Here is a 70658-nt window from a genome sequence, read left to right on the forward strand (position 1 = left end):
TCTGAATCCCTGCTCTCCCATTTCACAGACGGAGAGGGTGAGCTGCCCAGGGCACATATGGAGCCAAAACAGGGACAGGACCTGGCTGCCCAGCTTCTAGGCCAAAGCTTGTCCTTGTTTCTGGGTAGTGCTGGGACTTTGCCCCATTGGGTAGCAGGCAGCCGGGTAGCAGGCAGCCGGCCTACTGGGGCAGCGCCTTTGCACCCCCAGGTGACAAGGCCTAGGGCCCACAGCTCTCTGGAGCACCCTCAGTGTTCTCACCTGTAAGATGGGAGACAGCCATCCCTAGCTTCAGGGTTACCGTGAGGACACACAGAGATGCCGAGGGTCTGGCATGTGGTGAGCTCCGTGGGTTAATTATTAACAAGTATGATGTCTACACAGGCCTGAGGTCCAGAGGACCCTCAGACCGCAGTGACCTCTGTGGCTGTTTTGGTTGGAACTAAGCATCTGGGCCTTAGACCATAACGTGGAGAAATAGCTGAGTAAATGGGTATTTTCAGCGTTGGATGGAATCAGTGAGGCCTTGGGTGTAGACAAGGCTTTTCTCTGGAGGAGGTGGAATACTGCCCCCGGCTTTCTGCCAAGCTGAGAAGTCCAGGCTGCCGGTGGGAGTGGGGCTGGAGAGCAGCTGTGGGGAGGATGTGGGGCGGTGTCCGGAGCCTCTCAGTGTCTACACTGGTCTCAGCAACCCCAGTCCCAGAATCTGTCCTAAGGAAGGAACCAGGGATGCAGCTAAGACATCCACGCAGGGTGTTCCCTGACAGAAATCTGGAAACCCCCTAAACAGCCCATCGCAAGGGAACTATGGTGGTCCATGAGTAGGGGGGAATGGGCTTTCCACACCCTGGCCCCTACCAGGCTTGTCTAGCAGCCACTTGTCCCCTGCCATCAGGGAGGCTTTAAGAAAACAGGAGAACACACATACACACATGTTGGGGGATTTCAAAAGCAGGTTTAAAGGACCCCATACTGTATGTTCCCAACACTCTAAAAAAAAGGAAGGAGTGAAGGGAGGGAGGGCGGGGAAGAGAAGAAGATAAAAAATCTATACATACAGTAAGAAGAGCAGAAGGCTGAACACCCAGTGGGAACCATTGTTCTGGGTGGCAGGATTATAGATGGTTTTAATTTTCTTCTTCATAATTTTATTATTTTCCAATTTTTCTTTAATGAATGTGTATTATTTTTATAATCAGAAAAAAATGTGTTTTGTTTTAAGGAATGGGGGGCGGTTCGGGATTGTTCTTCCCCTTTTATAGACTCTGAAACTGAGGCCCGGAGTGGAAACAAACAGCATTCGTTCATTCACTCAGCCATTCATTCACTCACTCATTCGTTCATTCATTCATTCATTCATTCTCAAATGCTTCTGGGAACCCCCCTAAAGCCAGACTCAGTTTGAAGCCCCATGCCAAAGAGCTGAAAGGGGCCCATCTCCGTTCTCAGGGAGGTCACAGTCAGGGAATGTAAAGGACACAATAGCAAGTCCTTACAACGCATTCAGACAAGGGGCCATGGTGGGGAGGGGAAAGAGAGGGGGCCAAGTCCTCCTGGGAGTTTTAGAGATGGTCTCACAAAGAGAGAAAAGTAGGACAGGGCTTTGATGTATGAGGAGGAGTTCAGCAGTCAGAGAATGTGGAAGCACATACCCTGAAAAGGAACCGGGGCCTGTTAGAGAGAGAGGATCCACAGTGTTCAGGGGAATGGGTAGGGAGATAACATTAGAACATTCCATGAGCCAAGTTTTCAAAGGCCTGGAATTGCCTGGCTCTGCTGCTCAATGGTTATGTGACTTTGAACAAGTTACTAAGCCTCCTGGGCCTCAGTTTCCTCATCTGGAAAATGGGCTAACCACCTCATTGGGTTATTGCAAGAACCGAGTGAGTTAATAAGTGTAAAGCACTCAGCCCGGGTCTGGCATATTGAAGCGGCTATGAAACTGTCTGCTTTTATCATTTGCTATGATTTACACTTTACCCTGTAGGCATTCTGGGAGCCAAAGAGGGTTTTTAAGCTAGAAGTTAATGTGAATTCATTTGCTTATCTATTTCACTCATTCAACAGACATTTATTGAGATCCTAATACATACCCAGGAATGGTTTTATGTGTTGGGGATGAATTCGCCAGATAAAATACAAGACTCCTAAATTATTTTAATTTCAGATAAACGATAAATAATTGCAATATTTGGGGCAACTTTATACTAAAAAGGTGTTCATTATTTATCTGAAATTCAATTTAACTGGGTGTTTTATATTTCCATTTGTTAAATGTGACAACTCTATCTGCAAATGTAACACCAAGCAAGCAAAAAATCCCTGCCCTCCTGCAGCTGACCTTCTGTGAGAGAAAAGAGACAATTCATAAGTCAAGCTATTGTGTATCAGGCACTAATAAATGTGCTGAGGAACTGTCAATCAAGGAAGGGAGACATATTCGTTTCCTATGCCTGCCGTCATAAATTAACCCACTTTTAGTGCCTTAAAAAAAACATGCGTTTATAATCTTACAGTTCCAGGGATCAGAAATTCTCTATGAGTCTCCCTTGGCCAAGATCAAGGTCAGGGCAGGGCTGTGTTCCTTGCTGGAGGCTCTGGTGGAGAATTTGTTTCCTTGTCTTGTCCAGCTCCTAAAGGCTGTCTGCTTTCCATGGCTCATAGCCCCTTCCTCCACCTTCAAAGCCCACAGCTTTGAGCCATGTTTTTCCCACGCTGCCATCTCTCAGGTTCCCTAATCAGTTTCCACACCCCATCTCCCTCCGACTATCCTTTTCTGCCTCCCTATTCCATGTGTGAGGATCCTTGTGATCATATGGGGCCCACCTGGGGAATCCAGGATAATCTCCCATCTTAAAGTCTTTATCCTTCATCACATCTGCGAAGTCCCTTTTGCCATATAAGGTAACATAGCCACAGGTTTGGGGATTAGGATGTGGACATCTCTGTGGCCATTATTCTGCCTACCACAGGAGACCAGAGAAGGCCTCTTGGAGGAGGCAGCAGGGACCTGAATGAAGTGGGTAGCTGAGCCAGGCAGACAGAATGGGAAGGGTTTTCCAGGTAAAGGGCAGCACAGGCAAAGGCCCTGTGGTGGGAGTATGATGGGCATATTTGAAGGCAGGGTGGCTGGAGCAGGGTGAGGGAGGGGCAGAGTGGAAGCAGATGAGGTCAGAGAGGTGGAGGGTGGCAGGTCATGTAGAACCCCATCAAGCCTGGCTAGAAGGGGAGAATCAGCTCTCTCCTGCCCCTCAACGGCCCCCAAGCCCTGCCCCTCAAGTACCACCCTGTCCTGCTAAGCTGACACCCATTCCAAGAGTACTCACGTTTTAATAAGAAACTCTGTAAGGCCCCAAGGGCTAAGTCGCTAATGTTTAGGCCCAGCGATGGACAGTAAAGAGATATTTTATGGCAGAGAGGGGCACAGTCTCACCTCCCACAACTCCAGGGAACTGGTGATCTTTAGAGTACTGCAAGATGAGAAGGAAGAGGCTTTCCCTGCAAACGAGGGATTCAGGTTAGATGTTTAAAAGAACTTCCTGTGTGCTAGCAGAAAACTGTCAGTTAAGGTTGGTAACATCTGGGAGCCTAGGTCCTGGCTGAGGACCCTGCCCTCAGGGGGCCTGACATTCAGGGACCAGCGGAGGTCCCACGATGACCTGGGGGAAGAATGAGTCCTGACTTTGGACTCCCCTGGGCCCCAGCACATCACATCCCCTCTCCAGACCTGTTTTTCCGACACAAGGGGACTAGCCTCAGAGATCTTCGGGGGTCCTCTCCGCACTGGCCAACTGTTCCAGGGCTCTTATTTCCTAAGACAAAAACCTGGTAGCTGTGTGTTTGGCAGGCTACTTAACCTTGCCGAGCCTCAGTTTCCCCAACTGTAAGTGGGGATGATCATAGAACCCCCTCTTAGGATGGAGCAAGGATGAAGAGTTAAGCTGTGTGAGTTCTCAGAACCGTGCCTGGCACTGTGAGCACACCATCAGTGGGAGCTACTGCGATGAAGATTCTAACATCCTCAGGGTCTCAGAGCCTCAAGTCCATGACCCTGTCTCCAGGAGCCTCACATTTGCTGGCTGTGGGATTCTGAGTCTCCAGACACCCCCCTCCACCCGCTGCCAGCATGCTCCCAAAGCCCTGGCCTCCCCCACGTGCTGGGTGGCATGCCTGCCCCACAACCACATGAAAAGTCATTCCCTCAGGGTGTCCCCACACCTGGGAAAACCGGCAGTCTGCCCGGCGCTGGCCCCGCCTGGTGGCTGGAACACCGGGCAAGATCAATGACACCCGGCTCGGCTCCCGGTGCTGCCACCTTGTTCCAATCAGGGCTGGGCGCCTTCCGCTCCAGACCCCCGCCCAGTCCTGAGCCGCTGCCCCCTCCTAGACCCTACCCAGCTGCCCACATTTCCAGCCTGTGACCTCTCAGGAGCGGTGCCCATGGGCTGGCTCCACAGTGGCTGCAGCCTGCCTGGACTGGGGTGGTTGAATAACATGCCAGGCAATGGGCAGGCTCCGAGGAGCACCAGGCTGGGAGGCGGGAGCCCGGGTCAGGTCCTGGCATTAGGGCACCGCTGAAGCTGACCCTCCCCACTCTAGCCTCAGTTTCCTGCACTGCATGTCAGGCTACTTAGGCTCACCCCATCTGGCTCTCAGGGCTGTTGTGGGAGAAGCAACAGAGAGAAAGGGCAGTAAGAGTTTTAGGAACTGGGGATACTGGCAGTGCAGAGGAGTGGGGAGAAGGCAGGTGGGTAAAGCCAGTTCCACTGTGCAGTGGGCCCTCCTACCAGCCCCCTTCTCCCTTCCTGGGTCCCTCTCAACCCTCTGGTCTCAGCTCGCATGTCACCTGCTCCGACAGACCTTCCCTGACCTCCCTGTCTAAAGTATGGGCAAGAGCCCCTCTCTCCCCATCCACCCAGTCACTCTCTCTGACTTTACCCCCATCTGTTTTCTTGAGTGTCCCAAGACACTATCAAATATTGGCGTGCTTATTTATTTGCCTCCTTGTCTATCTTCTGTCTGCCCTGCTGGAATCAAAGCCCCCAAGGAGCTCCATGGCTTTCTGGTCCATTGCTTGTATCCCCAGCACCTAAAATAGCCCTAGGTGCCTAATAAGTGTGTGTTGACTGCTTGAATCTAGTGCCAACTCCTTTTCCTCTGTCTGTTTCTTACTTCTCCTTTTCCTTTCCATCTCATCTCCCCACTCATCTAAGCTCAGAGCTGCTAAGGGCAGGGCTGGGAACCTTTTCCCCTGAGGACACGGATGGGGGCAGGGGCAAGCCCAGGCCTCCGTGAGCTAAAAGGGCCTTCAGATCATCCAGCCACCCTGGATTTGATTAAGGCTCAGAGGTGAGGCAGTGAGAGGGCCCCCCACCCCAGGTCTGAGGACATTCAGTGGGCTTCTGGAAGTCCACTCAGGTGATAAATGTCACATTCCTGCCAGTGGAAACTTATGCCAACAGCAAATGACAGAGTGCCCAGTGTCTGAGCCTGTCACCTGGACTTGCCAGGCAGGGAGTCCAAAGCCTGCTCTAGCTCCGTTTGGCTGTACCCACAGCCTCAGCACCTCCCCAGCAGCCATGACCCTGTAAGGAGGCAGGGACTCAGGTCATCACACAGGGCTAGCATCACTCTGGGAGCAGATCTCCTAGGCAGCATCCTCCAACCCCAGCCAACCACCCTGCTGGCCTCTGGTCCCTTGGGATCAGCTGTGGACCCTGGAGCCACCGTTCTGTCTTTTGTTTCCATGAAGTCTGAGCTCCCCACACAGCCAGGCCAGGAAACACAATCTGGGATCAGGCTGCTGAGGTTCAAGGCTCAGCTCTGATACTCACCTAGGGTGTGAACTTGAACACGTTCCTGACCTTGCTATGCCTCCGTTGTCCTACTGTTACAATGGGGGTGATGATAAATGTACCTAATACAAAAGTGGCTCCGGGGATTCAACGGCATGTGTGAGTGTACATAACACTAGTTACTATAATCGAGGGGCCTGGCTCCTGGGGTGAGGTTGCTGCACAACTTTGGCATTGACAGAGCTGGTTCAAATCCCAGCTCTGCCCCTTCCTATGTAGGTGCAAGGGACTTCCTTGCCTGTAAAGTGGGCCCACTGACACATACCTGAAGGGCTACTGGTTGGCCATGAGGAGTGCTTGGGGAGCGTGCTCAGCAGGGGCTGTTACCTAGAAGTGCTTAACTAGGTGGGGGTTGCCATGATGAGGACAGCTGCAAGGGCCTGCAGAGATTCAACTGAGAGTGTGATGGTACACAGGACCATCCGGATGAAACAGTGCAGCTTTGCTGCATCATGAATAATTGTACGATATTATGCACATTTGAGCATATTGTCCATTTTTCCAGAGGTTTGGGGCAGGGGAACTTTTTCTATATTTTATCTTTTGCTTTCCTTTAAAATATTTTTAAACATGTAAAATACATGTACAGAAGAATGTATAAAATATAAGTATTGTTTAAAGAAGAAGAATAAAGCAGACATCTATCTACCTACCACCTGGCTTTAAAAAACAAAGCACTAATGGGACCTTAGGGCTCCCACCAGTGTCCCTTCTCTGACTGCATCCCTCTCCCTACTCATCACAGGTGGCACGTGGTGGGGACCACTCTCCTGATTTTTTTTTTTTTTTTGGTAGATACAGAGTCTCACTTTGTTGCCCAGGCTAGTCTTGAACTCTAGGCCTCAAGTAGATCCCCCCACCTCACCCTTCCAAGTAGCTGAGATTACAGACACAAGTTACCACGCCTAGCTATGATTTTTGTATTAACTATTCTCTTGCTTGTCTGTCTGCTTTTCACCTTCAATGTCATTTTCTATTTATAAGAGCAGAAATTCTGGGATGACCTGAAAGACCAACAATAGGGGATGTGACTTGCTGGAGCTCTTGGAAATAATTTGTTCTCCCCATTTCATAGATGAGGAAACTGAGGTTTGGAGAGGGCCAAGGTCATGCAGATGGCAAGGTGGGAACCCAGAGCTGGTATGCTCTGAATCACGGATGATTGGCTCAGAAATGGAGCTCTGCAGTCGCTCTCTCATTTGTTCAATACGTGTTTGCTATGAGCTGAGCGTTTGAGACACTAGTATCTGGTCCGGCCCCTGCCCCATCTAACACTCGAACTCCCTGCACAATATCCTGGTCTCAACTTGATCTCTACCTCTGAGGGGATGTGTCCCTATTCCAAGCCAGCTCTCAATATTTCTATTCCTGGTATGGAGCCCCCAGCATCCATATGGTCCCTGCCACCTGGGAGCTCTTCATAGATCTGCCAGAGGAGCTCTTACCTCCCAAGCCTGCTCTCCTCCAGGGCAAAGTCTCCAGTTGCTTTAATAGTTCATCATGTGACATGGTTTCAGTGCTCTTCCCCATGCTGAGGTCCCTGGGGGTGTCACATGGCCCTAACAGAGGGGGCTCAGGATGAAGCCCAGAGAGGCCATGTGTTGGCCTAGGGCATCTCAACCTAAACCCAAACTCAGGTCTCTGGGCCCCTAGGCTAGTGCCCTGCCTTCCACCCATGCTGCCGTGGGGCACACTAGCTGCAACCCTCCCACTTCTCCCCTCCCACTGCCTTTCTCTGGACTAGGAAGACAGGCTCTCCTTGTCCCCATTGAACAATGAGGGAGCGGGTTAAACTCAGATGCTGGGGAATGGTTTGGAAGCCCCAGGGGGCAAACCACCCAGAAAGTCTATGCCTCTGAATTGAGGAGAAGCAGAAACTTCCAGAGCCAGGGTTCGACTCCTCCCAGAGCTGATCTGTAGAACAAATCCAAAGCTCTGAGCCCTGATTCCATGCCTGCCTCTGTGTGTAAAGGTTTGTCCACACAATGGTCTGCTGTTTACACAGCTGTGATGTGGGTTTCTGCCCATGTGTGTGTCCACACCACTCATATAATGGGGCCTATCTGTGCATCTATCTGCGCATCTATACCAATAGGTCCATGCATGATGATGCAGACAGAGGCATCTCCTAGGAGTATCTTTGCACACACCTGCACTTAACTGTTTGCACCTGTGGCTGCACTGTAACAATGCTGTCCTCCATGAGGGCTTGTCCATGTGGGTGTGAGCTGCCAGTGAATGTGTGAGAGACTGTGCCCATGAGCGTGGGTGCTGTGTGTGAGTGCACACATGTAAGGTATAGATGTGTGTGTGTGTGTGTGCACTCTGCGTGCCCAGGGTCCAGTGGAGACTTTCCCATCCTAGCCTCCTACTTCATGTGCCCCTCCAGTCCTGGAGTCTGGTCTTTCCTCCTCATTTTCCAGCCAAATTATAACCCCTGGAAAAGGGGCCTTTATTACGGAAACACTGACACAGCCCAAATGCGACTGGGGAGAAAAGGGTTGCTGCCATCCCCTGGCCCACTTTTGTCTAAAGAGAGTGTCTTAGTTCACTCTGTGTCGCTGTAACAAAATACCTGAGACTGGGTAATTTATAAATAGAGAAATAGAAACTTACTACACATGGTTCTGGAGACTGGGAAGTCCAAGATCAAGGCTCTGGCAGGTTCCGCATCTGGTGAGGTCCTGGACTCCCTGTTTCCAAGGCAGTGTCTTCTGGCTGTGTCCTCCGGAGGACACAGAACGTTGTGTCCTGAAGTCAGAAGGGCAAAGAGGGCCTCATCCATTCATGAGGGCAGAGCCTTCACCACTTAATCACTTCCCGAAAGGCCCCCCACTGCCTCTTAATACCATCACAATGGGGGTGAAGTTTTAATGTATGACTTTTGGGAGACATTCAAGCCATAGAAGAGGAACTTTACTGCCTGCCAAGGACTCTTAGCTGTGATTTCCAGGCCTGGACACTGAGGGTGCCTGACAGGCCACTTGGGCTAGAGGGGGCGGGACAAGGGCAAGCTGAGCTGATGCTGAGGCCAGATCCTCCGAAAGTTTGTGCAGAGGCAGCCGGGCTGGCTGACAGGAGCCTCAGAGTCAAGTCCACTTGTCAATAAGCACCTTCTGTGACGTTGGGCAAATCTCTGATCCTTCCTGGGCCTCGGTTTCCCCCAGCTATGAGATGGGGAAATGAACAGACCTGTTGTAGATTAATATGGAATTCTAGAATGTTGAAGACAGAGAGGCCTCCTGGGGCTCAGGTGTGGTCCAATGCATTTATCTCCCTGAAGGGGAGTCTGAGGGCCAGAGAGGGAAGGGACTTGCTCAAGGTTACCCAGCAAGGAACAAGGAAATGGCTCCCCTGGATCTAGCAGTTGGCTCTATGAGCCTCAGGCCCAGGCCTGGTTATAGGACATGGCAATTTTTGGGCTCTGTTCAGCCCCAACTTTCATCAAGAATTTGGACTCTTTTGAGTTTATCAAGGTGCCAGATCCAACTGCTTCCCAACCAGTGAGGGTGGTAGAGGAAAACTGCAGCATGAAAGAGTGGAAGAAGACACAAGGAAGAACTTCCAGATGTTTAGAATGGAGAGTTGTGGGGGAGGGGGACAGGGCAGGGCTCCAGCCACATTCCAGACCAGACTCAAGGCAGTGACCTGCATGGAAAGAGCTAATAAATTTACAAGTGGCACAAACAACTATAAAACTGAGACTCCATCCCCAGCCCTATGGATCCAGGCCCAGGTCCACTGTTGCCCGGGCCCTCGGTTTGACACTGACTTGAGAACCTTCACTTCTCTGGCCTCAGTTATGCCTTCTGTTATCTGGAAATAGAGCAGCCTAACTGTGTGTATCCCCATCCCCCTGGGCATGGTGAAGATGAAATAATGCAGAATGTAGAGCTGCTAAGAGCACTCACTTTGGAGTCAGGGAGACCTGAGTTCAAGTGTAGGCTTCCTTGCCATATGGAAGCCTCTCTGAGCCTCAATTTTCCACATCTGCCCAATTCACAAAGTCATTTTGAAGTTCATCTCAGGTGATATAAGCAAACTGGCTAGTAGGCACTTAAGAAACCCTACTCCCCGGGATTGGGTACATGGCAGGGGCCAGGAGAGACGTGACAATTGGTGATGAGGGGTGGATTGTGGTCAGGACTGGCTATATAATTTGGGGGGCCCAGTACAAAATGAAAACGCAGGACCTTTGTTGAGCAAGAATTCAGAAGTTCAAGGCAGTGGTGGCAGGGCATTAAAACAAGCTCAGGACCCTTCTGAGACCAGGGCCCTGTGCGACTGCATGGGTCACAGGCCAGAAAGCCGGCCCTGCCTCTGGGATATCTGGGGTGGCTCAAATCCAGTTCAGGTGGAGAAGCTGAGGCTTCCCCCACCACACTGGGGGTCACTCCCTCTCCCCAGGATTGCAGCTGGGACCATGACCGCTGGCCCTGCCACTGCCAGTGGACATCAGAGGCGGCATAAAAGACCGACTGTTGCCCACCTCCGTATGCCCATTTGTATCTCATGCCATGCGTACAGCACATAGTTGATTTATTTCCGCAAAGGGCTGCACTTTTTTTTCTTTTCCAAGGGCGATGCTGGAAAGCCATGTGGCTTTTATTGCTGGCAGGAATGTCTGAGGCGTTCCTTCACCACCACATGAAATAGAGCCACAATCTTCATCTGCGTAAGGCCAAAGCCCCCAGTCTCCTCCGAGCCATCGGCCTCTGAGATTAATTAAGGCTTCACAAGGACTGACAGTCATCAGGACCTTTTTGGGGAGGTGGAAAATCCCTAATGGGCCTGGCTGGGCCCAGAAGCTGCTGGGTGGGCAGTGGGGGAGAGGAGGGCCTGCGAGAGAGGAAGGTGCGGAGTCAGCGGGAGGTAGCTGGAGAGGGAGGGAGTGCAGACTCTGTCCCTGGCACAGGCTGTGACCTTGAGTGAGACTCTTCCTTCCTAGGCCTCAGTTCTGTCATTTGAGAAATGGGGATTTGGATTTGATATCTCAGAGCCCTTTCGAGTCTGACATTGTAAAATTCCGAATCCTGCCCACAGTTCTTCTGCCAGGATTCTAATTCTATTCCATGACTGTAACTTTGAGCATCTGGTTTTAGTCCACAAGAATAGAGTGTAGTGGGCAGCAACGTGGGCTCTGGGGCCAGGCTGCCTTGTTGGAATCCTACCCCTGTGGTTTCCCAGTGGTGCCAACTTGGACAAGTTACTTGAGCTCTCTAAGCCTCAGTTTTCTTTCCTGTAAAATGGGAGTGATAACTGTCGCTACTCCCTAAGAATACTGTGAAGCAAAAATGTGTGTAAAGCAACAGCCACTCAGAAGAGCCCTTTCTCTCCCTGCCCGCCAGGGCTGAACCCCACCCTGGGGGAAGGGCACATGTTTCCCAGAAGCCCCCTTGGCTCCAAGCTGCCCAGGTCCCTCTCACCACTCCATGGCTCCCAGTAGAAGAGTCCGTGTTTGATGGCTCTGCTGGCAGGTAGCTCTGCATGCACCTGCTGCTTTGGATGGAGAGCTCTGCGCTGAGAGCAGCAGTCAGAGTGCAGACAGCCCCTCCCTGATCGAGGAGTGGGGTGCTGGAAGGGCTCCTGAGAACCTGTTTGAACTTCTCAGATTCTGAGGCCCACAGAGGAAAAGCTCTTTACTTTCGGAGCCTGGGTTTCCCCATCTGTAAAATGGAAAGAATAAAATCTCTGCCCTTCAGAGGCACCTGAGGGTGAGCGACAATTGGCGGAAAACTCCCAGCATGCGGCAGGTGTCCAAAAAATTAGGGCAATTATTAGTCATAGACCAATGATCAAAGTCACAGACCAGATAACTGTCTTCCAGAAGTATTTCCCTGATTTACAGATGACAAGAGTGAGTAGCAGGGAGGGTGGTAGGAAGGCCCCACCAAGTGATGGGATCTGAAACCAGAAACCCCTTCCCTGGTAACCAATGGAGCCGGTTTTTCTGCTCTGCGCTCCCGCAAGAGAAGTCTCTTTTCTCCGTCCTTGCCTCCCTTTCTCTCTCCCATCCTCAAAGCAGAGCACCCTCTGACCACCCACCTGCAGAACAGGGTGGGGATGGGCGTGGAAGGATCCGAGGTCATGTGGACGCAAGGGAGCTGGCGCCCCGCGGGAGGTGGAGAGGAGGTGGGTGGGGAGGAGGGGCCTCGGGTCACAACCAAACCCTGGGGTCCTATGGAACCCGCATGGCATGTAGAGGGGCCTTGAAAGTGCACCCCCGCATTCAGATGCAAACACTGAGGCCCAGAGGGAAACACGTCTGACTAGCACTTCCCCTGGGCGAGAGGCACTGAATGTGGCATCAGGGCACTAGTGTATGAGGCCCAGGACTGGGCTGCAGTCTCCTGCAAGGCAGAGGTCCTGTCCAACCGCGTTTTGCCTCGAGGTGCTTGCTCCTGGCCTTGCTGGAGCTCATTTCAGATCCTGATCACGCCTCTCCCCTTTCTGGGCCTCAGTGTTCCGATCTGTAAACTGGGGACTACTGCCAGTCCTGCCTCCTCGCAGACTGGTTCTGAGGCCAAAGGACAGCAGGTGGTGGGTGCACCTTGACTATCACAGGACCCTCCTGAATGACCCTGGCAAGTCCTTCCTGACTCCTTGCAGATTTGAAGAGTTTGCTGATTTCCAAGCCCAGGGCTGCTTGGCAGGATTTACCAAACCCAGCTCCCTCTCCCCATCACAATAGCTCTTTCCTCTGTATCTAGATGGTAGCTCTTCCCATTACTCAGCCACTAGGAGGAGAGTGCTGACATGCTTGGCCAGGTGATGCGTTCATGCCCCACATTTTGAACCAGAGCAGGCTTTTAACCCAGGTCTGGCCCTCTCTAGCCTGGCTGACCTCGGACAACGTTCCTCTTTGCTTACATGGGCATAACACCTACCACATATGACTCTGTGGGGATTGAATACCATGAGCAATGCCCATGTGCGGCGCCTGGCACAAGGTAAAGCCTCAGCACCCCCAGCTGTTACTGTTCTTCCCATTTTACCCTCGGGGACCAAGGCTCAGGGGAGCGTGGACACCAGGCAAAAGTCTCAGACCGCACAGGCAGCATCTGGGTCCTAACACCCTCACCACCCTGCCCTCCCTTGCACCTTCTCCCTCCCCTCCAAGTCTGGAACTTTCCAAAAAGAAAGAAAGATCTCTGTAATTTGAGAAGCACATTTGTGCTCCCACACATTCTGAATCCTTCCAGAGAGGCTGCCCAGGATAGATGACCCCAGAGCTGGACTCTCTGGAGCTGGACCCCGGCCTACAGGAGACAACCCCTCAACCCAGATATATTGCCATTTTTCATTAACATTTCTCGCTTATATATTCAGAGATCATTATCTGAAATCAGGATGCAGATGAGTCCTAGTTTACTCAGCAGCATTTTCTTTCTGTTTCTTCAAACAATCGATCATCAATCACAATGATGCCCCTCCCCTCCTAGAGGGAATCCTTAATCCCCCTCCCGTGAAATGGAGTGGTTAGAATGACCTCCATTGACAGAAGAGGAAATTGAGGCTCAGTGAGGGGCATGAATGTCCCCTTTGAGTTCTAGGGCACTGGGCAGGAGATAGGTTTCACCACGGGTCCCTCTGGACAGGGGATTTAGGGCCAGGCTGGGAGAAATTTTCAGTTCTAGAAGAGAGTCCTCTGCCCTCTTCGCTGGACTAGGCTCCTGTGTGATTCGGGATATGGGGAACAAAGGCCTCCTGAGAAGGAAACGGGGCCCCTGGCAGTGTCTGCTGAGGCCCAGTTGCTACTCAGGAAAGGGTCTGCCTACAGGAGGGTGGCCGGCTGGGGGCGAAAGTGAGGTTCTGAGAGGAATGGTCAGACAGGCAATCATCAAGACCCAGCTCTGGCCGCCCTGTGATGGTTGCTGGAAACCCCGCTATGAGCTGACTCCACGTGGAGGTAGGTCACAGTCAGTCCTTACCTCCTCCAGGCAGCCTGTGGGCGAACTGAGGGATCAGGACAGCATGGACCGGCTTGGAGTCCTGGTAAGCTTTGAATATGAGAACTGGACATTTCACAGATGGAAGTGTGAGGCCCAGAGAGGGGAGGGGTGGGTCAAAGGCCCCCAGCAAGGATTGAGAGGTCTTATTTTTTCATAATGACAGTGATGGCTCCCCGAGGCTGGAGCACCCTCCATGTGCCAGGCCTGTGCTAAGCACTTTACACACAATTCTATGAGGGGCCACTATGAGTGCCCCACTTTACAAATGAAAGAAATGAGGCTCAGAGAGGTTTAGGCAACTTTCCCTAGAGCGCTGTGGGTGAGGGAAAAAGACACGCTCAGGCAGAGGGACTGTGGACCCCAGCTCCTTCCATAGCCCATGGACCTCTTAGGCGGTTTCCCAGGGCACACCTGCCCCTTGTCTGGTATACCTGGGGATCCCTGCCCAGGCGCCACAGAGTCCACATGAATCACACCTGCCCTGGGAAGCCGGCACCCTCACTGCCAAGAACGCATTTACAGCGCACTCCTAAATGCCAGAGGGAGACGAATCCCCTTCCTGGGGCAAAGGAGCTGGCTCTATTTGCCCGGGTATGGGTTCTGGGTTTACCCAGGCTCTATTTGCCCGGGGATGGGTTCTGGGTTTACCCAGCTCTAAGTCAAGGTAGGGTAGGGGAGTGTCCTGACCTTCTGCTTCCTAGCCCTGCTGTGGACAACTTAGGGTGCTCTTAGGTGGGGGCCACTGGGGAGAAACTGGGCTGTTTGTCCATCGATCTGATGGAAGAGGGAGAAAAGACGACGGTCCATGCCAACTGGGGAAGGGCGAGGGTGTCTGCATGCCCCAGGTGGGGGAGTGGGAGTTCTCCCTCCCATCAAACAGACGACAATTTTTGTCGGTCCGGGATGGGGAGGAAGCAGGTGGAAATTGGGAACAAGCTAGCCTGTTCTGTGGGTCTTCCCCGGGTGCCTGAAAACGCGAAGACAGAAGGCGTCCATCTTATCAGAGGTGAGGAAGGCGGCCTTGGTTTGACACAAAGCCATCGGTTTGTCTGAGACCTGGCAGCATGGATGGCAAGGAAAGGGCAGCTCCTCGGGGGCGGTCGCCGCGCCTGCACCCGGGGCCGCAGCTGGCGCGCATCTGTAGCCCGGCCGGGCCCGCACCTCCGCGGCTGGCAGGGCGCGGGCGCCAACTAGCGGCGGCTCCCGCCACTGTGCCTGCCAGGCGGCCCGGCGACCTTGGTCTGGGGACCCAAGGGCCTGCACCCGCCCCCCCCCCCCCCCGCCGCCCTGGTCCCTTGGATCTGGTGCCCACGGGGAGCCAGCGCCCTACGGAGAGCCGGAGCCGTGCCGGGCCCTGCGCCAGGTGCCAGGGCCCACAAGAGTCCCTCATTCTCTGGAAACTTGTCTGTGAACCCGTCGTAAGCGGAGAGGGAGAAATCAGGCGGAGGAACAAGCAAAGGGCACGGTGCAAACCGAAACCATTCGACAAATGGAATTTACCACCACCTGAAACAGCGGGTCATGGTCCCGCAACCTGCTCGAGGGCAGCACGTGTTGCCCGCCCCCGGCCAGGGCCCTACCTGGCCACGACGCGCTGCGCCTTCTCGGAGACGTTCCCGGAGGTGGGAGCGCCCAGGCTGGATCACTCGCTTTCCTCTAGTTCTGCTGCTCGTGCCAGCGCGTCCGAGGGCGCGCGGGCCTGGGTCCGCAATTGACAACTGCCAGGCGCAGGCTCTCTTAAAAGGTTCAGTAAGGGACCTTTGCCGTCCTTCCTTTCGACACGGCCTGAGGGCGTGATGTGAGGTCCCGAGGTGGGTAGGGGCCAGCTCTCCCGGTGGTCGGGGTGAGGCCAGAGTCCTTCGCCCCTGGAGCGCACGCGGGGCTTGATTTCGTTTGGCAACGACGAAATGGCGCGCGCTGAGCAGGGGTCAGATCCATGATGAGATCTTGCGGCCACCGTCGGATCCTAAGCTTCTCTGCTTCCGAGGCTTGGAATTCATTGTTTTGCACCTGTCGAGAGCCGGGGGCAACGAAAATCTAGCCCCGTCTCCAAAGCGGCGGGGAGGCTCAGCACGCGTTCGTTCCCCAGAGTCTAGGGAGGTGTCTGGGGCGATAATTCGGAATGATTGTGGCTTGATCTTTCCCGTTGCCCTCCCAACTGTAGCCGGCCCCTAGGCCTGCTCGACAGACTTAGGAGGCGGGAGAGGAAGGGGTGATTTGCAGTGAAGCCCAGGAGAGGTTGGGCCACGCGGCTGGGAGTGGGAGCGGGGACCCGGAGCCGGGCGGGCAGGCAGTGCCTTGGCGAAGCCGTCCGCGGTCCCTGCGGCGCAGCCGGAGCGCACGGGCCCAAGAAGAAGTGGGGTTGGACCTGCAGAGGCCACTTTCCACCCGCATGGAGAAAGAAAATTCTCTCCTCTGAAAGCGAGGGCCCTTAGCTTTGCAGCCACTGCTGTTTTTCTTTTGCCACCGACGCGCGTACCGTTTCACGATGCAGGACCGTGGTTACATGCGTAAAGGAAAAAAAGAAAAACGCATTTTGCAGGCCTCGTCGTGTTTTTCAAAGAGCCACAGGCCGCCACAACGAAGAACGACGCCGCGAGGCCTGCAAGATCCTGAAACTTGTTTTGAGGGGAGAGCAGAGAGGAAAGGGGTTGTTGGCCCCAGGCTACTTAGGGTCCCTAGGAGACTCCCTTCCGCCTGTCCCCGGTTTGGCACAGGGGCCACCGAGGCTGGGACCAAAGCCGCGCAGGGCTGGGAGCAGCAAAGGCCGCCGGCCGGGCGTGGACGACACGCAAAATCCCGTGTGGGGTGGAGGCTCTTGGGTCAGAATAATGTGTGGGACGAGGGAGGTGAGTAACCTCTTTGGGGCGGCTCCCAGTGCGGCGTCACCGGCCTTGAGACCCCGCGGCCCCCAGTCCGGGGTTGCAGAAGTCGCAGGCCCGAAGCAGCAAGAGCTGGGGAAGCCCGGCCGCGGCCAGCAGGTAGGAGGAGCGAAGGGGTTGCGCCCCAGCGTCAGGGAGCTACGACCCGAGAGAGGGCGGCAAGGGCGCCTTCCGTGGGACCCGGACGTTCTAAGCAAATTTCTAGCATCTGCCCCGGGCTCCCAGAGCTCTCGGGGGCCCTGGGCTGTGGCACTGGGGCCTCCTCCGCGGGGTGGCGCCTTCCGCCCCTCCCCGTTGGGCGGCCTCCGGCAGGCCCCGTTCCTCCCCGCGAACGCCACCGAGGTGCCCGCGATGGGGGCTCCGCCGATTGGCTGTGCGACGCGTCGCTCCGCCAGCCCCGCCCCGCGGGCCCCGGGGGTACTAACCCCGCGCGGGCGGCCGCGGCCCCGCCACTTGATTCTAGAGGATTTGTTCTGGGGCTGCGGCCGCGGAGTCGGGGCGGCCGCGGGCGAGCTTCGGGGTGGGAGGCGGCGGCAGCGGCACAGCCCCGCGCGGGCCCCGCCGCGGCCCAGGCAGCCGGGACAGCCACGAGGGGCGGCCGCACGCGGGGCCGCGCGCCGAGAATGCGGGACTAGCCGGGCAGGCTGCGGGCGGCCGTCGGGCCAGCGAGGCCTCGCAGCGGGCGGGCCCTGGCGAGTAGTGGCCGGGCGCCGCCCCCTGCGCCCTGAGGCCCGGGCCCCGCCGCTTCTGCTTTCCCGCTTCTCGCGGCAGCGGCGGCCGAGGAGGCGCCCGCGCCGGCCGCCCCCGGGGGAAGCCGCGCCGTCTCCGCCCGCCCGGCGCCCTGACGGCCGCTGTTATGCGTATTCCCGTAGACCCAAGCACCAGCCGCCGCTTCACACCTCCCTCCCCGGCCTTCCCCTGCGGCGGCGGCGGCAAGATGGGCGAGAACAGCGGCGCGCTGAGCGCGCAGGCGGCCGTGGGGCCCGGAGGGCGCGCCCGGCCCGAGGTGCGCTCGATGGTGGACGTGCTGGCGGACCACGCAGGCGAGCTTGTGCGCACCGACAGCCCCAACTTCCTCTGCTCCGTGCTGCCCTCGCACTGGCGCTGCAACAAGACGCTGCCCGTCGCCTTCAAGGTGAGTGCGGGACCCGGGGCGGGAGGGCGCCGGCCCTGGGGCTCCGGGCGTCTGAGCTGCGGGAGCCACAGCCTCGGGAGCAGTGGGGATGGGAGGTGCCCGAGACGCCGCGGCGACACCCGGGCACCCGGTTCAGTCTCGCTGCGCGCTCGGCTCCGGGACCTCGGCGTTCCGTTTTGGATGCGCCCTGCAGGAATGACTTTTAACGGGGTTGCCCCTCTCCACCTGGGTTTTGGGGCGCCTTGCGTAGAGACGTTGGTGCGGAAATGGGCGGATGGGGTTTTGCGCCCCCCTAACCCCAATCGCTCAGATACAGCCCTGCGGGTAACGGAGAAGAGGATCCCGGGACAGGGGCAAGGACACCGCGGGTGGGGTGCGAACGGTGAAAGGGCCTACCCTCCGCCTCCAGCACCCCTCCTCCCGCGCCGCTTCGCAAAAGCTTCCTGCTCACACCCTCGGGCTTCCAAAATTTTACCGGACGGCGCTAGGCCGGGATCGGGGCACTGCTCTCCAGACGTTTGCTCGGGGATACTATGCGTCCCGAATGGCGAGTTGAGATTGGGGGACCCCTAACCCTGGCAGCCCCCAGCCATTTAGAGGACCTTTTTCTTTATGCCAGGGAGTAGGCGACTGTTTCATTTTCATTTTTTTAAGGGGGCAGCGAGATGAAACGAAAACGCCTCGGTTTTCCCCTAAACCTCTCACAGCTGCCGTGAGAAAAGGGCAGGGCAGGAAGGGCCGGCGGCTGGGGGTGGTGCTGCCCGAGGTGGCTGGAAGCTGAGGCCGTCCCTGCTCCCATTAAGACGACTCTAAATGGGAAAAAAAGGAAGAGTGGCTTTTTGAGGTCTCCCGGGTGACATCTTAAAATACCAGTGGGGGAAATCTCGCCGGGAGGGGCGGGAGGCCCGTGTGACTTTAATCGTCAGATCGGAGGTTTTACTGTCACTTGGAGCTTAAAAGGAGTCTTTGAAATTAAAAGAAGACAGGATGTTGACAGGAAATCTGGTCTTTTTAATCAGATCCCAAACATTTTCTCCTTGAAATCTTTACCATATGGATCCCCAGTCCCTGCACGCGGCGGCCACGTTTAAATAGTTGTGACTCTGTTTAAAGTCTGATTCTTTTTCAAAAGGCATCCGCCTCTCCGTGCTCCTGGGGGTGGGGGATTTGGGGGAGATGGTGTTTAGGGGGACATCGCCACCCCCATCCTGCAATTCCCGGCAGGTGCATCCTTCCATTATGAAAAGCCCCACTCTCACTTTAAAGGGGTTTTCTGGTGGCCTTTTTCAAAACACCAGTGAGTTTTGCATTCTGCATTTTCTCTGCATAACGAATTTAGGCTCTGCAGAGGCCAATAAACTGGGCCTGGTCCACATTTCAGGGCCAAATTTCATGCCCTAAACAGCTCTTGCATAAATTGAGTGGGGGTAGCAGCCCTGTTTTTATTATTGTTGTTACTCTTTCTCATTTGGAGACTTCGTTGCTAGGAGCATGTTGATTCCTCTTTCGCTGCAGCCGAAGACAACAGGGGAACTGCACCCCACATCATAGTGACTGAGCTGATTCACAGCTCTGGCTTAGATTTCATTGAAAGGATGATTTCTTGGGACACAGTATATGTAAGCAGTTGATCTAGGATTTTGGCGTGGAAGCTCGAGATTCCATCTTCTTGTTTTCGTGATATTTGGGGGAAGGTCTTTATTGGTTTTAAGCCTCTTCTCCACCCTGCATTGGAGAAATACGCAGTGTGCCTGGGACCTAGGGGAGCTGCCCAGCCCAGCCCCTCCCCTCCTTTCCCTGGTCACCCTCTTCCTTTCTAAGCTGTCCCCCTGCATCCCCCCGCCCCGTGTCTTCAGGTGGTGGCATTGGGGGACGTGCCGGATGGTACAGTGGTGACTGTGATGGCAGGCAATGACGAGAACTACTCCGCTGAGCTGCGCAATGCCTCGGCCGTCATGAAGAACCAGGTGGCCAGGTTCAACGACCTTCGCTTCGTGGGCCGCAGTGGGCGAGGTAAGTGGAAGGGAGGCCTCGCCATTTCAGCATTGGCAACGGCAGGGGCAGCAGGGAAGGAGGTTAAAAGAGGGGCCTTAGAATCCCGAAAAACAGGTCTCCAGATGCAGCTCTGTCTAAAAACAGCAATTTGTAATCCTGTAGGATATTACAGATCGCTTTGAGGAGGTGAGGAAAGTTATGGTCTCTTGCCAGAAAAAGACACAATTTTCTCACAGTTTCTAGGGTTTACCAACTCCTGAAACTGTTCATGCCACCCCCTCTTTCCCGGTTAAGCACACCTGGTCTCACAAAAAATGCTGGCAGGAGATGGTGGATTAACAAGCTCAAAAAGGGAGCTTATAGGTCTTTCAGCAAGGCGGTTGCAGGACAAGTCCCTGATCTGTGGGGCCCAAGCACCTCAGCCACTCTCTCCATAGGGGGCAGAATCTCCCCCACACTCTGAGGCTGTCTCTCCAGCTGTGGTCTCCCAGACCCAGTTTCCCAGCGCCTTTGAGCCCTAGGTGGTCTAGAACGGAAGCTAACGCAGCTGAATGTTGGAAAGCACAGCTCGAAGGCTGCCATCTCCTGCCCCAGAGTCAAGGCGGGTGTGCCACCCTGCCTGTCTGACCGACCTTGAGCAGCAGAAGGAAGGCGGGACGGGGGTGGGGGGCTGTTGAATGGGAGGCTTCTGGGACCTGAAACCCATCATCACTTAACTCCTGGATGGGAAAGTCCTGGAAACCCTGCCCCTGTGGAATGGAGGCCTGAGGGTCCACTGGCCCTTTAAGACCAGCCTGCCTAGGAGAAGTGGCTGAAGTGGGAGTCGCCCTTCCCAAGCACCAGGCCCGCCTCCAGCTTTGTTAAGAAGTAAGCTGGGTTCCCTCTGCTCCCCAACTCCACAGCAGGCTGAAGTGGCTGAAGCAGAACCGTGCTTTTCATCACCAATAAACAGGACCTTCTCAAGGTTCTAGTTCCCTCTGAGCTGCCAGCCCCGCTCTGAAATAGGCATCTGGGCACCATTTTTTCCTTTCCAGCCGTTCGATGTATACATACAAATGTCAGCCATATTTTGACTTTTCAGCATTAATTAAAACCAGGACATTATTTGCATGTAATAACTGTTTACTTGTTACTTTTTATGAAACTGAAATAGTTTACATTCTTTCAAACATTTCCTGTTCCTGTTGGCTCCCTTCCCCACACACAGATTTCTTTCAAACGGTGCCCTTAACTGGTTGCAGGTTGATGGATGGAAAATGTTTGCTTTTATGAATTAAGCTTTCATTGCTGCTCCTAATTAGTCTCCAAGTCCCTTTTGTCATCCCCAATCTCTCAAACCCTTTGCGACTTAATCCCAACCCTGAGAGGAGAGTCACTGGTCCTTGGTTGGTGGCAGACAAGGCTGATGAGCTCTGCTGACTGCGGGGCAGTGGCCAGGTCTGCTAGCCCAGGTATGTGTCAGGAGCACTATAGCTGCTGCCTGTTGCGAGGCGGGCAGAAGGTGCTGTCGATCTGGGAGCCCAGCAAGGCATCAGGAACTTGATTCTCCCTTCCCACTCTCTCTCCTGGGAAGTGAGAGAAAGAGAAGAGACGACGATTTTCTGAGTTACCGAGACCTTGTCTGGCCATTCTGCACACTGAGAATGATTTTTTTAGGGGTTTTCATGCCCACAGACCTTGAGCCCCCCTCCCCAGGCCTGCAGGGAGGGAAATGGGTTTCCAAAGCGTTGGTTGGGAGCTTGTCCTTGTAGCAGGAATGGCCAAGGCTGGGACTGTGGCTCTGGGAGATCCAAGAGGCTGAGTTTATAAACCATTCTCTCATCCATCTCCTCTCAGAGGTCCATAACCAGTCTCAGTGGTCCTGGGAGGCAGGAAGTGATCTGAGGAGGAGTTCCGATGTCTGAGGAACTGTGGCTAAGGCGTTCAGCCTTCAGAGGCTCGAGGTCTTTGAGAGCCTGCATTCTAGTATCAGCCACCCTGAGTTTGAGTCCCAGCTCTGCTAATGTCTTGCTGGATGACATTGGGCAAATGACTTAACCACTCTGTGCCTCAGTTTCCTCATCTGTGAGATGGGGATGATAATGGTACCTACCTCATGAGATTTTGGGAAGGTTAGGGAAATTGACACAAGTGTATCAGCTGGCGCATATTGAGAGCTGGATACATGTTAGAGATTTTGTTACTTCAAATGCCTGGGACTGGAGGAGGACTTTGAGGTCCCTTTGAGCGGTGACAGCCACTGATTCTCTGATTACTGTGTGGTTTGGGCGGGGGTGGGGGAAACCCAGAAGGTGTGAACTGCTGAGTGGGAGAGGTGGAGGCGGTTGGCAGGGAGGAAGGAGAGTGCCGGGTCCGCTGGCATGCAGACACACATCTGCGGTGCCCATCCTGCTGACTGGGAAATTCCCACCTGAGAGAACAGTCAGTGGTTGACAGTGACAATCTGGGCCACTTTAGGAGATGGGACACTTTGGGAGTTAAGACTGGGGGTTGGGACCCAGAACCCTTGCCTGGGTCTCTTGACTTCTGCCAGAACTAAGAAGTCTGATGGAAACCTCTGCTTGTTTCCTCAATTTTTAGTTCTACATTCTGTCTGAATTCCAGGAAGATGGCTTTCCATGAAAGACATGCACCCAGTAACACCACAGAGCTCTTAACAATAGGGCTGAAGGTGTGAACCAAGAAAAGGAAGGGAAGAAAACCAGGTCATTGCTGTCTCCTGCAGTGATTAGGGCTGAGGTCCCTGCCCTGCCAGACATGAGGAGCCTTTCTTACAATACATATTTTATATCAAGCCTTACTATTCTACGTTGAAATGTATAAATAATGAAACCTACCTATTTACATGCAGTTGCAAACTATGTTATTCCATAGCTATGATGGAGAAAAAAAGGGAAAGTAATTTATAATAAAACACTGATTTGAATATGTAAACGTTGGGGCCACAGGACTCCATGAGGTGGACGAATGCCCTCCATGCAGAAGCCCACAGCAGAGGGAACAGGCAGGGTGGCAGGGCTCAATCTGAACCTGGCCTTGCTGCCAATACCATGACTTTCTGAAGTTGTCAACAACTGTTGGCAAAGCGCTGAACAAAATTAAAAAAAAAAAAAAAGAACTGTCTTTCCTTCTGGAAAATTCAGTAGATATTAAAAGTACAAAAAAACCCTTGTTTTATGTAAAACTGAGTTAGGTTCATGACTCAGATAATTTTTTTTTCTTTTACTTTTTTTTGGGACAAGGTCTCGCTCTGTCGCCCAGGCCAGGGTGCAGTGGTGCGATCACTGCAGCCTCAACCTCCTGGTCTCAAGCAGTCCTCCCACCTCAATAGCTGGGACTATAGGCATGCGCCACCATGCTGAGCTGATTTTTAAAAATTATTTGTTGTAGAGATGGGGGTGTTGTTCACTGTGTTGCTCAGGCTGGTCTTGAACTCCTGGACTCAAGCGATCCTCCTGCCTCAGCCTCTCAAAGTGTTGGGATTACAGGCATGAGCCACCGCGACCAGCCAGAGAACTTTTATAAGCAAGTTTTTCCCTCCCAGGAAGAATGAATCTTCACCACCCTGGGCAGCGTTGGGTGCTGGCATCCCCCACCACATACACGCACCCCACCCCTAACGCTGGCAGTGCCACCCCAACACTATGTTGACCACACGCCACCACAAATCCCAAAAATGCCCCTCTAGCAGGCGGCCACTGGCCTAAGTGAAAATGAAAAGCACATGAGCTCTCGAGCTGTGATCAACTGGTTAAAAAGCAACTGTGTGTCGACAGAGATTCGGGGTGCAGTGTGCCGGTGCAGGCTGAGGGGAACCGCTGGTTGGGGGAGAGATGAATGGCTTCTTGGCTGAAGTTGAGAAAACCCCGAGGTCCCCTGAGACTGAGACACATCCCCTCCCCCCGCCCATGCAGCTCCTGTGGGTGGGGTGGGGACCTTATACACATAGGAACCCAGGCAGAGAGGCTCAAGGACTTGCCTGAGGCCCTGCTGCCACCCCGGCTGGTTGATGATGGGTCCTGGAGGAGTTTCTGGAGCCCTAAAGGAAACCCATTTCCCAGACCGAGACTTCTCCCCTGCAACCAGGGCCAGCCCTCAGAGAGCCTGGGTTTACACTTCCTGGGCTCCTGATGGATTGCAGGTTTGCCTGGGACTCCTGCACGGAGTTATATCTAGAGGCTGAGAGAGAGGGATGGATGGGTTTGCCGCTGCCAGGCAGAGAGAGAGCTGGGCAGGTCCGGGGTAGCTGAGGGGCACTCAGGGAGACAGCTTTCTCCCACCCCTGCTCCCCAGGCTCCCTGTCTCCCGAGGTCCAGGACTCCTGCCCCTCCCTCTCACTCCTCCTCTTAGGTCCCACACTCCTCTCCTTTGTACCTGGGAGGGGTGGTGACAGGCTTGGAAGCTGGTGGAAGCGGCCGAGGAGTGCTGGTGACCTCAGGGGTGGCATGTGGTTTGCTACCTGGTATGGGTGGGGGCTTCTCACTTCTCAGGAGCGGGACGTTAGTACCTGTGTGCAAAATGGGAGCCATTATCTCTGCCCTTAATTTATTTAACAAATGTTGTTGAGCACCTACTATGTGCCGGATGCCGTCCTAGGGGCTGGAGACACTGCATGAACAAGACAAAAACTTGGGCCCCTGGGGAGGTTATAATCTAGTAGAAGGAGACAAAATGAGTAGATGGATTATTAAAAGCCTATGCATTGTGAGAAAATTCCAGTAGGTGCAGGGAATAGAGAAAGGGAGTGGTAGGGCCTGTGATACTTCAGGTTGAGCTGCTTAGCGCTTTTTTTTTTTTTTTGCCCTGTGGGCCCCTCTGATATCTGGTGAAGCCCGCACACCTTTCTCAGAACAATGATATTTTTAAGGTATAAAATCAAATACAAAGTATTACAATAGAAACATTTCTATTAAAACATAGCAAAATACTTTAAAAATTGTGGTAAATGTGCTGCTTTATTCAATGTATTAAATAAGATCTAGCATTGGGCCTAATGACAACCATGGTTTTGAAGTTGTGATGAGCATAAAAGATATTTAGAGCAATCTGCAGCAACTGTAATGTGATATGTAAGTATCTGTGACGTCTGTTGGTGACAAGGTCACAGGTACGGCTGATAATACCTCTGTGGTTTGTTGCCTACGCTCGTACTTGAGAGTGATGCTAAATTTCAGTTAGAGGTTAGGGACAATACAATTGTAATTTTTTCCTACCCTAGTTCTCAGGCTCATTCAACTCTATGGAGCCAAGTTAAAAATGCCTTCCAGGTGTAGTGGTTTACGACTGTAATCCCAACACTTTGGGAGGCCAAGGCAGGAGGATCACTTGAGCCCAGGAGTTCAAGACCAGCCTGGGCACATAGTAAAAGCTTGAAAAAAAAAAAGAAAGAAAGAAAGGAAAGAAAGAAAAGAAAGGAAAGGAAGGAAGGAAGGAAGGGAGGGAAGGAAAAGAAGGAAGGGAAAAAAAATAGCCGGGCATGGTGGCGCTCACCTGTTGTCCCAGCTACTCAGGAGGCTGAGACAGGAGGATCACTTGAGCCCGGGAGGTCCAGGCTGCAGTGAGCTATGATCATGCCACTGCACTCCAACCTGGGTGACAGAGCAAGACCTTGTCTCAAAAAAATTAATTAAAATTAAAAATGCCTACTTCAGATAAAGTGACCAGGGAAGGCCTGACTGAAGGTGGGCAACCTGAAGGAGCGTTTTAGTAAACTTTCAAATGCTGCTGTGGGCCCGGGGCCCTGTGGCAGGGCACTGGGGCCCATTAGTCCTCCATGTCTCCAGTCTGGCCCCTAGGGCTCTGGGCTGTCTGCCTAAACTCCCCGTCATAACCAAGAAGGTGCTGGACAATGCTGGCAGGGTCAGAGGCTCAGGGACCCCAGGAGAGTGCTGGGCTGGTTGGAGGAGAAAGAGGTCCAGGAGAGAAATGACCTCAGAGTGAGGAAAGGCAGTAGGAGGGGTCGGGCAGGGAGCCCGAGGCATCTGCCTGGCACTTCCCTAGACCATCTGCACTTCTGCTTCCAGAAATCATACAAAGTGGCCCCTATGACCTGAGAGTGGGAGACCAGGTCTGTTCTGACCTGGGGCTCCGGAGGCAAGTGCAGTCAGAATTTCTATCCCTGCCTCAGCCGGCTGGCTTAGGAAAAGGCTTCCAGAGAAGCCCCTCATTTCCCAGCTGGAGTCACACTCAGTGGGTCTTGAGCTTTAAATTCCCCCTGGTGTCTCAGAGGGCCTTGGGTCCTGTGGCATGGCTCCTGGCAGCCTGGCTGGTTTAATTTTGTTCCGGATTCTCCTGCCTCTGGGGCTAGAATTTTCGCTTGATCAGTTGACTAACAAGTACCAGGCCATGCAAAGAGAACTGTGAGATACTGGTCTCCACCCTGAGCTTCATCTCCCACCTGCAACGTGGGGCTGTTGAAACCTACCTGCTCACTTTGGAGGCGTGTCAGGGGGATACCAGAGGGATGCGCTTGGGCAGCCTCCCTCCGTGACCATCCTGTGCCAGCCCTGGGGTACAGGTGAGAGTGCGAGACCATTGGCCCCTACCCACAGGGAGTTCCCAGGCCTGTACATGGGATCCAGAGGCAGGGATAGGGGGATAAAGTCTGGCTTGGGGGATCCGCAAATCTCCCCCGCTCCCGGCCACCAATCTCATAGAGCATGAGGCTGTGGATCGTAATAGAGAATAGGGTGAGAGGAGGACTCTTACCCAGACCCCCAAACTCCCAGACACATCAGAGAATTCACTGTAGAAAGTAGAGAGAAGACTGTTGAAAGTAAATCTTCATAAACTGCTTTCTACACGGAGAAACCCGTCTGAACATAAAACGATAGAAGAACGAGAAATAGAAGTGAAAATGAAAAACCACCCAGCGTGTGAAGGCAAAATGTGCAGGCCTGTGCCCGGGGAAACTGATGGCCACAAATACAGCATGGAAAGTATTAACAAGCTTAATATATAGCAATTTTTAAAAGGCACTAAAACCTTCACAGGAAAGTAAAAGAACATGAAGCAATAATTTGTGTTGGATTATGATGGATAATAATCATATAAAAAGTTTCATTCTCACTAGTAATAGAAAAAAAGGCAAACAAAATCAAGAGCGTGTAAAAGATCTTCCATCTTGATAGACACATCCCTGGGGTGTGACGCAGCCTCACACGCGAGGGTGACGACTAAATCTCTCCGGAGAGTCATCTCACTCCAAGAGGGATCCGCGCCCGTAATATGTCCCAACCCTCTGCTGCCGTGAAATCACTCACCGCTTCTTGGAATCTCTTCTAAGGAGATAAGCAGAGATGCAGACAAAGATTTTTATAAACAGAAGGTCACTTTCATTTTATTTTAAATGGTAAAAAAAAAAAAAAGTATTTTAAAAGTTTTTTCCCCTCTCAGGAATTTTGAATGGAGACTTTGGAGCCAAATGTCTATCTAAAAATAGAACATTCTGGAAATAACAGTTGTGTCTACAGAAGAAATGTCTGCAGCTCCCAAATCAGTCCTTTTTCAGCTCCAGCTGCACACATCAATAAGAAATTAGCAACGATGTAAATACCCGAGAGTAAGGAGGTAGATAAATAAAAGATGAGGAGGCTTCCTTGAGTTGAAATATTTTGCAGCCATTAAAAACGAAGTTTATGGAGTTTTAATGACATGGGAAAGTGCTTCTGATGTGAGGTTAAATGAAAAAAAAACAGTATGAAAATCTGTATTTTAGTACCACTGCGACTGTGTAAATATACAAACCCATACAAAAAGAGCTGAAAGGGAAAACACCGAATGGTAACGGTGTCTATCTCCAGCTAGTGGAACCGTGGGGGGGGGGGGGGGGTCTTTTCTTCTTTATTTATATTTTGTATGTTCTCGAATTTTTCTACAAAGATCACCAATTACTTTCAGAAAATAGAATATACCCATCCTGCTCCCCACCACAAAATCGTGTGGGTTTCTGAATAGAAGAGACAGCAGAAAGGCCAAGAAGAGGGGAACATGAGCCAGGGTGGCCACGGCATGGGGCAGGGGGGGTGACAAAGTTGGCGTCAGACCCCCAGGGGCCTTGAATGCCAAGCCCAGGAGCTTGAACTTCACCCAGAGCCCTATCTTCTGCCCATGTTCAAAGAGGACAGAGTGCCCCTTCTTGACAGTTAGGGGCTTCCAGGGGTAGATACAGGTGGGAGAGCAGGGTATTGTGGAAGCTCCAGGTGCCAACCACCTGCCTCTATTCCCCACTCTCCCCAGGGAAGAGTTTCACCCTGACCATCACTGTGTTCACCAACCCCACCCAAGTGGCGACCTACCACCGAGCCATCAAGGTGACCGTGGACGGACCCCGGGAGCCCAGACGTAAGTGCCACCGAGCCCCCTAAGCCCCTGCGCGGGGGAGGAGAGTCCAGTGCGGGAAGGACAGCAGCTAGGTCAGACAGATGGAGCCCTCCTCGGGGGGTTGCAGTCCTTGGCTCTGTGCCCCCACACACTGCGTGCCTGCTGGCAAACCCCTAAACCCTCTGGGCTTAGCCTGAGACTGTGGGAGGCCAGCGAGGAGGCTGGGAGTGGAGATGACTGTCCATGGAGACTACTGAGGGAGTCAAGGAAAGGAAAAGGATGGAGAAAGCTTTCAGATATGGCATTTGTGGGGTGCTTGTGTGTTTCTGGGTGGAGGTTGAGCCAGGCTTGCTTTACTCTGCCCCCAGCTTCTCTGCGGGTGGCTGAGGGATGCATGGAGGGCAGGAGTGATCAAAAGTCAGGGGCTGGTCTGGCTGTGAGGCCAGGCCTCTTCCTTGGAAACTGAGTCTTTGAATCTTAGCATGTGACTTGCTCAGGTCACCCAGAGTCCGGGCACCCGGACCCTATGAGCAGGGAGTTCTGGTCCATCAAAGCGAGTTTGTGTTTAATTCTCTCTGCTTGCTGAAGGTCAGATTAAGGCTGGGGAAGTGGGAGGGTAGGCTGAGGCTCTGTGTCCACAGAATGAATGAATGACTGACTGAATGAATGAATGAATGAATGAAATAGAGCCAGCCAGCTTCCTGAGCTCCATCCCACCTCTCCAAGGCATTTTCAGCTTGGTGCACTGAGGGTTGGCCCACCCCTCTCTTTCTCAGAAATGTGACCCTTTGCAGTTTAGAAGACCTTTTTGCAGTCGCTATTGAATGGCATCTTCATGACAGCAGAGCCAGAGGGGTCACCCAAGTTCCAGTGAGGAGAGAATCCAGGCCTGAGGGAGTTGGGTACCTGAATAGGACCTAATGCTGTGCAAGGAGCAGGAAGGCGCCCCAGGCTTCAGTCTTCCCAGAGGCAAGATTCTAGGCTGAGCAGGCCTGGGGCAGGAGGCCTGGGGCAGGAGGCCTAGCCCTGGGCTGGCCCCTCCCTTCTTGGGAGTCGGCTGGGCCTGACACCCCATCATCCAATTCCTGGGCCCATCCCAGCATCTGGCCACTTAGGAAAGGCTTGGAGCTGAGTCCAGCAGCCCTGGAAGAGTTTCCCTCCAGGGCTCTCAGGGTCACCTCTGCCAGCCCTGAGCCCCGGCACGCATCCTCAGGCCTGCACCGTCAGCTCCAGCCAGCACTTGCCCTGGCCACACTCCTGCTGGTTCCCTCCTGCTGAGATCAGACATAGACCAGCCCATGCCCTTGGCCTTGGGCTTCGTGACCCTAGGCAAGTCATGTCTTCTTTGTGGCCTCAGTTTTGTCATCTGAGAACTGGATCAGTGACTCCAGGAGTCTCAAGGTGGTGATGGCTGGGAAGCCCTCATGAGCCATAGACCACCATGGTGTAGAGAGCAGTTTCCAAGCCAGCCTTCCTGGCTGTGGGTCCTTGGGCTAGTCATCTCCGTGCCTCAGTTTCCTGAACTGAAAAATGATATTCGCACAAGCAGCTACCTCATGATGCTATTGCGAGGAAACAGTGGCTTAATCTATAGAAAGCACTTAGCGGTGGGGGTTAGCAAGGGATCCGTCACTTTAGCCAGGGCTGTTATCTGCAGTGTGACCTAGGGCAAGTCACTGACCTCTCTGGGCCTCAGCTCCCTCCTCCATGAAGTGTGATGATGCTACCCACCCTGCGGACCTGGAGATCAGGGGCGACGTGTGAACAGCATGTGGCCGTAGCACAGAGGGGTCCCATGAGTCACTGGGTCCGCAGCGTTTTGTCGTCCTCAGTACCCAGCCCCCTTCCTGCACTCCCACCACCACCATTAGTCAATGGTGAGCTCTCTCATGGGCAGCAGCTGGGTGGCTGCCTTGGTAATAGAGGTGCAGGTATCAAGTCTCCATTGAAGGTGGTGGCAGCCCTGCCCTACGTCTCCAGGGGCAGGGTCAGCATGGACAGGAGCCTCAGTTGGGCTCTGGGTGGGGATGCGGCACTCAGAAGCCACTCCAGAAAGAGGGGAGCCACTCCAGAAAGAGGGAGGCATGGGACGGGGTCTTGACGCTTGGTGGGAAGATCCAAGGGACCGGGCAAGGTTGGCACCTCTGAGAGCCCTCCATGCTCAGCCCAGCCCACCCCAGAGCCGCCCACTCTGCCCTGCTGGGACCCCTGGATGAGCATGGAGACTCAGCCCTGCCTGTGGGAGATTCCAGCAGAATCCCCTGCCTGCTCTTCCCTGCCTGGGTCTCCCAGACCTGAGATGGCCCCTTCTGGGGTGAGCTGAAAGGTAAAGGCGTGGCTCAGGACGAGGCAACAAGAGGGAGGGACAGAGGCTGGGCCTGGAGACCCACGGCGTCAGAAGCCAGGCTTGCTGCACCACCTGAGACAGGTGACCTCCCTCTCTGGGCCCCGGCAGGGGCTGGATCAGTGGTTTTATTTACAGAACAGAGCAGAGATGGAGTCGGGGGGCAGTCTACTAGGTCCCCCATCCTTAGGACCTGCCTGCTCCTGTCCCTGGCATATCCTGGCCCTGAGATCAGGTCCCCCCCATACCCTGGGTTGCAGCCCCACTCCTTTGTCTTTGGCCTTGGACAAATCCTTGGCCTTTCGGGTCCTCAGCGTCCCCATCTGTAAGAGTGAAGGGACCAGCTCAGCGGCTCCTGGTCACTGAGCAACCCCCTCCCTTGCGTCAGGCCCTGTGCAAAGTCCCCAGTAACTGATCTCTTGGGCAACCCCAGGAGAGGATAGAGGCCAGGGCACAAAACCTTTTGCCCAAGGTGACTGTCAGCACACCCTGGGGGCTCCGACCCGGGGGCTGCGGGAAGTGAGGGCCACTTGGAAGGGCCTTTTCACCTCAGTGTGCTCAGCTGTCAAATGGATGGTATTGGTGTCTGCCTAGGAGAGTCGCTGTGAAGGTTGACTGAGTTTACCGGGGCCTGGCCCCAGGAAGTGCCCCCACAACCTTCACGGGTTGTTACAGGCCTTTTGTGCTCCTGGACTTCCTTTCCCGGCTTTTTTCCTGTTTTGCCACCTCCGACCCTCTGAAATCTGAGCCCGCTGTGGGGTGAAGTGGGAGTAGGGGCTGGTCCTGGGAGCCAAGGACTGGGAATCTGTAGATCCCTGAGGCCGGCTGTGGGTTCTGTGGCCGGGTCGTTCCCCTCTGGTGCCCTGCAGAGCGTGCCCGGCCTGCAGCCAGGTGGCCAGCTGGGTTTGAAGGCTGGCTTGGTGGCTTCCTGCCTGTGTGGCCTTGGTTTCTGAGGTTCTCAGTGCTGGTGTCCCTCAGAGTCACTGGGGGCTGGTTAAGAAGCAGGTTGCTGAGCCAGGTCCAGGATCCCAGCAGGAGGGGCTGCGACACCTGGCAAGTCTGGCGTGGACCACGGTGGGGGAAAGGCCCTCACGCCCCCCAGCCTGTGCCCGTTATCCCCTGCCCTCCCTCCCACATCCTGCTCTGGCCACCCTGGTATCCTGGCTGGTCTTTGAACTTGCCAGGGACACTCCTGCCTCGGGGGCCTTTGCACTGCTCTTTTTTCTACCTGGAACACTCCTCCCCGGACACCCCCAGATGCATGGCACACTCCTTCACACCCTAAAGCCTCTGCACTTCTCAGCAGCCCGCCTGTTTCAAGTGGCACACACACAGCCTTCCTCACCTCTCCCCCTTTTCCTTCCTGGCTTTAAGGTTACCCCGAGCACTTACCACTACCACCTTCTAAGGTGCTATCTAGTCCGACAGTTTGTTTCATTTGTTATTCATTTCTCCCATTTTGTTTTGTTTTGTTTTTTGAGATGGAGTCTTGCTCTGTTGCCCAGGCTGGAGTGCAGTGGCAAGTTCTCGGCTCACAGCAACCTCTGCCTCCCAGGTTCAGGAGATTCTCTTGCCTCAGCCTCCCTAGTAGCTGGGATTACAGGCACACGCCACCACACCCAGCTAATTTTTGTATTTTTAATAGAGACAGGGTTTCACCATGTTGGCCAGGCTAGTCTTGAACTCCTGACCTCAAGTGATCCACCCACCTCAGCCTCCCAAAGTGCTGGGACTACAGGCGTGAGCCACCGCACCCGGCCCCCTATTGTTTATGCTCTACAAGGGCAGAGTTCTTTGCTCTGGTTTGCCAGGCCCTGGTATAGCTAGACCCTGAGAATGTGGGCAGGAGCCCTTCACAGCTGCTCCATAAATCGTTGATGAATAAGCAAATGATTCATTAATGTCATTTCGGGTAGTAGGAAGTCCTATGAAGAAAAACAAAGCCGGGAGAAGGAGTGGAGCGTGCAAGGGATGGGACAAGGGATGGGGCGGGGAGGCCTCCTGAAGAGGTGACCTTTGAGCAGGGGCCTGAAGTGAGCAGCCAGCAGAGTGTGGCTGCCGAGGGTTTGGCGTGGGCAGGAGAAGTGACCCTGAGCCCACAGTTGGGCCTTTGAAGGCCTTAGAGTTTCTGTAGTTTCTTCCTGGGCTAAGGAGAGGCAGCTGCTCCAGGTCCCTGGCTCCCAAGATCCCCACAACCCCCAGGAGTGTCTCCTGCGCTAGGGGCAGGGCTAGCGGAGTCTGCCCAGCAGGAGGGAAGGGGTTAACCACAGACCTCCCGGGTTCTCCTAATCAACCCCAGGCCGCTGGAAGCCCCACTTGCAGCCCTGGGAGGGAACCACTCGCCTCCCTGCCCGCTGGCCCCCGGCCAGCCCGTTTCCCTGCCCAGCCACCGACCCGGCTTTCATCTGCTCACAGGGGGCCGATTCACAGCAGACCACCCCAGGCCCGGCACCCGCCTGCGATTCCGTGAGGCTGTTAAGAGTCGGGTGTAAATCTCCTGACAGGCCGCAGAGCCGGCCTCGGGCCCGGCGCCCCACCCTGCTGCTGGGCAGACAGTGGCTGCTGTGTCTGGGTCACAGCCGCACCAGGCGGCCAAGAAGGCTGCCGAGTGGCTTCAGATGGGTGACGGGCCTGGTCATTGGAGCCCACACTGTCCCCAGCAGACGATGCTGTTCCCGTGGCCCTGCCCGACTCTGCTTTTCCCAAGAGGCTGAACACTGAGTTGGCCTCTTGCCAGCTGGACCTTACGGCCAGGTGACCCAGCTCTTCTCTCATGGAGGTCTTGGGAAGCGGTGACCTTAGCAGCTGAGCTCCGTAGAGTGTGTGACCTTTCCAGGTTTGAATCTCAGGGGTGCCACACACCGTGTGACCTTGACCGTGTGCCTCCACTTTTCCATCTGTAAAACGGGGGTGATAGTCACAGCCTGTCAGAGGGATATGACCCTTGGAGACGACATGCATGGCCCCCCTTGCACAGTGCCTGGCACATCATGGATGCCTGCTAAAATGGTTGCCACTCCTATGACAGGGGCTTGTGTTGGGCCTGCATGGAGGCAGGGGGGTAACCCTGATGGTCTCTTGGTTCCCCCAGAAGCATCAGGTATCTGGCAGGGGTAGGACCCCAGGCTGGCCAGGCTGGTGGTGGGGAAGGATTCCCTGGGGACAGTGGTAAAGGAGCTGCCAACCCAGAATCCAGCCCTGGTCCTCTAGCTCCCACACTGCGTGACCCTGGTGAGTCCCCAGACTGGCTGAGGCCCAGCATTCCTGCTCCCACTTTGGCCTTTATCATATGCCTGTGAGGTGGGTCACCCCCACTGCACAGACGCATCAGAGAGGAGCTGTTTGCCTAGGAGCAGATGGCCAAGTCAGAATGGGAACCCAGAACACCTTCCTCAAAGGCCGAGGCCTGGTGGGCTGTGTAATTCTTGAAACCTTTCCTGACCCTCGGGGGTTAGAGGTGTGATCCCCATTTTGCAGATAAGACAGCTGAGGCCCAGAGGGCAAGAGTGGCTTGCCCAAGACAGTGACCACTGGTGGGTGACAGCTGCCTGGTATGAGCTTGGGGCCACTGGGCCCTTGGGAGGGGCAGGCTGGGATCTGCCCTCCCATAAGTGAGGGTCATAGACACTAATCCAGGCCATGCTGGAGGAGCTGTCTGATCTGAGCCCAGCAGCTGGAGGCTGACAGCAGCCAGGACAGGCCCTGAGGGCCAACGCGGGGCTTTCCCCAGACATCTCAGTCCTCTGCTTTTAAAAACATGTGGCCTGTCCTCCAGCTCATCGGCACCCTCAGGGGTTAGACAGTATGATAACCACTTTACAGATGTGGAAACTGTGGCCCAGAGGCAGAGAGTGACTTGGTGGGCTAGAGCAGGGTATGATTGGAAATTGCACTCTCAACCCTGAGCTTCAGAGCAGGGAAGGGCCCCTGGTGGAGTCCACTGAGACCTTCTCATCTTCCTCTCCCAAGTCCTATCCTCCTGGGCCTGCAGATAGCAGCTCTGGGCCTGGGGCTGGACGGGGCCCTAACATCTATTGTGGAGTCCCGATACATCTATTGATGTATCGAACCCAGGCTGGCTGTGAACCCCGCCCTCTTCCGCCACAATAGATGTGTTTTCACAGGCTCTAGGGAGAGCAGGTGGCTGTGTGTCTTCTGCTTGACCTTGAGCTCACTGGCTGTCCAGAGCCTCAGTTTTTTCACCCATATGATAGGATGGTGGCAGACATTACTCAAGGGGATGCTGCCAGGCGAAACAAGATGGTGCTTGTCAGCTGCTTAGATGCTGCCGTGGAGGAGGCGCCCAGCAAGCATCTGCTGCCGTTTTGATGATTTCCACTCCTGCTGGCGACTGCTTTAAAGGGCAGTCCTAGCCTGCAGAGGTGTGATGGGGATCAACTGTGGGAGAAGGGGGGCTTCCTGGGCGAGGGGCTCCTGGACTGGGCTTCACAGGACAGAAAGCATTGCTGGCAGAGGCTGTCCTGAGCTGAGGCTCTGAAGATTGGGGGGCAGAGAATATTGAAGAAATACTGGGAACAGCAGCAGCAGGAAGAAGTGGTAGTGGGTGGGCCCTGGGGCCAGCAGCCCTGCCTTCTTTTCTTTCTGGGGCCCCTCTGACCAGCGGCTGATCTTTGCTACCTTAAATCAGGGACTTTCAAAAGGAAGGGGCCTCAGTGAGCAGACTGTGCAGAGGGGAAACTGAGGCGTAGCAGGACTGGGCCCAAGGTGACGGAGTGGGTTAGAGCCAGAGCTCCCCACCCAGCTCTCGCTCTGGGTAACCGAATGAAAGAGGCTTTTTCTGAAGACCATCTTCTTTCCTCAGGCACTGGAACTTCTGTCCTATTCCCAGTGTGAGAGCCCTGGCCCTGTGGCTCTGAGACTCTCTGGCGCCCTGGCCACGTGGGGCCGCCTTGGCTCCCCTCTCCCCTCCCTGGCAGTGGCTCCAGCGTTCCACAGTAACAAGGAAGCTATTTCCGAAGTGCTGTTGGACTCCCCTCCTCCGGGAAGTCTGCCCTACGGAGGGCAAGGGAGCATGTGGTGGGAGCATGGGTTCCGGGGTCAGATTACCTGACCCACAGCCTGGGTCCCGGAACAGGCGCTCAGCGTCGGTCTCATGGTGAAGTCTCAGTGGCCCCGTCTAAACAATGGGAACAAAAGGGAAAGTGTCAGGTAAAGAGCCCTGGGCTTGGAGTCGGGGGATCCGGGTGTGAATCCTGCCTTGCTGCTCAGGCTCTGTGTTCCTCACATGACTTTAGCATCCTGGCCTCCACACCCCGGTCTCCAGCATGGGGATGATAGTTCTGCTTCCTTTGGGCATGAGCAGAGATAAAAGCGATGGTCATGATGGTGGTGACCCACGTGACTGGAAAGTGTCCACACCTTACTTAGGCCAGCACCTCAACCCACAAAGACAGTGTGATGGGGACACCGCAGCTCGGGGTGGGGGAAAGGAGTGTGACTTGAGTGAGGCCACCAGACTGCAAGTGACAGGACCCGTCCTCGAACCCAGGCTGGCTGTGAACCCCGCCCTCTTCCGCCAGGCCGCAGGAGTAACTGTAAACACTCTTTGTACATGGTGTGACTCAGAAACAGGGGACTTTATTCTCCTGTGACGAAAGTAACAAGGCCTGAGGTTTTGCACCAGCCCTATTGGCTCCCTTCAAGCTTGTGGCTGACTAAAACACCCAGATCCTTTGCACTCAGGCTGTTGTCGGATCAGTCTGTGGTCCCCACGTCCACCCAGCAGGCTTCATGCCTGTTAAGATTCTTCTGCTCACTTGTCCCCCAGCTCATCCACATCTCCCTGCCATTTCCAGTGGCCTCAGGAGCAAGGACAACATTTCCTCCAAGGCCTGTTAGGGCTGAGGACTCGGTCTGGAATTGGAAGCTCTGGCCGTACTGGGCCTGCCCTCCTCAGGGTAGCAGTCAGGTGCTTTCCACAAGGCATCTCCTCCCCATCCGCTCCAGGCCCCACCCATCCCACTTGTCTCATTCACGTGACTTGCCCCATCCCCATGGGCATCTGAGTTTGCAGCCCCAGCTCCAGCTAAACTCGCCCCCAGCCCATGTTTTCCCCTTTGTTGCCAAGGGCCCTGGGAGGCAGCAGTGGGGGCCTGGCCAGAGACCAAATGGTCTTATTCCTGCCACCAAGTGTCCCATGGATTCCTGGTCTGGGGCCTCATTGGAGGAGAAGGTGGGGCTCCCTGGTTCTTGGTGACTGGCTGAGCCCCTGTGGCTCCCAGGCCCCCTGCTTTCTTTCTGAGGCTCCCAGATACCTGTTTGAGCTTCCAACAGGGATGGGTAGGGAGCTTGGGGGCCTACAAGTACCAGAATCCATTGCGTTCCCATTCTGAAAATCAGAAATCAGGCCCATGCGAGGCCTCGGGCTCTGTCCCCTCATGCCCTACAGTGGTCGACAGGCTTTTCCCACTTTTCGAGTCCCCAGCAATCACTTGTTCAGGCCCCAAAAAGCGCAGTGAGTTCTGTTTTACCTCCCACCTACATCTTGCCTCTTCTCCCTCTGCCAAACTAGAAAATGCACATGTCATTCTAGACCCAAGGCCTTAGGCAAACCTTCTCCTCCCCCTTAGCCCCTTCCACATTTTTTTTTTTTTTTTTTGAGATGGAGTCTTGCTCTGTCACCTAGGCTGGAGTGCAGTGGTGTGATCTTGGCTCACTGCAACCTCCGCCTCCCGGGTTCAAGCGATTCTCCTGCCTCAGCCTCCCGAGTAGTTGGGATCATAGGCGCCTGCCACCACGCCCGGCTAATTTTTGTACTTTTAGTAGAGACGGGGTTTCACCATATTGGTCAGGCTGGTTTCAAACTCCTGACCTCACTCAGGTGATCCGCCCGCCTCGGCTTCCCAAAGCGCTGGGATTACAGGCGTAGCCACCATGCCTAGCCTCCATCTTTTCTAAAGGGTCCCAGGTCCAGGAAATCCCACCCCTTGTTCGGCGTGTGACCTCCAACAAGCTTCCTCGCCTCTCCGCAGTTGCAGTTCTCTTACTTGTAAAAGAGGGCCTGGCCACCCTGCCTGCCTGGCAGCCTCCCACCAAGTCACGTGAGGTAGAATGGCCGTGACAGTGTTAGGGTTGATCAGCCGAACCCTGGAGTGCACAGTCTCCAAGGGAGCCGTCCTTTCCTCGGGTCAGCCCTGGAGAAGCCGCAGCCACTAGGGGGTGTGAACAGGGACGTTCCCGGGAGTGTTGCACGTAAGGGAACTAAAGGGGAAGCTTGAGAAGGACTGAAATGTGGGTGGAGAGGACTGCGGAGTGAACTGTGCCTCCAGTGGCCAGCAGGAAAGAGGGAGAGCAGTGTCATTCTCGCCATGCTTGTTGAATCCCTTCCGTAGCAGGGAGGATTCCCAGGGTTTTATGGGACCTCTGTCATTTCTGTGGGGCCGGATTACTCTCCCCATTTTGCAGATAAGGAAACTGAGTTTGAGCTCCAAGGTGTGCTAGTAAAAAAGCAAGTTACAGAATGACACACCCGGACTGAGACTGTTCAAGAGAGTTCCATGAGAAGCTTACTTTGCGTTCTCCATTCATGGAAGACGAAAAGTGTCTGGAAAGAAACTGGTCACAGTGGGGACTCTGGAGAGGAGCTTAGAGCGGTGGAAAGAGCCTTATCTGTAATGCTTTTATTTTTGTAAATATTCACATGTTGCTTGTGAAATGTAAAATTAGTTATTAAAAAAGTGTGTGTGGCGGGGGAGGTCCCTGCAAGCTTGATATCACTCCAGAAGTGTCCCTCGGCCTCAGCAGGCTGCAGGAGGGCGGGGGCCTGGCCACCTTGACCCTCCCAGCACCTCTGAGTCCTCGGATGTGAGGCTGGGATTCTTCCTGTGTGGGCTCTGGCAGATAGGGAGTGGAAAATGCTGGCAGTTTTCTCCAGGTGTGACATCTCGTCCCCTGACCCCAGCTTCCAGGCAGAGATGGCTGTCTAGTCCCTCATGCAAGCCCCCTACACCTCTGCCCAGCATCCTGGTGGAGTTATTTTTCTGCCTGAGGCCCAGAGAGAAGAAGGCATGTTCTGGGGATCCCAGAGTGACTTAGGGCTGGAAAAGCCTGCAGTCCCATCGTGGGGCCACCTCCCATTGTTCTTGTAGACATGGGAGACAGTGTGCAAGGCAGGCTGGGATGCTGGGAGGCAGAGGGTGGCAGTGCTCCTGGGTTATCTCCCTGCCTCCCTTGGGGGCATGAGCCACTTTCTCATGTCTGTTGCCTCAGTTTTCTTTTTTTAGATCTAGGGTCCTTGTTCCGTTGCCCAGACTGGGATGCAGTGGTACAATCAGCTCACTGCAGCCTCCACCTCCTGGGCTCAAGTGATCCTCCTGCCTCAGTCATCCCAATAGCTGGGACTACAGGCTTGTGCCACCCCACCTGGCTAACTTTTTCTTTTTTTTTTTTTTTTTTAATTTTTGTACAGACAGGGGTCTCGATAGTTGCCCAGGCTGATCTCAAACTCCTGGGTTCAACTGATCCTCCCATCTCAGTCTCCCAAAGTGCTGAGATTATAGGCCTAAGACACTGCACCTGGCCCTCAGTTTCCTCTCCTGCCAAACAGTGTGTTGTAGAGGTTTGGATCACAGTGTGTCGTAGAGGTTCGGATCACCGCGTGTCGTAGAGGTTCAGATCACCGCGTGTCGTAGAGGTTCAGATCACCGCGTGTCGTAGAGGTTCGGATCACCGCGTGTCGTAGAGGTTCGGATCACCGCGTGTCGTAGAGGTTCGGATCACCGCGTGTCGTAGAGGTTCGGATCACCGCGTGTCGTAGAGGTTCGGATCACCGCGTGTCGTAGAGGTTCGGATCACCGCGTGTCGTAGAGGTTCGGATCACCGCGTGTCGTAGAGGTTCGGATCACCGCGTGTCGTAGAGGTTCGGATCACCGCGTGTCGTAGAGGTTCGGATCACCGCGTGTCGTAGAGGTTCGGATCACCGCGTGTGGTTGAGGTTCAGATCACCGCGTGTTGTAGAGGTTTAGATCACCGCGTGTTGTAGAGGTTTAGATCACCGCGTGTGGTCGAGGTTTAGATCACCGCGTGTTGTAGAGGTTTAGATCACCGCGTGTTGTAGAGGTTTAGATCACCGCGTGTGGTTGAGGTTTAGATCACCACGTGTTGTAGAGGTTTAGATCACCGCGTGTTGTAGAGGTTTAGATCACCGCGTGTTGTAGAGGTTTGGATCACCGCGTGTTGTGGAGGTTTGGATCACCGTGTGTTGTAGAGGTTTAGATATGTGGGGTGGCACATAACGACCATTCTCTGTTCAGAAAGTCTTTTGAAAACCTCTGTGAAGAGGCTGGCAGTGACCTCAGGGTTCTCCCAGCAGAGGCCTAAGGTCAGACCTCAGGAAGAACTTCCCAGCAGAGTGAGGCATTTCTGTCTCCACTGAGACTCTGGGGCAGCAACGGCTGATGGGCTTCCTGTGCTCTGCAGGGCACCGGCAGAAGCTGGAGGACCAGACCAAGCCGTTCCCTGACCGCTTTGGGGACCTGGAACGGCTGCGCATGCGGGTGACACCGAGCACACCCAGCCCCCGAGGCTCACTCAGCACCACAAGCCACTTCAGCAGCCAGCCCCAGACCCCAATCCAAGGTACGGCACGGAGGGAGGGGCTGCAGCGGGGTGAGGTGGGGGTGGAGGGCCTCGATGTGGTCCAATCTGCCCCAGACCAAAAGCCTGTCCGAAGATCAGTCACTGCACCCCCTTGTTTTGTAGAGGAGCTGCTGGTGCTCATTGGCACCTGCAGACGGTTCCTGTGGGCTTTCTGTGTGCTAGCCATCATTCGTTCACTCAGCAAACACTGACATTACTGACACATGCCCGGTGCCTGGCCCCAGGGATCTGCATACCAGGAGTTCACTGTGCCTGGGGAAATGGGGTTAACCCCATAGTGCCCCTATTAAAATTGGGGCATGACTTGTCCAAGGAGCCGTGACAGACTCGCCCCTGCCATGTACAGTTTCCCCACCCCTGCCCCACAGCCTGCGATTTTTCATCTGAAAGTGGATTGGGGCGGATGCCTCCACCCAGGGCTGGGATGACATTCAAATGACATTACTGTACTCACACGAACTTTGCACACTGTTAAGTGACATTCCAACCCTAGAGAGGCACATAGCATTCCTGGGAAAGGTCTCCCACCCTGCCCAGAGCATCCTCCCAAACAGGAGGAGCTAAGGTGGAAGGGAAGACTGAGCTGGGGTCTCCATCTCCACTGCCTAGACGGATACAGCAAGCCCAGTTGCAGCCAGGCCTCAGGCAGGTCTTCTGGAGTATCGAGGTGCCTGGCGCATAGTAGCCGCTCACTAAACGGCTGCCGGCTGCATCTCTCCTCTGTTCTCTCAGTCAGTGAGCTGGGGACATGGGAGGCTGTGTGCACAGCCGGCCCTTGGGCTAAGTGGGGTGCCAAGGGTGCTTGGTGGCCGGGTGGACAGAGGCAGGCGGCTGGCTGCCGTCACAGACTGTGCCCATTCTTTCTCAATTCCCCAGAGCCTGGTTAGAACCCCTTGGCAGATGAATGAATTGAGAGGCCTAAGAGGTTCAGAGCCACCCTCGGGTCACACAGCCCATCTGTGACCAGGTCCACAGTCTCCACAGTACCTGCTCCCAAGAACTTTCTGTACTTCTGAGGGGACAGATAAAGGGGCCTGGAACAGGGCTGCCAACCGGTCTGCCTGTCCCACCCCCTTCTCCGGTGCCACGCTGAGGTGGGGGCCGACTGGGTCTCTCTACTGACATTGTTCCAGGCATAGTGCTGCGGCCAGGGGCTTGATGCAGACCTTCAGTGTGAAGAGAGGACCCCTCCCCTTCTGGCCTGGGCTCAGGACTTTTGGCCTTGGTCCTGCTGAGATGCCAAGGTTGGGAGAAGCCCCAGGCCCAGCCTCTCTGAGCCCAGGAGCTAGTGCGTTTGAGACTCTCAGCTCTTGAGCCCACGAGTTGGAGGTCTGCTCTCAAGAGGTAGCGGAAGGAGCCCTGCACGCTGTGCTCACACCCACCCCTGCCGCATAGCTGCCTCTGCTTCTGCTACCCATGGGCCAGCATCTGTCGAGGTGCAGTAGCCTGAGAGCCAGCCTTTCCCTGCCATGGACAGAGCCAGGCCAGGGCATCGGGGCTCAGCAGGGGAGCCAGAATCCAGGAGGTGGGGTGAACAGTGGCTTCCTGTCCACCAGCCCCCATGGAAGGAGAGCCCACATCTGCCCATCCACTGCTGGGTGGGCACAGCTTGGGAATCAGTGCCTGGCCCCACGGCAGGCACAGCTGCTGCTTCCATCCTGGGCTGGGAGGAAAGGAGCCCAGCCTGTGTGGGGCAGTGGCTGACTTCTGCTTCTCTGCCTGCTTCCTCCTGAGGCCTGGCCCAGTCCCTCGCTAGCACCCCCACAGCACTGGGCCACAGGCAGCCAGGCATCTCCATCCTCAGGCCCATCCCCTTTGGGTGAGAGAAAGGGCCTCGGATGACCAGGACAGGGCGAGCATGAACTCTGCAGTCAGCTGGACCAGGCTAGGAATTCAGGCTCTGCCAGGCATTGGCTGTATGATCTTAGACAAGTCACTTAAACTCAGCCTCAGTTTTCTCATCTGTGAAGTGGGGAGAAGGAGGTCCCTGACAAAGAGGGGTTGCTGGCAGACCCAGGCTTGGGAAGTCACTCTCACAGGCCCTCCTCCCTCTGCCCTCGGACTCCCTCCTGGGGATCCCCCTTGGGACACCCCACCACCACTTCCCTCGGTGCCTGTTAAGTGCTTTGACCCTCCAACCTTGGTCACTGGCAAGCAGTGCAGAGACCCCAGCACCTCCCATACCCCAGCCCCAGCCCCCAGCCGCAGCCGCCCACAATGGGGGCTTCTTACAGCTGAAAGGGCTCATTCAGCCACCATGCAGCAGCCCGGACAATCTGGAGAAGAAAATAAACATTTCCTTCCACTGTTGGGATTGGCCGCTCGACAGTGCCCCGGGCAGCTCGGGTTTCCTGGGGCTGCGAGGCCGCAGGGTGGGGGTACAGGAGCTCCAAGGAAGCTGCTGGGGGGTCTGAGGGAGTGCTGAGGGCAGGTACTTCCCCCACCACCTCGGAGGAGGGGTGGTGGCCCTGAGGAGAGAGGCTGGAGGGGATGGTGGCAGGTCCAGGGAGGCCCAGCCCAGCGCCCTGCAGCCCGCGTGAGCTCTGAGGGGCACAGTCCTGCCGTTGTATCCTGCGGTCCCCGTTTGTTTCCTTCGTCTTGAGAATGGGGTTCCCATCAGGCGGCCAGCACCCACTTCCACCCCACCCATCTCAGCTGTGCTGACGTGCCCAGCACCTGCAACAGGACCTCTCTCCCCAAGGGGCTCCCCAGATGAAAACTGGCAGCCAGGTGCCTCGGAGGCTCTCGGCCTCAAGGGGCCGGGACAGCCAAGTGACCTACTAGGGAGCATCCCAGATGTCCCAGAAGGCCCCCGCCACCCAGACTGCTGTCCCCACATATTCTTACCTTAAGCCAGGAGCATCACTCCGTTCGGATCCACGCCCAGGGCCAGAGTACGCTGCTGAGGGAAACATACCCCAGCTGACTTGGGAAGACCCCAAAGCCCCGAGAAGTTCCAAGTCCCAGCCGAAGTCACACACACCTCAGGCTCATAGCTCTCCGTCCTCAGCCAAGCCTCGGCGTGGCAGGCAGAGCCCACTCCGGCTAGCACCGGCCCTTATCCTTTGGTGGGTGACACAGAGGGGTTGCTGGGCTGGACAGACTGCACCTCTGGACCACTGCTGGGGGCTCATCCACCTCCCCCTGCTGCCAGAGTAGAAGGGAGGCCCTGCACCAGGGCCTCAACTTGGCAGGGCCCTGAATGAGCCAGTTCTCCTGGGTACCCAGAGTAAGAGACACCACAGCCACAGTGGCCTTGCAAAGCCTCATGGACCCCTGCTCTGTGCCCAGTGCCATTCTAAGTACTTGATGTGAATTAACTGAATCCTGATGAACTGTTATCGTCTCATGTTTTATATGGGGAAACTGATGCACAGAGAGGTTAAGTGACTTGCCCAAGGACACAAAGCTAGTAAGTGTCCAAACCAGGATAACTGTCCGGCTCCAGAAGCCACACAGTAAGCCTTGATCCTGTGCTGCCTCAAAGACGGGACAGCTCCCTCTCAAGTACGTGTTGGGGCTCAGGACCAGAGGCCCTAGGATTGTGTGCCAGGTCCAACGTGCTGTGTGACCCTGAGGGAAGTGCCTCACCCTGTCTGGGCCTCAGTTTCCCCATCAAGGGTGTTAGACTCAATCCCTGAGCCCCTTTGAATGCTGAGGTTTTGGGGGTCTGTGATGACAAAAGTTGGGGACAGAGGATGGAACACCCTCGCCTTGGAGCCCATTGAGAAGCCACATTCCTGGGGGAGCAGGGGCAGAGTCTGGGCTGGACACTGTGACCAGGTCAGGGTCTGGGTCCCCAAGTTTGTCTGACTGCTGTCTCACTTTGCTGCCGAGGCAGGTTAGGGTGGCATCCAGTCACTGTGTGGCCACGAGTGGGCTCCAGAGACACAGGCCCAGGGTGAGGTGGAGGCCAGAGCTCCTGTGAACTCAGTGCCCACAACCCAGGTGTGAGCGCACAGAACCTCCGCGTGCTGCATCTGGGCAGGAGAGGCACGTGTGTCCCCAGCAGAGGCCTTGTGATGAGAACCAGTCCTTTCTCTGCCACAGAGACTCAGTCTTGCTCTCTCTCTGCCTCCATTTTCTTGTCTTCAAAAGCGAGTTCCAACTCCCAGTCTCACACGATCATTGGAGCCCTTTACACATCCACGGCCTTCCCAGCTGTTAACATGGGCCGGTGGGGAGAGGAACCTGCCTGGGCAGGGCTGCTGGGAGGCCTGAGCTGACCCTGCCCTCAGCCCCACCACCGCATCCTAGGCCTCTCCTCTGCGAGGCTGGGAAGGAGGATTTAAAAAGAAGAATAGACCCCCTCCTCTGTTCTGTTGCTGCTGTGGGGGGGCTCCCATGGCCCCTCTTGGCCCGGGGCACGCTCCAACCAGCTTCCCGGCAGATCTGTGTTCGGAATCCTGGCGGGGGAGGCCCCGGGCAGCCTAGGGCAGGAAGAGGAGAGCCAGGTCTAGAACTAGGGGTCCCCCAGATGGGCCTTGGGAACCAGAGCCCAAGGTCATTCTTCAGGAAGGTCTCCTGGGGTTGTCTCAAGCTGGAACTGACCTCTTCCCTGCTGTCCTCCAGGCACCTCGGAACTGAACCCATTCTCCGACCCCCGCCAGTTTGACCGCTCCTTCCCCACGCTGCCAACCCTCACGGAGAGCCGCTTCCCAGACCCCAGGATGCATTACCCCGGGGCCATGTCAGCTGCCTTCCCCTACAGCGCCACGCCCTCGGGCACGAGCATCAGCAGCCTCAGTGTGGCGGGCATGCCGGCCACCAGCCGCTTCCACCATACCTACCTCCCGCCACCCTACCCGGGGGCCCCGCAGAACCAGAGCGGGCCCTTCCAGGCCAACCCGTCCCCCTACCACCTCTACTACGGGACATCCTCTGGCTCCTACCAGTTCTCCATGGTGGCCGGCAGCAGCAGTGGGGGCGACCGCTCGCCCACCCGCATGCTGGCCTCTTGCACCAGCAGCGCTGCCTCTGTCGCCGCCGGCAACCTCATGAACCCCAGCCTGGGCGGCCAGAGTGATGGCGTGGAGGCCGACGGCAGCCACAGCAACTCACCCACGGCCCTGAGCACACCAGGCCGCATGGATGAGGCCGTGTGGCGGCCCTACTGACCGCCCTGGTGGACTCCTCCCGCTGGAGGCGGGGACCCTAACAACCTTCAAGACCAGTGATGGGCGGCTCCGAGGCTCCGGGCAGGAATGGGACCTGCGCTCCAGGGTGGTCTCGGTCCCAGGGTGGTCCCAGCTGGTGGGAGCCTCTGGCTGCATCTGTGCAGCCACATCCTTGTACAGAGGCGTAGGGAACCACCCCCACCCCGGCCCAGGACACTGCCCCCGGCCCAGATCCTGGCCGTCTCATCCCATACTTCTGTGGGGAATCAGCCTCCTGCCAGCCCCCCGGAAGGACCTCACTGTCTCCAGCTATGCCCAGTGCTGCATGGGACCCATGTCTCCTGGGACAGAGGCCATCTCTCTTCCAGAGAGAGGCAGCATTGGCCCACAGGATAAGCCTCAGGCCCTGGGAAACCTCCCGACCCCTGCACCTTCGTTGGAGCCCCTGCATCCCCTGGGTCCAGCCCCCTCTGCATTTACACAGATTTGAGTCAGAACTGGAAAGTGTCCCCCGCCCCCGCCACCCTCGAGCGGGGTTCCCCTCATTGTACAGATGGGGCAGGACCCAGCACGCTGCTGGCGAGATGGTTTGAGAACACATCCAAGCCAGTCCCCCCAGCCCAGCTTCCCCTCCGTTCCTAACTGTTGGCTTTCCCCCAGCCGCATGGGTCCCAGGCCCCAGAGAAGATGAGTCTATGGCATCAGGTTCTTAAACCCAGGAAAGCACCTACAGACCGGCTCCTCCATGCACTTTACCAGCTCAACGCATCCACTCTCTGTTCTCTTGGCAGGGCGGGGGAGGGGTGATAGGAGGTCCCCTTTCCCCTAGGTGGTCTCATAATTCCATTTGTGGAGAGAACAGGAGGGCCAGATAGGTCCTAGCAGAAGGCATTGAGGTGAGGGATCATTTTGGGTCAGACATCAATGTCCCTGTCCCCCCTGGGTCCAGCCAAGCTGTGCTCCATCCCCCAAGCCTCCTGGGAGGATCCAGCCAAATCCTGCGACTCCTGGCACACACCTGTCTGTAACCTGTTTTGTGCTCTGAAAGCAAATAGTCCTGAGCAAAAAAAAAAAAAAAAAAAACCAGTTTTTAAAACTGATTTTAGAAAAAGAAGCTTAATCTAACATTTTCAAACACAAGGTCTCTTACAGGTATAGCTCCGTGATTATGATAGCTCTGTGATTATAAGCAACATCCCTGCCCCCTCTCCCACCGTGGACCCCCAGCTGCCTCCTGAGGGTGTGGGGTTATTAGGGTCTCAATACTTTCTCAAGGGGCTACACTCCCCATCAGGCAGCATCCCACCAGCCTGCACCACAGGCTCCCCTGGGAGGACGAGGGAAACGCTGATGAGACGCTGGGCATCTCTCCTCTGGGGCTCTAGGACATCTGTCCAGGAGGCTGGGCGGAGGTGGGCAGGATGTGAGAGGTGGGAAGTACTGGCTGTGCGTGGCAGGACAGAAGCACTGTAAAGGGCTCTCCAGCCGCAGCTCAGCTGCACTGCGTTCCGAGGTGAAGTCTTGCCCCTGAATTTTGCAAAATGGGAAAGTGGGTGCTTGCCCAAGGGCCAGGCTGCATGGATTCTCACATCAGAGTTCTCTGGCCCTAGAAAGGCTTAGAAAAGGCGTAAGGGAACTCATAAAGGCTAGCAGCATGCGGTATTTTAACTTTCTGCCTCGGCCTCTGTGGATGCAGAAATCTGCCCTACAAAATGCTCTTCAGTGGTTGTCTCTGTGAGAGCACTGTCCCAACCCAACCTGTCACAACGGCCAGAACCATACACCAGAGACACACTGGCAGGTTAGGCAGTCCTTCTGGCGATCCTATTCCATTCCCTCCTGCTGCGGTTTCTCTTGGCCTGTCCTCACTGGAAAAACAGTCTCCAGCTCTTCAAAATAGTTGCTGACTCCCTGCACCCAAGGGGCCTCTCCATGCCTTCTCAGGAAGCAGCTATGAATCCATTGTCCTTGTAGTTTCTTCCCTCCTGTTCTCTGGTTATAGCTGGTCCCAGGTCAGCGTGGGAGGCACCTTTGGGTTCCCAGTGCCCAGCACTCTGTAGTCTCATCCCAGATTACTAACCGTTCCTGATCCTGGAGAGGCAGGGATAGTAAATAAATTGCTCTTCCTACCCCATCCCCCATCCCCTGACAAAAAGTGACGGCAGCCGTACTGAGTCTGTAAGGCCCAAAGTGGGTACAGACAGCCTGGGCTGGTAAAAGTAGGTCCTTATTTACAAGGCTGCTTTAAAGTTGTACTAGGCAAACACACTGATGTAGGAAGCACGAGGAAAGGAAGACGTTTTGATACAGTGTTACTGTGAGCCTGTCAGTAGTGGGTACCAATCTTTTGTGACATATTGTCATGCTGAGGTGTGACACCTGCTGCACTCATCTGATGTAAAACCATCCCAGAGCTGGCGAGAGGATGGAGCTGGGTGGAAACTGCTTTGCACTATCGTTTGCTTGGTGTTTGTTTTTAACGCACAACTTGCTTGTACAGTAAACTGTCTTCTGTACTATTTAACTGTAAAATGGAATTTTGACTGATTTGTTACAATAATATAACTCTGAGATGTGTGGAAGGAGTCCAGTGCCCGGTTTCTAGGTCTATGCATGGAGGTGGGGTGGGGTGGGGTGGGGGAGAGGATGGAGACCTCCTGCTGTTGCCCAGGAGGAACAGGAACAGAGACACCCAGCACCGTCATCTCCTTGCTTCCAACTTCTTCAGGAATGGCCGCAGAGACCACCCTGGCCACAGGACAGCCGGTGAGGCCTGCTCCTGTATGGCTGGGACCCCAGGAGAGCATCAAATAGGTCTTCAAAGTGCCACAACCCTTCCACCAATCATGAGCGGGCTGTGAGTCTTCCCAGCCGTGTTGGGAGGAATTCCTATGCCTGTTCCTCAGATTCAGATTTGGGGAGGGGGCAGAGGCAGAGGGAGAGTCCAAGTGCCTTGGTGAGAACCCCCTCTGAGGCTCATGTTTCAAGATCTGTGGCAAGCTAGCAGCAGTGGGGATTGGGAGTAAGCGGCAACTTCAGTGCCCCCATTTTGCAGATGAGACAACTGCGGTGCAAAGAAGGAGTGTCATCAAGGTCCATGTCTCCCTGGGGTTGTCCATGGCTGAACTGGGACCACAGCCCAACAATGGTAGCATGGGTGTGATGGTGTGGGGACCTGGCTTGACAGCCCCCCTCCCACCTTGCCAGCAAGGAGGCCTGGTCCACTTGGGATTTGTACCAACACACAGCCCAGAGCCTGGCCAGTTGGGATTTGTGAAGGCAAATTTTTACAAAACAGACCTTATTTTTGAGTGATGCCCACCGACTTCAAAAACCACTCCCAAAGCTTTGCCCTGCTCAGTTTGGTTGGTCTGCCTGAAACTCAGCTCCCAACAAGAAGCTTCCATTTCCCTAGCCCGGCATCCCCTTTTACCCAAAAGACAGCAGGTCCATCTCTGGACAGGACCTCAGCCGTGGCTACAGAACTTCTCTGTGGGTCTGCTCTGGGCAGCCTCTGCCAGGGTTGGTCCTGAAACGGCATCTACATGGGGTTTCTATTTGTGTTTATTTGGGGTCACTTTGTAGGGGATGGTAGCACTCCTCACCAGACACACTTTGGTGCCACAGCAGATGGGAGAGGAGCTGTGCCCTCCAGAGTTCCTGACTCAAATCTCCATCACCTGCACCCTAGCAGGCACGAACCAGCACACCCAGCTTGCCAAGGGGAAACTCAAGGTCCCGAGAAGTCTCAGCCTGCCTGAGGTCCCAGGGCTGCGGGAGGCAGCGCTGCAGTAGCCACAGCAGCCTGCAGGTGGCAATAGGGGGCGGCATCCCTGGGCAGCAGGTGGAGAGAGTGGACATCATCCCCTTTGGACAAGGGTGAGGAGAGGCTGCCTTGGTTACAGCAAGAATTCAGGTAAGCTATTAAGAAGAACTTCCCAACCTCAGGTGACTCATTCCCTAAAGGGCCTGCTAAAGGTCTTGATGTGGGGAAGGTTTTCCCTTCCCGAGCCGTGTGGCGGTGGGAGGTCCCTGTCCCTCTCTGAGTCTCCCTTTTTGGTCATACGCTGAATGAGCACCGGCCGTGTGCCAGGTGTGGAGTAGGACCCCACACCCCATAATCGTCCGCTTTGGGACAGGGTGTACCTGGCTTGAAGGCAGGGTTGACTTTCATAGTCCTACAACCCTGGCCTCCTGGACCCTGGGCCCAGCCCCACCCGTGTCCCCTGAGCCACCAGCAAGAGCTTAGGTCATGTAGAAGCCAGTCCAGATTGAGGAAGCCATTTAGTTCCACAGCCTGGGAGCCCCTGGACTCCAGAATTCCGCTTTGGAGGCTCTAGGAGTCCTGTTGATTTGGGCTGGACTTTGAGTCCCTCCAGTTTCTTCAGCCCCCACAGCTTGAGGTTGGCCCAGATGGGCCCAATGATGGACCCAGAGAGCCGGCTGTGGCCTGGGGGCTCCCAGAAGTGGCCTCCTGTGGGGTGAAGTGGCCCAGATGGACCCGCCTTGCCGGCCCCTAGGAGCAGCCCTGCTACTGTTGGGCTGTGGCCATGGGGATGGCTTTGGCTTTTACACTGAGAAATGGATGTCCTGGCAGTGAGGCTACAGGCCAGAGATGACACATTCCCACGTCGGGGCCTGGTGAGGGCTTGAGGAGATGGCGCGGGGTGGGGCCAGTGCCGTGTGTAGGGGAGGGCAGGGCTGGATGCAGACCCAGCCCTGCCTCCCTCCTCAGCCCCGGCCTCTCCTCTGCCCCAGACTGCATCCCCCCATAAATGCAGCCCCCCAGCATGGCCCAGAGGGCAGCTCTCAGCTGCACCAAACAACCCAGCCTGGCCACGTGAGTAGAGAATACACCTCAGTGGGTCGGTTCATTTTGGGGTCGTAAATGAAATGAGCTGTCAAATGGGACGGGGGCAGGAGGGAGGCCAGAGTGAAAGAATGAACTGTTCCTGGCAGAAATCCAAAATGCCCCTCATTCCTCCCCACGAGGGCTCCAGAGCTGGGAGGGGTGAGGGGCCACATCGCCCCGACATCCGCAGCCACACCTGTGTGGTCCAGTGGCTGGGGAAGCCTGGGGAGCCGGATCCCGCGCTTCCTATTTTTAGTTTTGCAGCTAAGAGTGTGCTGTGTGTTTTATATATTTATATTCACGCACAGAAAGGGCCTGCCCTGGGCCCGGCCCAGGGGACCTATCATGGGAAGGGGAGTGCGGCAGCCCTGGAGCCGGCCTGGACTACCCTCCTTTGTGCCCACCCTGACGGCTGGCAGCAATGTGGGCTCTCTGGTGTCCAAACACACCATTTGGGCCACACCACCCCACTCAGCTCATTGGGCTGGGTGTCTTTGAGGCCTTGGCCAGAATTCATTCACTCATTCACCAGACACAGAGCCCCACCCCACCCTCAGGTGCCAGACACCAAGAACAAGGTGAACAAGTCACAGCCATGGCCTCAGGGATCTCACAGGGCAGACAGACAGGAAAGCAGGTTGTGCCAGCCCAGTGTGGATCAGGGCAAACAAGCCAAGCTCCTCAGAGAAAATGTCTCTCCCCCGAGATCAGATGGAAAGATGAGTAGGAATGGATCAAGCAGAGATGTGGCAGGAGGGAATCCCATGTGCAAAGGCCTGGAGAACCAGGTGTCGCTGAGCTGGGAGGATGGTGGGGCAAGTGGAGCAATGGTGATGGGAGGTGGGAGAGGATCCATGTCAGGGGTCAGTGGCACGGGGGAGCCAAGCGGAGACGTATGTGTTGGAGGGGAGCACCATGATGGTGCAGACTGGGGATGACGGTGCAGAGAGCTGTTCACAGGCTACTGAAATAGTCCAGGCAAAGGAGAAGCCTGTGCAGAAAGAGGGAGGAGCTGAGAGGTATCTTAGACATCATTAGCACCAAAGTCACAGGAAGGGCACCATGCCCCAAACCTCAGGTTTGAATGTCTCTCAATCTCTCAGGGTTAGTGGCATTTCATGTGCCACTGGGGGCAAGGTCTTAACAATAGTCTTTATTATCACCCAGTTGGCAATTGCCCCCTCCCTCTCCACCGCTTCACAAGTGAAGCCTTATGTCCTGCCTCAGTTTCCTTATAGAACCATGTGACCACACCAGAGGCCACATGCAGCCTCTCCTCTCAGACTTGTGGGTCCAGGACGCTCAGAGTCCGGCCAAGCTACCCCACTCTCCTTCATGGTCTGAAAATATAAAGGTTATGAGACTCTCCATCTGCGGTTCCTGAGTTCTATATATTACATTTTAAGTAATATTTTTAGTTTTTATTTTTAGACAGGGTCTCACTCTGTCACCCAGACTGGAGTGCATTGCAGCCTCCAACTCCTGGGCTCAAGTGATCCTCCCTCCTGCCTTGGCCTCTCAAGGAGCTAGAACTACAGGTGTGCACCACCACACCTGGCTAATTTTTTTTTTAGAGGCAGGGCCTCGTTACGTTTCCCAGGCTGGCCTCAAACTCTTGGCCTCAAGCAAACCTTCCACCTTGGCCTCCCAAAGTGTCGGGATTACAGGATGAGCCACCATGCCCAGACTAAATGACGTTTTTAAATGACACAAACTAATATATAATCATGAGAGGGAAAGTAGACAGTCTGAATTACCAACAAACACACGAGAAAAATGACCCATAATCCCCCCCTCCAAAGATAACCACTGTTAATATTTTTAGGCTTTTCTCCCCCATTCAGATCTTTATTTCCTATAAATATATAAATACTTTTTAGAAATAAACATTTTTCTAGCCAGACACACACTGCGTATACAGGTTATCAATTAATATAGTTAAAAATAGAGATAAAATTAATCCAGAATGAAATCAATGCAAAGATGGGATTATGGCTGTTTTCTGTTTTCTTCTTTACAGTTTTCTAAAATTAGCACACTTGTTCAGGGTATAGCATATCAAATTCTAGACATAAATGTCCAAGCAGAGGAGTTCAAAATCATGCAAGGACTACCTCATCTGTCATTAGCTGAAACACCACCTCTTCCAGGTAGCCTTCCCTGATACCCTCATACTAGGTTTGATGCCTTCTCTTTATCTCTGGAATAATAAAAAAAATAATAATAATAATAGTTAATACTTACTCTATGCCAGGCACTATTCTAAATATTTCACCATTTTTTAACCCAGCCCATTGAGGTATGTATTATCATTCTCCCCATCTTACAGATGAAAAAAAACCTGAGAAACAGGTTGGGTGCGGTAGCTCCTGCCTGTAATCCCAGCACTTTGGGAGGCTGAGGCAGGAGGATCACCTGAGGTCAGGAGTTCGAGACCAGCCTGGCCAACATAGTGAAACCCCATCTCTACTAAAAATACAAAAATTAGCCAGGCATGGTGGCACATGCCTTTAATCCCAGCTACTCAAGAGGCTGAGGCAGGAGAATCACTTGAATCCAGGAGGCAGAGGTTGCAGTGAGCTGAGTTTGTGCCACTGCACTCCAGCCTGGACAACAGAGTGAGATTCCATCTGAAAACAAAACAAAACAAAACTGAGAAACAAGGACAGAATTCCACCTGATCCTGACGAAGGCAGAGCAGTTGCTGAAAATATTGAGTTTCCTACCAACTAAAAGTATTGGAGGCTCAAAGTAAGAATCAAGTTGACTTTAAGAAAAAAAAAATATGACATTTCTACACATACTTGCTTATAAAGATTGATCAAGGGGGAGGAAAAAAAGAAAAAGAAATGAGAAAATGTCTTTTTAAAAAAACAGAGGCCCTTTCTCTGCGTCTGAGAGGGATGCCTCTACCTTTCTGAGTTGTGATTCTAAGATTTCACAAAGCATGAAATCAAAAAACAGAAGTCACTGTGACTGTCTCTGAATCTGTCTGGAAACCCCCAGCCCATTCTTCCCCGCCCAAGGCGGGGAACTTCATGAACGAGGCCTCCCCGGAGCTAGGTCCGAGCCTCTTCATGGCAGGCTCACCCCCCTACCCAAATATGCCCACAGTGGGAATATCTGCCCAGGCATCAGTCTTGCCCCGCCACAAACAGGTTCTATTTCTTTTTCCATGAAAACAACTCCGTCCTAAATCACTGACGCCTGAAATTAGGAAAATACAAGGCCTATATTATCATAAAACTATTTTAACACAGTGGGGCCCCTTCGGTGGTGGGAGCGGTGGCCAAAGACTCTGCAGCCCCTTCCATTTGTAGCCCCTGGAAATGCTCAGAGGGATGAGAAATTTGGTTTTCATTAGCGGCAAATGTGAGGAGCTCTGTCGCTCTGAATGGACCTTTGATTCTGGCTGGTGGTGGACTCTTTCCAGGGCCTGGTGAGTTTTGTTTTGTTTTGTTTTGTTTTCATATAAAATGGGCTAGGCCCTTCCAGCTTATATCTCCCTGTACTACACGAGAATTGGGCAACGCCCCACTCTCTTGACTTCTAAAGTCAACAGCTGGGGCCGGCAGGAGAGGCACCCAGGACCATTCGCCTTTATTGACTCTGAGGTTTTATTAAAAATGTTATGTTTCCTTGAGGCCTGTGCTAGACCCAACAAGCAGACTGGCCAGTGAGCAGCTGGCAGAGGCCAGGGGGTTTGCACTGCCTGGAAGACAACCCACCTTGACCTGCCTTCTCCCACTCCAGTGACCCCCAGAAATGGCCTCTGCCTTGGAATCTCCACAGAAAACCCTATTTCTTCCCCTCTACTTCGAGCAAAGGAACATTGGCCTGCTCTTTTATTCGTTCAACACACATTGGTTAGGCATCTACTACAGTGGCGGGTGCTTGGGATGCAGCTGCAAACAAGTCACACAATGTCCTTATTCCCCTGGAGCCTACACCCTAACTGGGGAGAAAGGCCATAAACGAATAAATAGATCACATGGCTACAGACAGTAATCAGTACATAAAAAAATAAAACAGGAGAATATGATGGAGGAAGACTGGGAGTTGGAAGGCATCATTAGATAAGGTGGTCAGGGAAGGTCTCTCAGAGGAGCTGACTGTGGACTACATAAACATAGCCAGGCATAGTCCAGTTTCACCCACTGTGCCAGATGTGGCATCTTGACTACAGCAGATCAACACTGTCTCTGGAATTTGGTATGCAGCTACCAATTTGGTAAATCCTTTCTTCCTGATATCCAACAGCAGAGAGGCACTAGAGCAGTTTACATGGCAGGGACAGCAGAGCACCTTCATGGTCCAGCCTCAGGACTCCCTCACTCCATCCTCCATCATGGTATCATTTAATTGACTCTCTGTTCCACATGGCTGGGGAGGCCTCACAGTCATGGCAGAAGACAAAGGAAGAGCAAAGGTGACTGTTGCTATGTTTTACCAAAGAGACTGGTGGCATTTTGAACTTGAGAGAGATGATTTAGGGCATCTGGTGGGAGAAATTTCTAGGCAGCAAAGTGTTCAAGAGGTGACTTGGGTACTGTTTAAAGCATTCAGTTTTATTCATTCACAAAGATATGGTTTGTAATTGGAACTTATGTTTAATGGGGAAGCAGAGCGTGAAAGTTTGGAAGAGTTGCAGCCTGATGATGCAATAGATAAGAAAAATCCATATTCTGAGGAGATTTTCAAGCCTGCTGCAGAAATTTGCATAAGTAATGAGGAGCCAAATGTTAATTGCCAAGACAATGGGGAAAATGTCTCCAGGGCATATCAGAGACTTTGTGGCAGCCCCTCCCATCACAGGCCCAGAGGCTTAGAAGGACAAAATGGCTTCATGGGCTGGGGTCCAGAGCCCCACTGCTCTGTGCAGCCTAGGGACTTGGTGCCCTGCATCCCAGTTGCTCTAGTCATGTCTAAAAGGGGCCAAGGTACAGCTCAGGCTGTGGCTTCAGAGGTGGAAGCCCCAAGCCTTGGCAGCTTCCATGTGGTATTGTGCCTGCGGGTGCACAGAAGTCAAGAATTGAGGTTTGGGAACCTCTGCTTAGATTTCAGAGGATGTAACTGGATGTCTAGGCAGAAGTTTGCTGCAGGGGTGAGGCCCTCATGGAGAACCTCTGCTAGGGCAGTGCAGAAAAGAAATGTGGGGTTGAAGCCCCCACATAGAGTCCCCACTGGGGTGCTGCCTAGTGGAGCTGTGAGAAAGGGCCATCATCCTCCAGACCTCAGAATGGTAGACCCACCAACAGGTTGCACTGTGCATCTGGAAAAGCCATAGATACTCAACGCCAGCCTGTGAAATTAGCCAGGAGGGAGGCTGTACCCCATGAAGCCACAGGGGCAGAGCTGCCCAAGACCATGGGAACCCACCTCTTGCATCAGTGTGACCTGGATGTGAGACATGGAGTCAAAGGAGATCATTTTGGAACTTTAATATTTGACTGCTCCACTGGATTTTGGACTTGCATGGGGCCTGTAGTCCCTTTGTTTTGGCCAATTTCTCCCATTTGGAACAGCTGTATTTACCCAATCCCTGTACCCCCATTTTATCTAGGAAGTAACTAACTTGCTTTTGATTTTACAGGTGCATAGGCAGAAGGGATTTACCTTGTTTCAGATGAGACTTTGGACTGTGAACTTTTGAGTTCATGCTGAAATGAGTTAAGACTTTGAGGGACTGTTGGAATGGCATGATTGATTTTGAAATGTGATGACATAAGATTTGGGAGGGGCTAGGGAGGGAATGATATGTTTTGGCTGATCCTCACCCAAATCTCATCTTAAATTGTAGCTCCCATAATTCCCATATGTTGTGGGAGGGACCCAGTGGGAGCTAATTGAATCATGGAGGTGGTTTCCCTCATACTGTTCTTGTGATATTGAATAAATCTCACGAGATTTTATAATGAGTTTCCCCTTTAACTTAGCTCTCATCCTCTCTTGCCTGCCACCATGTAAGACACTCCTTGCTCTTCTACCATGATTGTGAGGCCTCCCCTGCCATGGGAACTGTGAGTCAATTAAACCTCTTTCCTTTATAAATTACCCAGTCTCGAGTATGCCTTTATTAGCAGCATGAGAATAGACTAATACACCCAAGGAATCTCTTAGGTCAGGTTTCCCTAGAAGCAGATCAAGAGGTGGGGATTTTTGTGGGGAAGACTTTCAGGGGAAGTGGAAAGAGGGAAGCAGGACACAGCAGAGAAAGAAAGTTAATCTATGACATCCCTGGGCTGGAGGCCAGCCTCATTCTGGTCTCATGAGGGCCTTTGGAGCATTAATTACAGCACTGACTTGTCCCCTCCAGATAGCAGACTTTTTGTGTCCTCAGGTAAGTCAGTTGGCAAGACTTGCCACACCCCCGAAGGAGCATAACCTCCATGGTGAGATGTCTACTGTTTGGCAGAGAGCAATTCTCCAGAGAAGGGGGCAGATGTGAGCAGTTTGCAGCCAATGCTCACACAATGTTAACATGATGGACCTGGGTGGTAGCGTGCGGTGTCAAGATGATCAAGGACACTGCAGTGGATGCTGTGGGTGAGCCTCTCAACAGACCCCCTTCACTGGACAGTTGCCCCCATGCTCCTGCTGCTCTAAACCTAAGGAGGAAAAATGGCAAGAACCCAAGATGCTTTAATAAAATATATGGCTGGGCACAGTGGCTTACGCTTGTAATCCCAGCACTTTGGGAGGCTGAGGTGGGTGGATCACCTGAGGTGAGGCGTTCGAGGCCAGCCTGGTCAACATGGTGAAACCCTGTCTCTACTAAAAATACAAAAATTAGCCATGCATGGTGGTGGGCACCTATCATCCCAGCTACTTGGGAGGCTGAGGCAGGAGAATGGTTTGAACCCAGGAGTTGGAGGTTTCAGTGAGCCAAGATCGTGCCACTGCACTCCAGCCTGGGTGACAGAGTGAGACTCCATCTCAAAACAAAACAAAACAAAAATGTATGCACACCAGAGAGTGGAAGATAAAGCCTCTGAAAATTCAGGGTCCCCCATATTGATGAAGATCTTAAGGAACCTGTGATCTGAGGCATGCCAAGCCATCCCCTCTCAGAAAAAAAGACAAGTTGCTGCATTTGCACCTCTACCATACAGTAGGATGAAAAAGCGCCCCCCCACCCCACCACGAAGATATGTCCATGTCCTAATTTCCAGAACCTATGGGGATATTACCTTATTTGGAAAACGGATCTTTGCAGATGTAATTCAGTTAAGGATCTCAAGATGGGGAGGTAATCTTGGATGATGCAGGCAGGTCCTAAATGTAATGGCAAATGTCCTTATAAGAGACATACAGAACAGAGGCACATAGGGAAGAGGAGGAGGCCATGTGACCACAGACGCAGATTGGAGTGATGCAGCCACAAACCAAGGAATGTCTGGAGCCAAGAGAAGCAGGAAGAGGCAATACACGGGCCTCGTGCATTGCCCGTGTCAGCCCTGCCAACATCTTGGTTTCAGACTTCTGATCTCCCCAGCTGCGAGAAACTGTCCTTCTGTTGTTTTATGCCCACCTTCTTTGTTCTCCTTGAATTTCAAAGCAGCATATACCACACTTGGGAATGCTACTCTGACCTATTTATTAGGCAATTCAGAAAGCTTTCAGTTCTGAGACAAAGCAAAAGAGAATGCTGCATAGGTCCAAGCTGCAGTGTGAGCTGCTCTGCTAGCCACGAGACTGAGAAGATTTATGGTGCTAGATAAAGAACTTGGGTGGAGCCTTTAACAAACCCCAGTAGAAGAGTCCCAGTACAGACCTCTAAAATTTTCTGCAGTGGAGAACTACTCTCCTTTTGAAAAACAATTGCTGGCATGCTACTGAACCCTACAGAGACTCAGAGCCTGACCATGAGACATCAAGCAACTATGCTGGCTGAGTTTCCCTCTGTGAGCTGGCTATGACCAGATCCACCAAATCCTAATGTGAGGCAGGCACAGCAGTAACCCACTGTACAATGGAAATGCTACAATGCACTATTCACAATAGCAAAGACATGAAATCAATCCAAATACCCATCAATGATAGACTGGATAAAGAAAATGTGGTACACATATACCATGGAATACTATACAACCATAAAAAGAACGATATTATGTCCTTTGCAGGGACATGGATGGAACTGGGAGCCATTATTCTCAGCAAACTAATGCAGGAACAGAAAACCAAACACCACGTGTTTTCACTCATAAGTGGGAGCTGAACAATGAGAACACATGGACACGGTGGGGGAACAACACACACTGGGGCCTTTCAGGAGATGCGTGGGGAGGGAGAGCATCAGGATAAATAGCTAATGCATGCTGGGCTTAATGCTTAGATGATGGGTTGATAGGTGCAGCAAGCCACCATGGCACACATTTACCTATGTAACAAACCTGCACATTCTGCACATGTACCCTGGAACTTAAAATAAAATTAAAAAATAAATAAATAAATAAATAAGTATTTGTCATAATATAAAAAAAAGAGAAATGCTACAGTGATATTTGGGATTGAGACTGGCAGGTCCAGCAGGTACAAGTGGGTTACATGAAGAAGTGTGCCAGACCCCATGCCACCCACTTATGTTGTGTCTCTACCCACCCCTCAACACACACCTGTAGCCTCATGGCGATTTCCTGAAGCCGACTGTCAGAGGGGTAAGGGGCTCAGGTCTGGTTCATAGGTTGGCACACAGAACTATGAATAGATTTGGTCATCTCCATCTCATGGAGGAAGAAGTGTGACATGTCCACACTGACTCCTGAGCTAGTTGATCAGCAGCCTGAAAGGACAAGATTAGAATATCTTGGACGGTGTGGTTGGGGAAGGCCTGCCCATAGAGGGGACAATTGAGCACAATGCGTGGCAAACACCCCAGTGTTCACAGAGGGCCTTCCCATTTACAAAGCACCATCGCCCATGAATCATGAACCCCTGGATCTGGGGAGGTGGATCCCTTTGTGGCTCCCTGGGCTGGGTTCCTGCATATCAGTCCTGGCTGCAGCAGGCTCCAGGTATGGGGATCTGTTTCAGCTTGGGCTGCCCAGAAGCAGACTTTGAGAAGAGAATTCACATGAAAGTGATTTCTTAAGAAAGTACTCCCAGGACAAGCCAGTGTCAGAGTAGGGGGAGCTAGACATGGAGGGTGAGGCCAGTTGAAACTGACCTGTGGGGGGCTCTGGAGTATAAGTTACACCTCAGAGTTTGTGCCCAACTGCAGGCCAGGGATCTGGGCTTCTATGCTTCTGCATGTGCACCTGTCAGTCATCCTTTTTTTTTTTTTTTTTTTTTTTGAGATGGAGTTTCACTCTTGTTGCCCAAGCTCGAGTGCAATGGCGTGATCTCGGTTCATTGCAACCTCCGCCCCCCAGGTTGAAGTGATTCTCCTGCCTCAGCCTCCCAAGTAGCTGGGTTACAGTCATGCGCCACCACGCCCAACTAATTTTTTTCTACTTTTAGTAGAGACAAGGTTTCACCATGTTGGTTAGGCTGGTCTTGAACTCCTAACCTCAGGTGGTCCACCTGCCTTGGCCTCCCAAAGTGCTGGAATTACAGGTGTGAGCCACCGTGCCCTGCCCACCTGTCAGTCATCACCATGGTAAGACAGCTCCAGGGGTCACGAATACCCAGGCACTCTGGCTCTGTGTGTGTATATGTGTGTGTGTGCATGTGTGTGTGCGTGTGCATGTGCGTGTGTGTGTGTGTGTGTGTGTGTCTGAATTTTGTGCACACAAAGCCCCTCTAATAGCTCAAGGGGAGCCCTCGAGAGAGAGTGGCAGGCACAGGCTGTTAGAAGCAAAGACACAGAGGAGCCAAGGAGGAGCTCACAGAAATGGAGTCATCTCCAGCCTCCTACCTAGTGATGCCCTTGGCATTGCCTGGTGCACTGGGCCAGACATTATCCCGCTCAAAATTCATGTCCTTCTTAGAACCTGAGAATGTGACCTTATTTGGAAATAGGGTAACTGCAGATGAAATTAGCTAAGACGAGGCCATACTGATGCAGGGTAGGCCCTTAATCCAATATGACAATAAGATGAGGAGAAGAAGACACAGAGACAGAGGGACAGGGAGAACGCCATGTGAAGATGAAGGCAGAGACTGGAGTGATGCATCTACAAGTCAAGGGGCTCCAAGGATTGCCAGCAACCACCAGGAGCCAGGAGAGTGCCTGGAACAGATTCTTCCTCAGAGCCTCCCGTAGGAACCAGCCCTGCCAACACCTTGATTTTGGACTTCCAGCCTCCAGAACTGTGCAAGGAACAATGCCTGTTGTTCTGAGCCTCCCAGTTTGTGGCTCTGTGTCACAGCAGCTCTAGGAAATAAACACACCTGGGAGCATCTGGGTTATAGGTAAGAGGCAGCATCTGAGGCCCCTCAGCACTGATGGGAGACGGACAGGCTCATACCATCATCATCTGGCCAGAAGGACTTGGAAAGATGCTTATGTTCCACAAGAGAAAGGAGAAAAAGAAACCCACACTTCCACAACCTTCCAGGAGGTAAGGAGCTGTAGCCCCACCCAGAGGCAACAAACCTGGATCCCAGCTATGGACAGGAACACCACTAGTTCAGGCTGGAAAATGTATCCAAATACTGCTGCAGTTGTCTTTGGAACTACATCTGGCTAAATGGGAGAGGTCCTGGGCCTGGCAGCTGGACCAATGCCCAGTTACAGAAAGAGGAGGGAGTGGCTGGCTACAAAGTAAGTGGGCAAGGTTGCGGGAGAGGGAAGGAGTCACTCTCCTTTCCTCCAGAGACCCCTTGTCCATGAATGCATGTTTAGGAACAGCAGAGGAGGGGGAGCCTGGCCGGGGTCTTGCCAAGTTTACCCTCTGGGTGGCAGACCAGAGGCCATATCCTCTCAGCCCTGGCATCTTTTGCTGAATAAAGTATATCCACAGGCCAGAGGAAACCACCAAGGAGAAAGAATTCACTAGAAACAACATTGCCCAAACTTCACTCACTCAAGTACCATCTTCACACATTTTGCCATGTCTCAGGGTCAGCTCAGTATATACATAGATGGGTAACTTGGATTTCATCAAAATAAAAGTAGATAGTTAATCAAAAAACACTATCAAGGCCAGGCACCCAGGCACAGTGGCTCACGCCTATAATCCTAGCACTTTGGGAGGCTGAGGCAGGCGGATCACCTGACTAGCCTGGCCAACATGGTGAAACCCCGTCTCTACTAAAAATGCAAAATTAGCTAGGCGTGGTGGTGCATAAATGTAATCACAGCTACTTGGGAGGCTGAGGCAGAAGAATCACTTGAACCTGGGAGATGGAGGTTGCTGTGAGCTGAGATCGCGCAATTGCACATTGCACCCCAGCCTGGGCAACAAAAGCAAAACTCCATCTAAAAAAAACAAAACAAAACAAAACAAAAAAAACACTATCAAGATCCAGCCTGGGCAACACAGCAAGACTCCACCTCTACAAAAGAATGTAAAAGTTAGCCAGACGTGGTGGCACACACCTGTTGTACTAGCTGCTTGAGAGGCTGAGTCAGGAGGATTGCTTGAGCCCAAGAGTTCAAGGTTACAGTGAGCTATAATCATGTCACTGTACTCCAGCCTGGGTGACAGAGTGAGACCTTGTCTCAAAAAAAAAAAAAAAGACACTATCAAGAAAATAAAATGAGGCTGGGCACAGTGGCTCATGCCTGTAATCCCAACACTTTTAGAGGCTGAGGCAGGCGGATCACTTGAGCTCAGGAGTTCGAGACCAGCCTGGGCAGCATAGTGAAACTTCATCTGTACAAGAAATATAAAAATTAGCAGAGCATGGTGGTGTGCACCTGTAGTCCCAGCTACTGGGGAGGCTGAGGTGGGAGGATTGCTTGAGCTGGGGAGGTGGAGGTGGCAGTGAGCCAAGATTGCACCACTGCACTCCAGCCTGGGTGACAGAGTAAGACCCTGTCTAAGAAAGAAAAAAAAAAAAAGAAAATGAAATGACAGCGAATAATGAATAATGGGAGAAAATGTTTGTAAATCATTTATCTGATAAGCATCTAGAATCCAGGACATATAAAAAAAACTCTTGCAATTCAGCAACAGAAAGACAAAATAACCCAATTTAAAAATGGTCAAAATGCTTGAACAGACATTTTTTCAAAGAAGATATACAATGGCCAAGAAGCACATGAAAAGATGCTCAACATCATTAGTCATTTGAAAAGTCCAAATCAAAACCACAATGAGATACTCTTTCATATCCACTAGAATGGCTATAATTTAAAAGACAGAAAGAGAGAGAGAGGAAAGGAAAGGAAAGGAAAGGAAAGGAAAGGAAAGGGAAAGGAAAGGAAAGGAAAGGAAAGGAAAGGAAAGGAAAGGAAAGGAAAGGAAAGGAAAGGAAAGGAAAGGAAAACAAGCACTGGTGAGAATGTGGAGAAATTAGAACTCTCATATGTTGCTGGTGGGGATGTAAAATGGTTCAGCCACTTTGGGAAACAGCTTGGCAGTTCCTCAAAATGATACCATATAACCCAGCAGTTCTGCTCCTAGAATTGAAAATAATTCTCCAAAAGAATTGAAAACAGGTATTCGAACAAATGTTTGTACACAATGTGTACAATGAGTACAAATACATAGCAGCACTATTCACACAGCAAAAGTGGAAACAACTCAAACGTCCATCAGTAGATGAATGGATAAACACAACATAGTATATCCATGCAACACAACAGTATTCAGCCCTAAAAAGGAATGCTATCAACATGGATGAACATTGAAAACATTATGAAAAGTAAAAGAAGTCAGATACAAAAGATCACATATTGTATGATTCCATTTAAATGAAGTATCCAAAATAGCTATATTCATGGAGACAGAAAGCAGATTAGTGGTTGCCAGGGGTTGAGAGCAGGGACATGAGGAGTGGCTGCTTAATGGATTCAAGATCTCCTTTGAGTTGATGAAATGTTTTGGAGTTAGATAGAGGTGATGGCTGCACAACATTGTGAGCATACAAAATACCACTGAATTGTATATTCAGTGTACAATGGAATTAACAAAAAATGAAAACAACCCCAATGTCCACCAACTCATGAGTAGATAAACAAAATGTTGTATATCTATACAATGGAATATTATTGGGCCATAAAATAGAATGAATTTGACCACATTTTGGGCCATAAAACCCACCTTAACAAATTAAAAGGAGTAGAAATCATACAACTTCTGCTCGCAGACAACAATGGAATTAAAAGAAATCAATAACAGAAAGATAACTAGAAAATTCCAAAACATGTGGAGATTAAACAAAACACTTCTAAATAATACATGGGTCAAAGAAGAAATCTCAAAAAGAATTTTAATATTTTTACCTGATGAAAATTAGAACACAACGTATTAAAATGTGTAAGATAAGCCAAAGCAGTGGTTTGAGGGAAGATTATAGCATCAAATGCATATATTAGGAAAGAAGAAAAATCTAAAATCAATAATCTAAGTTTCCACCTTAACAGACTAGGAAAAGAAGGCCAAAGTAAGTAGAAGAAAAAAAAGAATAGTAAAAATTAGGGCAGAAATCAATGAAATTGAAAAAAGAAAATTAACAAATAATCAATGAAATCAAAAGCTGATTCTTTGAAAAGATCAATTAAATCAATAAGTCTATAGCCAGACTAAGAAAAAAAGAGAGGGAACACAAATTACTAATATCAGAAATTAAAGAAGGGACATCACTACAGATCCTATGGACATTGAAAGGATAAGAAAGGAATACTATGAACTCTATGCCCAGAAATTTGATAATCTGGGTGAAATGGACCAACTCTGTGAAAGACACAATTTGCCAAAACTCATAAAAGAAGAAATAGACAATCTGAATAGGCCTATATCTATTGAATCAATAGTTAATAACCTTCCAAAACAGAAGGCACCAGGCAGAGAAGAGTTCACTGGTAAGTTCAACCAAACATTTAAGGAAGAAATTATACCAATTCTCTACAATCACTTTCAGAGGATAGAAGCAGAGCAAATACTTTCTAACTCACCCTATGAGTCCAGCACTACCAAAACCAGATAAAAAACATTACCAAAAAACAAAACTACAGACCAATATATCTCATAAACACAGATGCAAAAATCTTCAACAAATTACTAGCAAATCAAATCCAACCATGTATAAAAAGAATTATACCTCATTATCAAGTGAGATTTATCCGGGGTATATAAGGCTGGTTCAACGTTTGAAAATAAATTAATATAACCATCACATGAACAAGCTAAAAAAGAAAAACCCCATGATTATATCAATAGATGAAGAAAAATAATTTCGCAAAATTCAACACCCATTCATATAACAACTCTCAGTAAACTAGGAATTGAGGAGAACTTCCTCTATTTGATGAAAAATATCTACAAAAAACTTACAGCAAACATCATACTTAATGGTGAGAAACTAGAAGCTTTCCCACTAAAATCAGGAACAAGTCAAGGATGTTTCCTCTCACCACTCCTTTTCAACATCATACTGGAAGTCCAAGCTAACTCAATAAGGCAAGAAAATGAAATAAAAGTTATACTGATTGGGAAGGAAGAAATAAAACTGCCTTTGTAGATGACATGATTATCTATGTAGAAAAATCCAAATAAATCAACACAAAAATTTCTGGAACTAATAGGTGATTATAGTAAGATTGTAGGATATAAGGTTGTTGTACAAGTCTGTCACTTTCCTATATACCAGCAATGGGCAAGTGAAATTTGAAATTTAAAACACAATACCATTTACGTTAGCACCCAATAAAAGAAAGTACTTAGGTATAAATCTAAGTAAATATATATAAGATTTATATGAGGAAAGCTACAAAACTCTGATGAACAAAATCAAAGAAGAACTAAATAAATAAAGAGATATTCCATATTCACAGATAGGAAGATTCAAAATTGTCATGATATAAGTTTTCCCCAACCTGATCTATAGATTCAGTGCAATCCCAATCAAAATCCTAGCATGTTATTTTGTGGATATTGAAAAATGATTCTAAAGTTTATATGAAGAGGGAAAGATCAAAATAATCAACATAATACTGAGGAAGAACAAAGTTGGAGGACAGACACTACCTGACTTCAAGACTTACTAGCCATAGTAGTCTTCAAGACTTAAAGCTATAGTAATCTTCAAGACTTAAAGCTATACTAATCAAGACAGTGTGGTATTGGCAAAAGAATAAACAAGTAGATTAATAAACAGAATAGAGAGCCCAACATAGGCCCACATAAATATAGTCAACTAATCTTTGACAAAGAAGCAAAGACAATGCAATAGAGCAAAGACAGTCTTTTCAAAGTATCATGCAAAAATCCATCTTTTAAAAAATATGAATAACTGGACATCCACATACCAAAAAAACTGAATTTAGACACAGACATTATACATTCCACAAAAGTTAACTCAAAGTACCTCATAAATCTAAATTAAAAATGCAAAACTGTAAAACTCTGGAGAAGACAACATAGGAAAAAGTCTAGATGACCTTCGGTATGGTGATGACTTGTCAGGTATAACACCGAAAGCATTATTGCTGAAATAAATAATGAATGAGCTGGAATTCATTAAAAATTTTTTTTTAAACTTCTGTTTTGTGAAAGCCAATGTCAAGGGAATGAGAAGACATGCCACAAACTGGGAGAAAATATTTGCAAAAGACATGTTTGATAAGAGACAGTTGTCCAAAATATACAAAGAACTCTTAAAGCTCTCAATAAGAAAAAAAACAACCCAATTAAAAAATGGGCCATGTACCTTAATAGACACCTCACCAAAAAAGATATACAGATGTCAAATAAGCATAAGAAAAGATACTCTACATCACATGTTATCAAGGAAATGAAAACTAAAACAACGGGATACTACATATCTATTAGAATGGCCAAAATACAGAATACAAACAGCACCAAACACTGAGGTGGATATGGAGCAACAGGAACTTTCCTTCATTGTTGTAAACGTAAATGTAAAATAGTACACCCACTTAGAACATAGTACACCCACTTAGCACATAGTACAGTCACTTTGAAAGGTAAATTGTCATTCTATAAAGCTAAACATACTTTTACCATATGATTGAGCAATCACACTCCATGGTATTTACAGAAAAGAGTTGAAAACTTATGTTCACACAAAAATCTGCACACAGATGTTTATAGCAGCTTTTTTCATGTTGCCAAAAGAAGAAACCAGGATGTCCTTCAGCAGGTAAATGGATTAACTGTGGTACATCCAGACAATGAACTATTATTCAGCACTAAAAAGAAATGAGCTATCAAGCCATGAAAAGAATGGAGGAAACTTAAATCCATATTACTAAGTGAAAGAAGCCAATCAGAAAAGGCTACATACTGTGTGATTCCAATATATGACTGCTATTGTTTGAAAGTCCCCTCAAAAAACTGATGTTGAAGTTTAGTTGCCATAGTAACTGTTGAGAGGCAAGACCTTTAAAAGGTGATTAGGTTATGAGAGCTCTGCCCTCATGAATGGATTAATGCTGTTATTGTGACAGTGGGTTAGTTATCTAGGAAGTAGGCTCCTGATAAAAAGAATGAGTTCAGCCTGATTTCTGTTCTCTTTCTCTTGGCCCTTCTGCTATGTTATGGCACAGCAAGAAGGTCCTCACCAGATGCAGTTCCTCAACCTTGGACTTCCCAGCCTGTAGAACCATGAGTCAACGCTCAGTATTATTATATAAAATACATACATATATATATATTTTTCTATATATTCTATATATATATTCTATATATATGTAAAATTACCCAGCCTGTGGTATTGTGTTATAGCAACAGAAAATTGGTGCACAGAAGAGGAGCTGTTGCCATGACAAATACTTGAACATGTAGAAGCTGCTTTGGAACTGGGTAATGGATAGAAGCTGGAAGAGTTTGTAGGAGCAGGCTAGAAAAAGCCTAGATTTCTGTGAATGGAGCATTAAGAGCAATTTTGCTGAGGGCTCAAAAGAAGGCCCTAGAACTAAGGACAGCCTAAATCTTCTTGGAGATTATTTAAGTGGTCATGACCAGAATGTCCATAGAAATATGAACAGTAAAGGCCATTCTAATGAGGTCTCAGACAGAAATGAGGAACAAGGTATTAGAAACTAAGAGGAAAGGCCATCTTTGTTACAAAGTAGCAAAGACTTTGGCTGAACTGTGTTTATGTCCAAGGGCTTTATAGAGTGCAGGACTGAAGAGCAATGAACGGGGATATCTGATGGAAGAAACAGCTAAGCAGCAGAGCATTCAGGTTGCTGCATGGCTCCTTTTAACCACATACAGTGAGATGCAAAAGGAAAGGAATGACTTAAAGACAGAATTTATAATTAAAAGAGAAGCAAAGGAAAACTCACGGCCTGGCCTCCTAAAGAGTGAAAAGCAATAACGTTCGGAAGAGAATACTAAGGGTGTGGCCAAGCAACCATTTACTTAAAAGATCAGACTAGATAGAAGAAAGCCAGGTGTTATTCCTTTGGAGGAAAGACTCCAAAGACATTTCAGAGCTCTTCCAGGCTGTTTCTCTTATCACGGGCCCAGAGCTCTAGGACAGCAGAATGGTTTCAGGGAACATGCCTGGGACATCCTCCACAGGCTCACTGCCCAGAGCCATCTCAGGACTCTGCCCCCATCATTCCAGTGCAGCACCTCTTGACTTCCCTGGCTGTGGCTTAAGTGGTCCCAGGTGCAGCTCAACCTGCTGCTCCAGGAGGTACAAGCTTTAAACTTTAGCAGCATCCACATGATGTTAGGTCTGCAAGCTCACAGAATGCAAGAGCTGTAGGGGCATGGCTACCTTCAACTAGATTTAAAAGGGGGCCCAGGCAGAAACCTGCCACAGGGGCAGAGCCATGACAGAAAGCCCTATTAGGTAAATGCCGAGTGGAAATGTGGGATCAGAGGCACTGCACAGAGTCCTCACTAGGGCAATGCCTACTGCAGCCGTGGAAGTGGGGCCACTCTCCAGACCACAGAACTGTTGAGCTGCCAGTGAGTGATGGCAGCCTGGGAAAGCTGCAGGCATGAGATCCCAACCTGTGAAAATTGCGTGGGCTGAGCCTAGCAAAGCCGTAGAGGCAGGGCTGCCCAGTGTGCCCAGGTGGCGGGTCGTGGAGTCAAAGGAGATTGTTCTCCAGCTTTAAGACTTAATCTTGTTTTCCCTTTTGGGTTTTGCACTTCTTTGGGGCCTGTTACTCCTTTCTCCTTTCCTGTTGCTCCCTTTCAGAATGGGAACATCTATCCTATGCCTGTCCCACTATTGTATTTTGGAAGTAGATAACTTGTTTTGATTTTGCAGACTCACAACTGGAAGGAATTTGCCACAGCATGAGTCATGCTTTGAGTCTCATCCATATCTGATTTAGATGAGACTCTGGACTTCAGTCTTTTGAGTCGGTGCTGGAATGAGTTAAAACTTTGGGGCTATTGGAATGGGATGAATGTTATTTTGTATGCAAGGAAGACAAGAGTTTTGGTGGGCCAGAGGTGGAATGCTATGGCTTGAATGTCTTTTCCAAAACTTATGTTGAAATTTTGTTGCCATTGTAACAACGTGGAGAGACAAGACCTTTAGGATGTGATTAGGGCCAGGCGCAATGCCTCACACCTGTAATCCCAGCACTTTGGGAGGCTGAGGCAGAAGGATCACTTGAGTCCAGGAGTTCAAGACTAGCCTAGGAAACATAGCAAGCCCTCATCTCTAAAAAAATTTCAAAATTAGCCAAGCATGGTGGTACATGCCTATAGTTTCAGCTACTTGGGAGCCTGAGGTAGGAGGATCACTTGAGCCTGCGAGGTCAAGGCTGCAATGAGCTATGGTTGTGCCACTGCACTCCAGCCTAAGCAACAGAGTGAGACCCTGTCTGAAAATAAAAACAAACAAACAAAAAAGAGGTGATTAGGCCATGAGAGCTCTGCTCTCTTGAATGGATTAATACCATTATTAGGGGAGGGGGTTAGTTATCGCAGGAGTGGGCTCCTGATAAACAGATGAGTTCAGTCTGAGTTCCTCTCTCTGTTCCGTGAGCTCGCTTGCCCTCTGCCGTGTTATGACACAGCAAGAAGGCCCTCACCAGATGCAACCCCTCAATCTTGGATTTCCCCAACCATGAGCCTAGTAAGTCTCTTTTCTTTATAAATTACCCAGTCTGTGGTATTCTGTTATAGCAGCAGAAAATGGACTAAGAGAATGACATTCTGGAAAAGGCAAAACTGTGGAGATGGTAGAAAGATCAGTGGTTGCCAGGGATTAGGGGGATGGGAGGAAGAAATAGGTGGCACACAGAAGATTTTTATGGCAGTGAAAATACTTTGTATGATACCATCATGACAGATACATGTCATTATACGCTTGTCCAAACCCATAGAATGTACTATATTAACAGTGAACCCCAAAGTAAACTATGGATTTGCAGTGATAATGATGTGTCAATGTCAGTTCATCGGTTGTTAAAATTGTTCCATTCTGGTGGGGGATGTTAATGATGGGAGGCTGCGTATGTTGTGGGGGCAGGGAACATAGGGAAATCTCCATACCTGCCTCCCAATTTTGCTGTGAAACTAAAACAACTCTAAAAAAATCTTTGAATGTATTTTAAAAATGTTTTTAATTTAAAAAGAAGATTTTTTAAAAGGGTGAAACACGCTACAACATACATGTTCCATCAGTACAACATGTACTAATACATATTACAATATGGATGAACCTTGAAGACATTATGCTAAGTGAAAGAAAAGACCACATATTCTATGATTCCATTTATATGAAGTGTCCAGAATAGGCAAATCCATAGAGATGAAAAGTAGGTTTGTGATTGCAGGGGCTGAGGGACAGGGGAGTGGGGAGTCACTGCTAAATGGTACAAGGTTTCTTTTGAGAGCAATGAAAATATTCTGGAATTAGTGATAATAGGTTGTATGACCTGGTGGATAATACTAAAAGCCACCACACTGCACACTTTAAAGGGTTAATTTTATGGGATATGAATTATATCATTTAAAAATTGTCCTTGGGGCAGGGCGCTGTGGCTCACGCCTGTAATCCCAGCACTTTTGGAGGCTGAGACAGGTGGATCACCTGAGGTTAGGAGTGCGAGACCACCTGGCCAACATGGTGAAACCCTGCCTCTTCTAAAAATAAAAAAATTTAGCTGGGCATCGTGGTGCATGCCTGTAATCCCAGCTATTCAGGAGGCTGAGGCAGGAGAATCGCTTGAACCCAGGAGGCAGAGGTTGCAGTGAACTGAGATTGCACCACTGCAGTCCAGCCTGGGTGACAGAGCAAGACTCCATCCTAAAAAGTAAATAAAAATAAAAATAAAATAAATAAAAATAAAAATTGTTTTTGGGTCTAGAGTAGTTGGGGTGGAGCCCGATAATTTGCATTTCTGACAAAGTTCCCAAGTGATGCTGACACTGCTGGTCCTCGGACCAGACTTCGAAAATCATTTCATGTAAATTGCTCTGTGTCTGGCCAAGAGCAGCGGCTCAATACCACGTGAGGAGATTTCAGTGATATCCACAACCAACCATCTGATGCAGGAACAGGGTAATTTTCTTTAATTTCCAGTTGGGGAAACTG

General features: G+C 51.9%; 1 protein-coding gene across 1 annotated transcript; it reads left to right on the forward strand.

The window, feature by feature from the left end:
• The first annotated feature begins 17137 nt into the window (after positions 1 to 17137).
• On the forward strand, positions 17138 to 47752 carry RUNX3 (RUNX family transcription factor 3). The gene is made up of 5 exons (XM_008963161.6): positions 17138 to 17824; positions 19681 to 19837; positions 28058 to 28162; positions 39924 to 40082; positions 44676 to 47752. The coding sequence occupies exons 1-5, from the start codon at positions 17546 to 17548 to the stop codon at positions 45218 to 45220; spliced, it is 1245 nt and encodes a 414-aa protein (XP_008961409.2). The 5' UTR covers positions 17138 to 17545; the 3' UTR covers positions 45221 to 47752.
• The last annotated feature ends 22906 nt before the right edge of the window (positions 47753 to 70658 follow it).

Source organism: Pan paniscus, chromosome 1, assembly GCF_029289425.2.
Source record: "Pan paniscus chromosome 1, NHGRI_mPanPan1-v2.0_pri, whole genome shotgun sequence".
NCBI lineage: Eukaryota > Metazoa > Chordata > Mammalia > Primates > Hominidae > Pan > Pan paniscus.

What these genes read in the sequence shown, in the direction of transcription:
- RUNX3 (XM_008963161.6), top strand. Translation starts at nt 17,546, where the DNA reads ATGCGTATTCCCGTAGACCCAAGCACCAGCCGCCGCTTCACACCTCCC. An exon ending in CGGACCCCGGGAGCCCAGAC is followed by an intron (nt 28,163 to 39,923) that starts GTAAGTGCCACC and finishes TGTGCTCTGCAG; the next exon opens with GGCACCGGCAGAAGCTGGAG. An exon ending in GCCCCAGACCCCAATCCAAG is followed by an intron (nt 40,083 to 44,675) that starts GTACGGCACGGA and finishes GCTGTCCTCCAG; the next exon opens with GCACCTCGGAACTGAACCCA.